Source organism: Pollicipes pollicipes, unplaced genomic scaffold (assembly GCF_011947565.3).
Source record: "Pollicipes pollicipes isolate AB1234 unplaced genomic scaffold, Ppol_2.1 Scaffold_7261;HRSCAF=8764_pilon_pilon_pilon, whole genome shotgun sequence".
Lineage (NCBI taxonomy): Eukaryota > Metazoa > Arthropoda > Thecostraca > Pollicipedomorpha > Pollicipedidae > Pollicipes > Pollicipes pollicipes.
The window spans coordinates 28,605,671-28,666,090 of record NW_023597054.1 but is presented as its reverse complement, the minus strand read 5'-3'; the positions used below and the strand labels follow the sequence as shown (position 1 = coordinate 28,666,090).

General features: G+C 51.5%; 3 protein-coding genes across 4 annotated transcripts in view; 2 read left to right on the top strand and 1 right to left on the bottom strand.

Moving 5' to 3' along the window:
• Positions 1–18,108: 18,108 nt before the first annotated feature.
• On the top strand, positions 18,109–20,807 carry LOC119111815 (tubulin alpha chain). Its single transcript, XM_037235634.1, has 2 exons — positions 18,109–18,266; positions 19,345–20,807. Exons 1-2 carry the CDS (start codon positions 18,264–18,266, stop codon positions 20,689–20,691), a joined length of 1,350 nt encoding a protein of 449 aa, XP_037091529.1. The 5' UTR covers positions 18,109–18,263; the 3' UTR covers positions 20,692–20,807.
• Positions 20,808–28,631: 7,824 nt separating this feature from the next.
• LOC119111998 (transmembrane protein 245) lies at positions 28,632–47,656 on the bottom strand. 2 transcript variants are annotated; one of them, XM_037235924.1, is made up of 18 exons: positions 47,635–47,656; positions 44,897–45,507; positions 44,364–44,580; positions 43,931–43,998; positions 42,559–42,867; positions 41,820–41,954; positions 40,906–41,068; positions 39,999–40,120; positions 38,642–38,770; positions 37,998–38,165; positions 36,902–37,123; positions 36,299–36,457; positions 35,677–35,783; positions 34,946–35,076; positions 34,397–34,571; positions 33,679–33,855; positions 31,643–31,688; positions 28,632–31,387 (listed from the first exon to the last, which is right to left on the bottom strand). In XM_037235924.1, the coding sequence occupies exons 2-17, from the start codon at positions 45,419–45,421 to the stop codon at positions 31,670–31,672; spliced, it is 2,826 nt and encodes a 941-aa protein (XP_037091819.1). In that variant the 5' UTR covers positions 45,422–45,507; positions 47,635–47,656; the 3' UTR covers positions 28,632–31,387; positions 31,643–31,669. The 2 variants fall into 2 exon arrangements, with proteins under 2 accessions (XP_037091819.1, XP_037091821.1); XM_037235926.1 differs by lacking the exon at positions 31,643–31,688.
• A 6,464-nt stretch (positions 47,657–54,120) lies between these two features.
• LOC119112491 (ester hydrolase C11orf54 homolog) overlaps positions 54,121–60,420 on the top strand; it is a 16,765-nt gene continuing 10,465 nt past the window's right edge. The window contains exon 1 of the mRNA XM_037236690.1: positions 54,121–54,301. Within this exon, the coding sequence (XP_037092585.1) occupies positions 54,223–54,301 (79 nt within the window). The 5' untranslated portion in view covers positions 54,121–54,222. The remainder of the gene's footprint in view (positions 54,302–60,420) is intronic.

The following is a 60,420-nucleotide window of genomic DNA, read 5'->3' as shown; positions in this document are numbered from 1 at the left end:
GATGGCAGGTATCTGTTCCCGCGCGTTTAGCTTCACATTGCGGAGAACGGACTGGAGGATGCATTTGCCTTTTTGCCAAAGGACGAGGGACGGTTGATCTCTTGCCGCTCTGGTGGCGCTACCCATTGGCGCTTCTGACGAGCTGGCGCCAGGTGGCAGGACGGACCGTACCGTGCCTTGCGGTATGGAAGTTTTTCGCCAGCAACTTTTTCCGTTGACCTGACATTGGACGATCAGGTGACAGGGGTTAGGGGTCACCCAACAAGCACTGCTTAGCGTGAGGTCGAATCTCAGAGATCCATCCAATCAAAAAGGTTCAGATACCCTAAAAAACAGAATATGTAAACAATCATGTGACTTCACAGGTAGCTCAGGTTGAAACTCGTGCCCGACTGTTGAGGACATTTGTTATCCCGTCCAAGATATGAAAGCACGCGGTGAAAATAAACTGACGTAGTGTCCGCGAAATCTTCAAGTACCATTGCCGCGGGCACGTAGCCAAGGCCTCTCTCACGTTGACCTATGTCAAATTTCGCCCGAAATCCAACGAATTTGGATCAAACTTCTGCGGAATCCAGTGAATTTGAACAACACTCCTACGAAATCCCCTCGTACTTTCTGTATGCTTCTTGGCTAGGGTGGACATGCTCCGCTTTGCCCCATATTTGCATATTATCGGCAATTTTAAAGACATTGTAGTTCAGGTCACAGACATAGGCTGGGTCAAATGTGATAGCTTTAAAAGATTGCTTGATACCTTTCTTTTTGGAACAAATGATTCATGATTTATTTGAAATATGTCATCGAACCTATTAATCTGTTATTTTCAAGAAGCCATGTATCGCACTGTGCTGAATCTTTACCCCATTCATGCAGTATGTTTTTTCAGAATTGGTGTCGTCATGTACAAGGTATAGAACAGCAGGTAGGATAAAACCGAATGCACCCATGGCAAGATAGCGGCAATATTGTGAGGGGAGCAATCCGCAGGCACATATACGCATAGGAAGTAAAACTTGTTAGTGGAATTTTTCAAAAGCCAATGCAGTCAAGAACAGAGCGAGCGACTCTCAAGCCCCCAGTACCCTCGTCGACGCGCGAAACGCGGATAGCGTCGGACGCTCAGTGGCGGCCGGAGGCAGCTGGCTTCGCGAGGCGGCAGCACGGCAACGAAGCCCCTTCCATGTGGTCGATACTTGCAGCTCGGCATCTCCAGAGCTCCAGCCTCGGATGAGCGGGAGGCCCGGCGAGACACCGCGGATCGAGAGACAAACATGCGACGAATCGTCAGCGAGCTGAGATGGTCATGAAATACTTTATCACTTTAAGGAGATCTCTCTCCCGCACCAGCTGCTCCGCTTGGGCCCAATCCAGGGACGTTAGCTCCGGGCTGACCCTCTCCCAACGCCGCACGCCAGGCACGATCTGAGCACTTAGCTTATTATCTTCTTAACCCGAGCTAGCTTATTTTTTGTCGTTCCGCCCTACACGAAGACGCAGTGTAGAATGTGGGTAAATACGTGTGTTTCGATCAGCAATTTTAACATTTTCTGGATAAAGTTGTGGAAGAGCCGATGCAGTGATACCAGAAGGATGTTACACCTTTTTACGATGTGACCGATGTGGATGTCCCGGGACATGCATGGGCTGAAGATCACACCCAGTGGTCCTATAGACGACTGGGGTTTGGTAACCGACCCAGGTATACTTAGGTCTTTAGCTTTGTTGGAGTTTTGACAGAGTCCGATTAAGGTCAAGTCTGTTTTTTGGGGGCTCATCTTTAATTAATTTTATTTGGACCAGTGCTGTAATGTTTCAGAAACACGACGTTTCGGTGATTCTAGCTATGGAGGGTCGGGTGCAGAGTGATCGAACAGCCGGGTGTCGTCGGCGATGCCATCACTCGACAGCCCAATAAGTGGCAGTGAAGGTCGTTCATAAACAGGCTGAAGAGGATCGGCCCGGTGATAGACCCTTGGGGCACCCCGAAATAGACCGGCAGAGTCGCCGCACCGCCTCTTACCAGCTTCCCCCGGCCGTCTAGGTAGTTGCGGAACCATACTGGGTCGATCCTGCACCACCCCATCTTGTTTAAGAGGACGCCATGGTCAACGCTGTAGAAGGTTTCGCTGAGGTCGGCGGCGGTTACTGAGGAAATCGCGCCGCATTCTAAGTTTTGGCTTATTCATTCGACAGCGCCGAGCACGGCGTCCTCGGTGCAGTGACAAGACCTGTACGCATATTGATCATGAACTAAAATGTTGTGGTCATACAGATACCGGGAGAGCTGATCACAGAAATTTTCTCAGTAATTTTAGACAAGTTAGACAGACGGGAGATCGGGCGATAGCTAGAAGGCTCGTGCACATCGCCCTTCTCTTGACAGATGGGGACCACCTTGGCAGTTTTCTACACTTAGGGGAGATGCCCTTCGTCACAGACACGTTGATACAATGCGCAGCAGATGGGGGCCTATCGCTGCGAAGCAGCGCTTAACTGCCTCAGCAGCACCCCGTCCAAACCGACCACTCCTGACGAGTTCGTGGGTCTCACAGCTCCGAAGCTGAAACACGGCTCTTGCTGGAGTTGAAACGGCGCCGAGACGGTGATGGGCGGTCGAGGGTCCGGATCGGCTGTGACGTCATCGCTCTGGTCAGCCGCGATTCGCGAGCCTACCGACGAAAAGGACTCGTTGGAACGGTCCGGCCTGGTACGTTGCTCAGCCTCGCTGGTGGTTTGGGCTGTAGTTGCTGAGCCGGAAGGCGTCAGGAAAAAATTATTCAGGTTGGACCAGAAATCTTGGCCGTTGGAAGACAAGAGATGACGGCTGAGAAACGATTCTCTGCGAGCCTGCGCTTGCTGATCCTTGATTGGGTTTCGGAGACGACAGAAGACCGCGCCAGACACCGGTGTGTGCAGATCTAGCCAGACACGGTACGTTTGGTCACGCTTACACATGACTTGGCGCAGCTCAGGACTGTTTACAAGCCGAGGGCAGCCCCGTCGGCACCGTATGATACGGGCTGGACAGTGCCGGTCTATGACCACCCACCATATCTTCGTGAAGGTCTCGATCATTTTGTTTATGTCATCGGTGGTGTCGAGAGCGGACCAATCGGCCGGCAGAAAGCCCAAGCAAACTGCGTGTTGGTCTACGCGTCCCCAGCTCCGAGCTGTACACTTCGTGGACAGCTTCCGGAGCCGGCCGATAGGCAGCGTTGACGGCGCCTAGCTAGTGATCACTGATTTTTCTGAGCACTTCTGCTCCGTACATCGAGACTTTGACGTTGGTTATGATGTTATCTAGTGCTGTTGGAGTCGTCAGCAGATGTGTCGGCCGATCGATCATCTGGATCAGGCTTAGCTCAGATAGAGCAACATTGTAACACCGTACATCAGCAGCCTCTGCATTGAGCATGTTTATATCCAAGTTGCCAAGTAAGAACGACCTTTTGTAGCTGCCCTTGTAGCTCCTCCACAGCCTGGCAGACGGAACCGGCTGGGAAACGATAGACGATTCCCGTGCTAAACGGTCTGCCGTCTCGCCATGCTTTGGATAGGCCACAGTGTCTCCAGCGCGCTGGTCGCTGGGGTCTGCAGCACCAAATAGCAGATATCTTGCTTGTGAATGATTGCTACTCCTTCGCCTCTGACTCGCTGGCCTTGAGTCGAAGAAGTCCCGTCTTGTCTAAGCATGACATAGCCCGGAAACACTAGAAGACGTGGCAACATTTCGGGCGTCAGCCAAGTTTCAGAGACGCAGAGCAGGTCGAGGCGCTCTGTTTCGAGGAGATTGTTGACCAGGTCAGCCTTCGGGACGAGTGACTGATGTGGCCTATCCTCACTCCAGAGCGAGATCTCGGCCACTGGCGCTCCTGACCGCCGACGTTCCCCTGCTCCCGTTGGAAGGAGGTGGTGCCGCCTCCAGAGTCCTCTTGTTTGAGGGCGTGTTGAGCCTGCTGTGAAGTGAGGCGTGGGAGGATGACAGCTAGTTGACTGCGGGGTGGAGTTCCGCCGGCAGCCGTCCTTTGTCGTTTTCAGATCACCGGCATGCGCGCCGGTGCCCCGCGCTGAGCGGACGCCCGGCGGTCGCGGTGGTTACCGACCCAACCGAGACGCATCAGCATCAGGTGACCTGGCGTTGGAGACGTAGCGTTAAGTTCGCGTGACTTTTCATAGATGGCTCCACCATCGCATGGGTCAGCACGCATTCCCCCCGGGCAGTTAACGGGCATGCTTCGAAATACGTTCATGGCGCAGGGCTATATAAACGCGGCTTGTTTTACCCGAGTTGGTTACGAGCTTAATTAGACAATATCTGGTAAGTCTTTGAGATCCTCACTTGGCAGTGCCGAGCCCGCGGCGTTGCAGCTGGCGGGGTCTGCTAGCAGTCACACACGGAGTGTAAAACACCCGAAAATTAGGGGCAAGGACGGAGGTGCCGCGGCACTAGCCCCGCTTGAGACGGCAGCAGCAAAAGAACATCTGTACCAATTATCTGAATGGAAAAATATAAGCGTATTAGGAATATAATCAATTGTTCATGATACAGTAGGCACGGGCTCAGTAACTCATTGCCGGAATTTTCGGTGGAAGCCATTGCACTGTGCGTTATAAGACCATCGAATGCTTACAGATTAAACCAAACAGTGAATTGGTGCAATATTCACCAAATCTGTCCATACCGAAACAAGACATGAGGAATCAAATTCATCAAACTTTGACCTCAGAATGATCTCGGTCAGCGCTTGGAGCTCAAAAATTTCTTTCCGGGTACAAACCAGATACATAAATCGCTACTAAAAAGGTCTCATCTCTCCGCTCCGTCGTTTTGTCTCTAATCCCCGGAAACATTGTTCGAAAACATCGTCAAGTGACGTAACCATGCTAGACACTTCTATACATCATGTTTCAAGGCATGCAAAAACAGAAAATACCCGCAAAATTACGGGCGCTATCTATTTCCGTTCTAAAGCTGCTGCAAAATAATGACGGTGGATATGGTGTTAACATGTGATGATCATCGGCCACTGATGAGAGCGCACGAAAATAGCAACCGCGCATGAGGAATTTGGGATATTGCATTGTAGTACGTATACTTCAGTTAAACATCAAATTTTCCTTTCCTTTTCTGTGTGATACCACAATGACCTGCTAATCCGGCATTAAACTCTAGGCACGAAAGACATTGAATGTGCTCGGCTAGTTTAGAGACATACCGTCTTTAAGTGGCCTTTTGGAGTCATTAAGACACCGTAGTAGCAATGTAATCACACCAAGTAGCAATGTAATCTCTTTTGTAATCGTAGTAGTAATATAATCGTAGTAGCAATGCGATCTCTTTTGTTTTGTAGCAGTGTAATCCCACAGATGCGAGAGAACTAATTATCGTAAAAATTGGGAATAGGGGCCCTTAGTAACAAAAATGCGCGAAGAGTAGATGTCCTCCCGCAAGACTATCGTAAGAATGAAACGGTTTGCCCCCCCCCCCCCTATCTGACAGGGGGACACGTCCCCCACCCACCCTGTCCCTTCCGCGGTGGCGCCGCTACTATTTACACATAACGCAACGCTTCTGCAATATTCACAGATCTCCGTCAAAACAGTTCTTTGCTCGGCTGTGCCTGCCTTGAGTTTCAAAAATTTCAATCAAGGTACAAAACGGATGCCAAAAACTAAACAACATTCGCGTCGCTCCGCTCCCGTTTTCTTCTCTTTTGTTTTACTGCACCCCGGAAACATCGTTCGAAAGGGCTGAATAATGAAACAGCCGTGCTTGGCACTGACATACTAAATGTTTTAATGGCAGCTTTGAACAAGAGAGGTCTGACAAATTGCAAGACCATATTGATCTTCACTCTAAAGCCACTGCAAGCACAAAACAGTGGAATTGGTGACAGCACGCGATGTTCATTGACTGGAACGAAGATCAACAGCAGCTGTATCTGTGAAATTAAGGATATTGCATTGCAGTGCGCATACTAGATTTTAGTGTCGGTTTCACCATTTCCTTAAAAATGTCTGTATACATAGCTCAGAGGCACGCAGGCGCAGGAAACATTGAATGTGCTCGATCAGCATAGGAACATATCGCCAAGAGGTCTTTTGAGGACCTAGAAGCATCGTGCAAGTACCTATAGTAAAGTAATCCTACCGTTGTGAAAGAACTTCATTGGGGTAAAAATTGAGAACAAGGTCCTCTTGGTGAAAATTTGTGCCAAGAATACAATTTCGCCAGCAAAAGTGTCGTTAGGATAGAGGGAACGACTGTCCCCTCCTATCCGACGATAGAACGTGAGGCCCCCCTAACCGGTGGCGCCACCCTTGCGCAGGAATGCCATCAAAATCACGTGAAAGCAAGGGCGTCACTTAATACATTTTTTGGGAGGCAGACTCCCTCCCCACTTAACCCGGATAAAAATTAATACCGGGCCAAAGATATTTAAAAACAAAAAATGCCTGAAACATTGGTGCACTAAAAACTGAAAACATTACTTCTAATTTCATGTTTATTTTGCACCCCATTGCATCCTGTAGGTGCGTGACATGTTTTTGTCATTCCAAATCTTTTATTTGTTAGGCCAATTTGCAAGCATTGTTAGGACTGCCACAAGAAAACACCTGGATTGGGCCCAAATTTGACTTCAATATGCGGCAGCCTTTAAGCATAAAATGGCTGATTTTAAGGTGCAAAAGTTTTATAAAATTGGTCAGCGATGTGCTATAAACGTCGCAGTGCAGGACCATTACACGAGCATTCAGACTCCTACTTAGTTCATGGGAACTGGGCACTATGAGCACTGCCAGATTCTCACGAGTATCAAGGGGGTTCAGGGTCTTATGCCCTGTCGCCTAATACGCGGTACTGCGCTGCCCGAAACACAGGCGGCCTAAACTGAAAGGTTTGGATGACACGTACCGAGAAAAAAAAAAACATGGAACGAAACTTCACGGCGAGCGTCAGTATTCACCATAACGATCAGAAATATTGTTTTCTTAATGTATGTAAATAAAAAAACAACGCTCAAAAATCATGTCAAGCTGCTCGAAAAACCTAAAGTAACAGCGTCGAAGTCTCAAGGCAGCGTTCCTATGTTGGATGCAATGTTTTCAATACAAACCTCAGTAGCATTAAAATCCTACACTGGAACGGCCAGTGTAGGATTTCTATGAGTTCTATGTTTTGGTTTTGATTTAGGCCACGTGGTTCTGACCGAGGCGCCGCACTTTGCCCATACCGGTCCGATGCACCCAAAGATCAATCTTCATTTCCACATGGAAGTCAGACACAATGCCCGACATGAAAATGGGTAATTTGATTCTATTATGGTTTTTTGTTCTTTAGTCTTGAAATAGGTTTCTTAGTTATTCTGTCGGTGCCACTGGTTTTCACCTGGATACTGAAACTTGCCGCAAAAATAATAACCAACTTACTTGTTGATTTTCTTACTTTTCCTTCTGTAATTCGTCCCAGCAGCTCAGTTAGTTAGATCTCCTGCAACCCGATTCGCCCACTGGCGGCGTGGAGGGTTTGAGGACTTTATCGCTATGCGCTCGCTATTTGGCCCTGGCTGCCTGGCTGGTGTGAGCTGCGCCCGGCAGCAGCGGGCGCCGTGAAAGTCAGGTGACGTCGAGACGTAGAGCAGGCTGTGTCAAGCGGTGCGGTGCGTTAAGCTTTTGTAGTGAGCGTTGGCCTTTGACCTGGAGCTTCCCGATCGGATAGTGATGTCCGAGCTTACGTGCCACTCACAATGGGAACTGATTCCAGAAATACCGGTACAAATCCCAGAGCAGATTATTTTCTTGTTTTTTTTCATGTACCTTGCCGAATGAGGGTCAAATGGCGATGGATGCATGCTTACCACCCACTCGCCTAGCATGCGAACAGAACCAACCGCGCAGCGGCCTCTTCAATATATTTCAGTTCGGGTCAAGCGTTACTACCACACCGCCGACTGAATGGGTCCGCCATCAATCACTTCCCACCCGCTCCCTCTGACCTGCCTGGTACCGAGGGCATGCGCCGTGACCAGGACTGTTCCGCACAAGAGTTCCGCTTGACCAAGACTGTTCCGCACTGGGGCCAGTAACAGTCTCTGGTTCCAAACTTCCCATCTGAGAGCTGAGGCCTACTGGAGCGCGACGAGACTACAGTCAGTGTGACTGTGCCGAAATGTGTTCAGGACGACAGAATCCGCGTCGCCGCTGACGATGCGTCCCTCGTATCGCTCGCGGCCTGGCTCATTTAAACCAAGTTCAACATCGCAGGCAATGCAGGTTGAGTAACGTGTTTCAGGTGTATCATTTAATGAAATGATGTTTGATTTGTAAGTACAGGTGGTTACACATAGGAAAAGCAAATGCGCGGTGGGGGCTTTCGAGGCCACGTGGTATCTCAAACCAAAGCTGACCTAGTGTTGACTTGTCCACATTCTTATGCTGATACGCAGCACACCACGACACTGCATGTTGTTGCGGCGTGCTGAAGGTGCTGCGGTGCTGATAGGCAGCATACCGCGACACTGCATGTTGCTACGGCGTGCTGAAGGTGCTGCGGTGCTGATAGGCAGCATACCGCGATCCTGCATGTTGCTACGGCGTGCTGGAGATGCTGCGGTGCTGATAGGCAGCATACCGCGATCCTGCATGTTGCTACGGCGTGCTGAAGGTGCTGCGGTGCTGATAGGCAGCATACCGCGATCCTGCATGTTGCTACGGCGTGCTGGAGATGTTTCGGTTGAATGTGTCGCGGCTTTGTGAAAGTGTGTTTCTGATTTACATCGGCGTGCTGCTCTCGTGCATTGAACATTACGCTGAGCTGTTGGAACGTCGGAAAGGTGGGAAGGGGCGGTGTACTTTTTATAAAATGCTAGGAATGCCAGCGAGTGGTTTGTTTCCACAAATGTTACGATGTTGATCGTGATAGAGCAAATGTGGAGCAATGCACAAATGCATGACGGAAATATCGGGTCTCAGCGCGATCGCCTGAGCCGGTCAACAGTCCACACGTCAACTAATCGAGCTTGGGACGGTTTTATCGCGCAGGGCTCAAATGGGCTTGGCAAAACCACTACAGTGTCGTGCATGATGCTGGCAAGGCACTCCACATTGTCTAGAAAAAGGTCTGAAATGGTTCTGTCGCTTTTTCATTTATCATTTATCGCTTTTAACAAGTCAAAAGCGATAAATGCAGCTTGGCTACATGGGATGCATTCAACTGCTCAGTTCGTCAACTTTGCCACTGCCTGGCCAAAGCAAGGCCAGCGAACGTTCGACTCTTAATTCACTTCACCCATATGAGGTGCTCGCACCATTGGTGTAATATATTTCAACTAAGACAGGCGTGGCGGGAATTCAAATATCACAGACAAAATGTGACAAAAATAGCATCCAGGTGCTTAGTGTTAGATGTTCATTGCGCGTTCCAAGATGAATCGAGACAAGCGTTACATGGAAGGTTTGTGTTTTGGAAACGATCGCGGTGAGAAGGCGGTAGTAGCCTAACCGATGCTACGACAGTTTGTCCTGTTTTTTTATTATGTTATGTGTGCAGCATACCGCATACACCAATGCATACTGTTACGGCCTGCTGAAGATATTTTGGTTGCAAGTTTTTGGGATTCGTTTGACGTAATGCCGCGTATGTATATAAACATATAGATAGATAGATATATATATATATATATATATATGTCTATATCTTATATATATATACATATATATATATATATATGCGTGTGTGTGTGTGTGTGTGTGTGTGTGTGTGTGTGTGTGTGTGTGTGTGTGTGTGTGTGTGTGTGTGTGTGTGTGTGTGTGTGTGTGTGTGTGTGTGTGTGTGTGTGTGTGTGTGTGTGTGTGTGTGTGTGTGTGTGTGTGTGTGTGTGTGTGTGTGTGTGTGTGTGTGTGTGTGTGTGTGTGTGTGGTGTGTGTGTGTGTGTGTGTGTGTGTGTGTGTGTGTGTGTGTGTGTGTGTGTGTGTGTGTGTGTGTGTGTGTGTGTGTGTGTGTGTGTGTGTGTGTGTGTGTGTGTGTGTGTGTGTGTGTGTGTGTGTGTGTGTGTGTGTGTGTGTGTGTGTGTGTGTGTGTGTGTGTGTGTGTGTGTGTGTGTGTGTGTGTGTGTGTGTGTGTGTGTGTGCTTTTTATACTAATCGTGAGGCATTCTGCACCTAACGATTGCTGCAGCGTCAGGCGTGCCTGACTGATGCTTTCTGCATAAAAACACAAGTACAGTGTGCCCCATGATGGTTTAACATAAGCACACGACCAAAGCTCGTGTCGTGTTTCATAATAACATATACAATATAAAACATAGAAAAAGTACACGTGTGAACTTTTTAACACCGTATGGTAAAAACAAATGCTTTATGATATGCGAGAACATATATTTACATGCTACGCTCCAGTCTAGGCTTCTAATTTTAGTATCTTAGACATAATTTATTACTCGCTTGAATTGATAATCCTGGCCTTAAAACACTTTTTCAGCGTCCAGGGTCAGCGTCACTTTTTCACACACTTTTTCAGCGTCTAACATGGTTCCATCGCATCCATTGGGCTGTTGGGGATGCAATCCAATGCATCTGTGTATTTTGAGGCTGGGTCGTGTGTCACCGCATGTGCTTGCGTGGCATTTTTATGCCGCTTCTTCCACGCTCGTATGTTAAACCATCATGGTGTACACGGTGCGTGTGGATTTTCTGCCCGACAATGCTGCCGTTGTCAGTTGCGAAACGCGTCGCATGTTCGCGTAATGAAGCAGAAGTGTATCAGTGTATATCGATTTTGGTCAAGGACTTAGCGATTGATCTGTCTTACAAAATATAGTGTTTATGCATGCACTGCTGAATTTAATTAATTTTCATTGATTTTGTTGAAAGGGCCAACACAAAATATGACAGACGCTTAACGAACGGGTGCCACGAACGCCCGATGTTTTTCAGTCTAAAACCTGTGGACACAGCCCGCAGCTGCCCGCCGCTGGCCCTGCACGTCCAGCACCTGCGACCCTGACTGCTGCCAGCTGACGTCAGCGCTCGCTCTCTCTGCGTGGGCGCTGCCCACGCACGCCTGCCTACCGACTGCGCCGCTGTCCGGGCGGACACACAACCACCCACCCGCACACACACACACACACACCGAGCCAGCGGGCCGGCTGCGCCGGGGCCGCAGGAGAGACGGCCGGCTTGGCAGGCAAACCGGCCGGACGGGGCGGACAGCGCTCGACGCCCAAAGAGGCTTCCAACCGCGGCTGGTCGGGCGCTCTGCGCGCCGTGAGAGCGAGAGGCAGGCACTGCTGGAAGGGACTGGAACTACCGAAAACTGTGCCTAATGTTGTTTTCTTGGAGCGAGCGGAAAACTCTCATTCCGAATTTGATTTTTAGTCGCACTTATACCGAATACCAGGAATATTGCTACATTTACGCCTTGTCTTTCACCGTAACGGCGTGGACTTCAAGCAACGTAACAATGAGAGAAACACTATGTCGTCCTTACCTCCCGCCGACCAAGGCTTCGCAGTATTGTCATTGTCTAAACATAGTGAGAAGATTCCTAGCGACAGGAAAAGTAAACTAGTGGTTCAGGAAAGTGTGTCACAACATCGTGCGTATTCAAGTCGAAGCAACTTCCCATATGCTCTTTTAAGATAAGCTTGGGCTGTGGGGGCCTTATATGAGTGGCGCACGCGTGGTGGAGGGGGAAGGGAGGGGTAGGGTCCGACAATAGGGGCTCGCTTTGAGGATCACAGGGACTGAAGAGACGGCTGGAGGTCGCATTAAGTTGCAATGACTCGCAGGGCCGGGCCAATAAATGTCAGTCAGAGAGCTCTTGGCACCAATTGGGAGCCCCCTGAGCCCATGGTGGCTTTATGCTGCCAGACACCATCAGTACCGAACAGTAGGTTCCGCGCCGTTCTGGGCCTTAAGGCCTAATTCCCAAGCAGGGGCAAGGCTGGGGTCCGTGATTTACATTGGTCAGGGACCCTGAGTCAGCAAGGGGCCCCTGTGTTGGTCAGAGGCCCATAATGCCTAGCAGGGCGCTCTGTGTTGGCCAGAGAACCGGAGTCGATCAGGGGCAATTTTTGAGGGGCCGGAAGAGAGGCCATAAGGGTCTCTCCGTACCAAAGAGCGAGGGCCTGTCTGGAAGGCTGCAGGCAGTGAAGGGCTGGATGTGGTTCACATTAAGGACCCCTGGCAGTAGGGCTCGGTCTGATATTTGAGGCTCATTCCTTGTATTCGAGGTGACTCATTGCTCATTTGAGGTTCATTGCTTGTATTTCTTCGAGTTTGAGACCGCAGTTAAAGGTATACAGCAAAATGTTGATAAAGATGTACAGTCTAAGAGAAGATCTGCTATCGATGAACGGTATTTTCATGATCCTTTTAGGCCAGAACCTTCTTACCAGAAGGACGAATTCTTGGCTGATCGCAACTGAGCTCAAAGAAAAGAGTGGGTCACGAAAACGATGGCAGGTAAAATCTAGCTTTTCGATAACTGACGAAGGAAAGAATAAAGTTATAACGAAAGTTCTGACAGGAAGGACAATGATTCAAAAAGCGGTCACAAAGGTAAAACGGATCACTGCAGGCTGAACCACTAATACCAAGCCATTTTCCAGACTTTCACAAGGTCGCAGAATATGCCACCCATGCGACGGCTCGACTTCTGCACTGGGGAAAAGCTCAAATAAATCTGCTAAATAGTCAAAAGTTCAGCCAGATTCACCCGGTCATACTGCGGGCAATTTCGTCGCTTATTATGAGAGCGCGGGTCCACAGTGGTTCTGAGGCTGCGAAACTGACGCTGTCATAAGAGATACGTGACCAGTGCGTGCTCGGAGTTGGCAGTTCCAGTTTGTGTGAAGCCATCACACAAACTTGAACAGGCAACTCGCCTGAACGCTGGTGACGTCACCACATGGACAGGAGCTGGCCTCTGGTCTGAGCGCTGATGACGCGTGACGTCATTATACGGACAGCAGTTGGCCTCTGGTCTGGACGCTGATGACACGTGACGTCACCACACGGACAGGAGCTGGCCTCTGGTCTGGGCGCTGATGACACGTGACGTCACCACACGGACTGGAACTGGCCACTCGTCTGAGTTCTGATGGCGTCAGGTGGTGCCGGCCACTGCTGCAGCCTCGCGTCCCCTGCCTCCTGCCCTGGGCCGTGGCCGATCAGCTGACTGGCGCGCGCCGCTGGTGCGCCGAGACTCCCCCCGCCGCTGCCGCCGCGGCGGTTGCGGCGGGCGGCCGCCAGGGCGAGCAGCGGCGGGCGAGCGCCGGCGGCAACGGGCCGAGACGGGCTGGGCACATTATGTGGTTCGTGGAGCCGGCCGCCTCTGGGCGGCACATCTGGCGATGGATGGAGCCCTACGTCACACATGGCTCCTAAATGCTTACATCATATGTGCCTCCCATATCGCACGGAGACAGCTTTGCTGGGTGCGGGGATTCGCCGCATAGGAACAAGGTAGGGTGGGGGTCTCACTTTCTGTCATTATTTCGTTCCAACACTGTGGCATGGCACGTGCAATACAAACTTAACTTTAAGAAAGGAACTGCTCCAGACTTTTGGGGCGTAGCCTAGCACTCAAAGCAGCTAGTATTCGGCAACAAACATACGATGCACTGTGAAAACGGCTCTTTTTCATTCTAACGTAGCAACGCTCCCGCGTTATGGTTCTTGGAGTGAAAAATCGCAAAAACCTGACCCTAAACTTAGTTTGCACTATACAGCACATGCAGAAGAACCACCTCATAACTCAGACAGCTTTTTATGTAACGGGGTTATCAGACAAGGCTGCCCCGAGAGTAACTGTATATGAATGCTGTATCTCGAAAATCGCAGGCACCATCTGCGAGTATGTTTTCTGGTTTCCAGTCCTGCATCTGGTTCCCAGTTGTTTCGTCATGAAAACAAGCCTGTTGATGTCCAACAGTTCTACTTGATACAAAGACAAAACAGGCTTTAAGCTCCTGCTTTTTTGCCTGGAAGCGGGTTCCATTGCTTTTTGCGAAAACTGGAGCCTTTTTCCTGGGTTTCATTATTTTTCAGCACTCAGTACGTTGGCTCCTCATTCTCATTGATTTATTCACAGGCGCCAGACATCTCGTTCCTGGTTTCTATTGGTCTCCAAAGTACTAGACTCTGGCTTGTAGCTGTCATCGGTGTTCTCATGAGACCAGGTCCTGGTCCCTGGTTGCTATCGGTTCTTTGCAGATATCAGGTCTGGCTCCCTTTTTCTATTCCATCACTTAGACACCAGACTCTGGTGGTGCTGGTTTCCGTTGTCTTATTCGTGAACATCAGCGCTGGTTACTGTTTGGCAGCCATTTGCAATCGGACATATACATCGTGCGAAATAAAAGATGTCCAGCACCGATTCGTAACACTTGCTAACGTGAAGTCACATTTCTAAGCGCAGCGCATTAATACGCACTGGTTCCTGGCCAGAATTTCAGGTAAGATCGTTCTCTCGCCGGCTCCTTTGATTCTACCCTGGTCATTGGTTCCTTTTTCTAGATCCTCAGCAGTATGATGCAATATGATGACAGTCATTATGCAGGGTAGAACTGGGTTCTTGCTGGATGTCTGACCATATACTAGGCTGGATTAAGGTTTTTGCTTGACCACTTAGTATGGTTCACGCTGGGTCTTGGTTCTTACTTGGCTTCTGTGCATATTTCAGACTGAATCTTGGTTCTTGTCGGATTACACGGGTTACTATAAGACTGAATAGTGTCTCTTGCTGATTTCCATGGAACAGTTCAGTGCTACATCCCGGTTCTTGCTAGATTTCCGAGTAAGTTCTATGCTGGCTCCTTGAATCTTCCAAATTCCGGAATCAAGAGACGGTTTGTGGGGAAAAGATCTTGGAAACAGGGCGCATTCTCACCGGGATTCATCTCAATGTAACGATCGATCAGCGATTTGAAGCGAAGATCAGTTTTAATCATGCCCAAGACGGCACTTTGCACAAATATTTCAACGTATGAAAATCAAACAGCTGACGTGAAGAAAAGTACCGTACTAGCCGCAGGCGTCAATCATTTCTTTTTATGCACCCCCAAACCCGTTTCATTTGACCCAATACCGTTTTGGTGCGTTCCATTGAACGTCAGATGCGCTGCGGCTGCATGACAAACGCGTGCCGTTTGGTGCAGACAGCGACGGGTCCCCTCGGAGCCGGTGGGCCGGGCGGCCAGACGACGCTGCGATCATACCCCCCGGGGATCGAAGCTTGAAGTGGCCAACTAGAGTTCGCTCGATGTTCACCAAAGCTATCGATCCTGCCTCGGTACTGACTCAGCGGGGTAGAGGGAGGGGCATGGCCACTGGGGCCGCTCAGCTGCGGGGAGGGGAGGCATGGTCACTGGGGCCGCCCAGCTGCGGGTGTCATAGCCACTGGGGCCGCTCAGCTGCGGGGGGGGGGGCATGGTTACTGGGGCCGCTCAGCTGCGAGGGGCATGGTTACTGGGGCCGTTCAGCTGCGGGGGGGGGATGGCCACTGGGGCCCCTCAGCTGCGGGGGCGGGGGTGCATGGCCACTGGGGCCGCTCAGCTGCATGGCGTCGGTCAGGACTGACAAAAGCCGCCGCGCTCCACTGTACAACAGTACCTCCCACAGTGCTATTTCCACGAGATATGATAGCTTTTTTTAGAACCAAAACAGAAAACAGATGCTTTGCAAACCACAGATGCAGATTTGGGCTTCACGGCTAGATGACGATCATGCTTTGAATGCCCGCACTCTTTCCAGAAACATTGGGATGTCACACAATGCAGTGTCTATGTTTTACCGCAACACGCTACATTTGTGCATGTAAGGGGTCCATTGCAAGTCATGTGATCCTGCTGCAACTATCGGCATTGCGTGGAGAAGATCTAAGAGGGTGTTATTACGACCATGTGAGGGATGTTTGGGATAACGTCACTAGGGTCATGCGGGAAAGAATCAGGATAGTGTCACTGGGGTCATGTGGGGAAAATTCGAGATGGTGCCATTGGGGACATGTGGGGAAGATTCGGGATCGTGTCGTTGGGGTCATGTGGGGAAATTTATAATGATGCCATTGGGGTGATACGGGAAAGATTCGGAACGGTGCAATTGTGGCTTTATGACGTACTCAGTTAGTGAGTATATGACGTCACCTACCTCTTTCTCTAGCGGAAAGGGCGGGCGCTGCGAGGAATCGAAGCCCGTACCTCTGATTCCATAGATGCACGGCTTACCATTAAAGACGGTGCAACATAGCAAAGCAAATAGCGGCATCGTAACAGCATTGCACCATGATAACTGAACCATTCATCGCGTTGTGGGGTATCACAGTACGTCCAATTAAAGGGGTGTTCCGTATTTATCAGGGGTTTTGAACTGAAGAAATCACTTTGAAGACCTTTTGATACTATTCACAATCCTGCCCTGCCCAATCTTAAGCCGCTCTAGTTTCTGAGCTACATGCCCGCGAAAATAAGACGAGTATTTCTGGGAGAGCATTTTAAAGCCACCTGGGCATTCACGTTATAATAACGTCATTCAAATCCTGTCAATAAATAAGCCATGCAGCGATCGAGGCCAAGAAAACGATTTCCGATAAAAGGCCAAGAAAACGATTTCCAGATAAAATCGCCACCGTCCATTGACTCTCAATCCATGTTGTGCAAGGTACAATGACGCGATCAAAACATGACGCATTGGGGAGCACATTTACTGAACAGGCAATTGTGCTGTCTAGAGGAGTCTTTTCTACATAAAAAGTATACCGATAGTTAAAAGTGAGCTTGTTTCATCATCTCTGATGCTTCCCTCAATATTTTCAAATGTGAAACATTCCCTCTAAGAACAAACCCTGAAGCTCGTGGGTGATCAACAGCACGTACGGAAGTCCAGTCCAGCTGTCACATCTGAACCATGTGTTGTCAATGACGCCATAAATTTGAGCAAGTTGTCATCCCGCTGTCATACGTAAGCCACTTAAGTCTGCCCCTACTCTCTGTTTGAGCTCGACCCATAACCGAAGTCTCTGAGCACACACAGGGTTAGGGCTCACGACCGTCCGCACATGTTCCGTGACGGGCGCGAAATGCATCCCTAGCGTATATCAGGCGTCTTTGGCCCGATCCAGTGCAATCAAAGCGTAAGTGTTTATACTGTATAGGTGGCTTTAGGGCCCAGACCGTTGATACGCCGATCTTTGGGGGCCCGACCGTCGATAGTCCGATCTTAAGGGGCCCAACCGTCGGTGGTCTTCAGGGGCTCTACCGTCGATAGCCCGATACTGGTCTTTTTAAAAGCAGTGCCTCAATCCGGTCATGTCTGGTTGGACAACACATCGCGAGTAGCTTTTTAGTTCCCCGCGACTGACAAAGCGGACGAATTAATGCAGGAACACCGATTTGGAGCATGACAGGAGCAGAGTTGACGGAACACGTATTTTGTGATATTTATTTTTCCCTTTCCCGCAGTTATGCGACGGACTAAAAAACTATTAGGGCACAAACCAGTACTGACGGAACCCTCTGTCAACATTGCGAGCGGTTGTGCCAACGGTGACGCCAGTTTAAATGCGGTTTTCCTATACTTGGTTGCCGTTGCCCCTTCATGTGATGCGGTGGTTCTAAAATGCTTGCGACAGGCCAAATAAGGGATGGAGGGCGTGCTCATGCAGTACCGCTCAGTGCAGCTGCTGTTGCTGCCCGCCGGCAGCACACCTCTGACGTCAACTCTACGCTGACGTCACCGGGCCAGTGGGCGGCCGCGGAACCGTACTGATGGAGGGCACCACAAGGCCCATGCGCCGCCGTCTGGTGACGGTTGGCGGTGGTGCACGGCGCTGGTTGTTTCGTCCCCCGATCGTTTGCGGCCCGCTGATCATGACCACGACGAGCCCGAGCCGGCCGGAGCGGCGACAGGCCGACCGGCCCCGTGAATGTCCGCAGCTGCCCACCGGCCCTGCATTGCCATTAAAGGCGATACGGCGGGCCGGGCGGCCGCGGCTCGCCGCGGCGACGCCCGGGGCGCACCCTTCCCGCCGGCCGGCCGGCGCCGCTCGCAGCTCGCCACCCGCCACCCCGGCCGCCACGTCCGCCGGCGCCGACCAATCAGCGCGCAGCACGGCTGAGTCTACATAAGCGGGCCGCGCCCTGCCGTTGGTATCAGTGAATTTGAAAGCGGTCTGGCGTACTGAGGAACTTGGTCCTAAGGCTTCGTAGCGCAGCCCGATCATTTTCTCAGTCGACAGCAGCATCTAACTCCGCTTCATCATGGTGAGTGTTGCGGGTTTGTATCGATCAGTGGTCGGTGAGCTGATACCGGGTGGTAAAATGTTGGCTGGAAAATGGCGTCCTCAGAGATCAATGATCGAGGGAGGCACAGTGGCCGCCAGCTAGCGATGATCCGCTTTCGCTGCGCTCTTATCTGTTCTTCCGCCAGATAGTGCACTTTTTCGACGCCTGGATTTGCGCCGACTATGGCGGCCATGGTTTTTCAGTATTGGAAAAAGGACGAAGGTCGAGGCGTTCCTCTTGGGAAGACTGGTGCCGCTTTCGATCAATGGCTGCGGGCGGCGCATGCAGCGCAGTTCGTGGGCTGTTGATCCACGTCACTCCCTGTCCGATATTAGCTGCCGGACTGCCGTGGTGGCGGCCTGTCCGCTCAGGGTGGGGCGGATACGTGGCTCTCAGTTATCCTATCCCCCCCCCCCCCCTGCGTGTGCAGCAAACTCCGAGGCTGTGCGCGCAGTGGCGACCCCCGCATACGGGGCCGTCGCGGTGCCCTGGCTCGGCCGCGCGCGAATCCGGGTCGCGCAGTCCGGTGCCCTTTGTTCCCGGCCTGCGCGGGCGGCGGCAGTTACGCCCCGGGGCGTAGCCGCCTTTCACCGCCGGTGACGTCACGGCACGTGACTCACCGCGCCATCTGCCCGACACGTGACCTCGGGGTGGGGGCTGCGATCGTTACGACGGCGACCGCCAGGGGCGCTGATGTCGCCGGATGTCGGGGTGCAGCGGGGCTGACAATTTTTTTTTAGAAGGAATGTGGTTATGCCCTCTGACATTTCCCTGAGAGTGGGTCGCATTGGAAATTGGGAAGTATTTTCTGTGTTTCGGGGGGTCTTTTATTTTGCGTATCTGACCGTTGGCATTTAAATGCTGATGCTGGATGCTGAATGCTGAATGGCCGAAATCAGCTATATCTGATAGCCATGAAGTCACATTTAAGGTAAACTTTTGTCGCTCAAACCATCTCGTTGTCTGAACTTAAGTTTCTGCGCGCGGGGTTCAGGGCACTCCTGAACTGTCTTGTGGCTGGCAAATGCTTAACAGCGTCCGTCCCTGTCTGTTTCAGCGCGAATGTATCTCCATCCACGTGGGCCAGGCTGGCGTCCAGATGGGCAATGCCTGCTGGGAGCTGTACTGCCTCGAGCACGGCATCCAGCCGGACGGCACCATCCCATCTGACAAGTCGCTGGGCAGCAGCGATGACAGCTTCTCCACCTTCTTCTCGGAGACTGGTGCAGGCAAGCACGTGCCTCGCGCCGTGTTCGTCGACTTGGAGCCGAGCGTGGTCGATGAGGTGCGCACCGGTGCCTACCGCCAGCTCTTCCACCCGGAGCAGCTCATCACCGGCAAGGAGGACGCCGCCAACAACTACGCCCGCGGCCACTACACCATCGGCAAGGAAGTGGTGGATCTGGTGCTGGACCGCATCCGCAAGCTGGCCGACCAGTGCACCGGCCTGCAGGGCTTCCTCATCTTCCACTCGTTCGGCGGCGGCACCGGCTCTGGCTTCACCTCGCTGCTGATGGAGCGCCTGAGCGTCGACTACGGCAAGAAGTCGAAGCTGGAGTTCGCCATCTACCCGGCGCCGCAGGTGGCCACGGCCGTGGTTGAGCCCTACAACTCCATCCTGACCACGCACACCACGCTGGAGCACTCGGACTGCGCCTTCATGGTCGACAACGAGGCCATCTACGACATCTGCCGCCGCAACCTTGACATCGAGCGTCCGTCGTACGCCAACCTGAACCGGCTGATCGGCCAGATCGTTTCCTCCATCACCGCCTCCCTCCGCTTCGACGGCGCCCTCAACGTTGATCTGACCGAGTTCCAGACCAACCTGGTGCCGTACCCGCGTATCCACTTCCCGCTGGTGACCTACGCACCGGTCATCTCGGCCGAGAAGGCCTACCACGAGCAGCTGTCTGTGGGCGAGATCACCAACGCCTGCTTCGAGCCGGCCAACCAGATGGTCAAGTGCGACCCGCGCCACGGCAAGTACATGGCCTGCTGCATGCTGTACCGCGGCGACGTCGTCCCCAAGGATGTCAACGCCGCCATTGCCACCATCAAGACCAAGCGCAGCATCCAGTTCGTCGACTGGTGCCCGACCGGCTTCAAGGTGGGCATCAACTACCAGCCGCCGACCGTGGTGCCGGGCGGTGACCTGGCCAAGGTCAGCCGCGCCGTCTGCATGCTTTCCAACACCACCGCCATCGCCGAGGCCTGGGCCCGCCTCGACCACAAGTTCGACCTGATGTACGCCAAGCGCGCCTTCGTGCATTGGTACGTCGGCGAGGGCATGGAGGAGGGCGAGTTCTCCGAGGCTCGCGAGGATCTGGCCGCCCTGGAGAAGGATTACGAGGAGGTCGGCATCGACTCTGCCGACGCCGAGGACGAGGGCGAGGAGTACTAGGCCTAACGGCCTGAACCGCTGCCAGCTGCAGCCTGCCAGACGTCAGCCGGATGAAACCCATAACATTCTAACTACGATCAAAGCAACCTCCAACAAAATATACTATTCGCAACCGATGGTTGGTGTTAACGGCTGGTGGAACGCTGGGCTGGTGAGCGCTGATTTAGGGTCCATGGATGGTCCCGTGGCCCTATGAATGGTCCCGGGAATCTTAAGATTGAAGTAGTCGGGCCAAGCTAAAAGTCTCATAATTTGGTTAACGATTGGGAAGCAGAGCAGTACAACGAACAAGGCAGTTGCTGACACGGGACAGAGCTGTCCTAACATATTGCGGCTGCTGCGGTGCCTTGAATTCGGCAGTTACTGTGCGAGCTCGAGCGCTGCGACAGCGAAGGTGCCAAAGAGAGGGGCTCTCCTCCAATGGGTCCTGTGTTGAGGGCCAAGGTGCCGCAGGATTTTCGGTACAGGGAAACTCCATGCAGGAGAAACGCAGATCTGGTTGGAATGCTACGCGCCTGAAATACTACGGGAGGGCCCGGTCCCTCAACGTAACGAAACTGCTTGGGACCCTGAGGAGATTTCGTGGTCTGGCGTTGCTACGCGCCGTCGTGTTTTTCATAATTTTTGCCCGAAATTTAGCGTTCATTAGCATGCGCTTTCTAGTGTCAATTTTTGTAAAACAATTTTGGAGGGGCCAAACCGAAGGCTCGACAACACCCATTTCTCAACGGATTTAGCCCATCTCATTTTAATGGTATACAGTATATGTTTTTAATCTTCATATTTTATCAAAACAGTCTTCAAGCAGTAGTCATGCAGGGGTAGATGAAGGGGGCAGCCACTGGATTCACGTGTCTCTTCTAGCCAGCAAGTGAAAGTGTCCCTTTAGAAGCCGCCTTAGGGCGCCGCAGGCTCACCTCTGTGGCGGCTTTGGAAGACGGTACGCATTTTGGTTTTGAGGGACGGGGATAGGGACAGCCATGGAGGATTTTGGTCATCCTTGTGCTCCTTGTCTTTTCAATCTGACCTCACAAACCTTTGCGCGTCTTATAACCTTAAGTTATATGGTGAGAACAACCAAAATTTTATGTGAGGCGGAGGGGGGGTGGGGGCTTCTAATGATGGTAGACGCAGAGCTTTATACCAAAAGCACACGTATCTATGATCGGGTAAACATCCGACTAAAATATGCCAGAACGATACGTATCTATGAGGAGGTAAACATCCGACTAAAATATACCAGAACCATACGTATCTATGAGGAGGTAAACATCCGACTACATTATACCAGAACCATACGTATCTATGAGGGGTAAACATCCGACTACATTATACCAGAACCATACGCATCTCTGAGGGGGTAAACATCCGACTACATTACACCGGAACCATACGTATCTATGAGGGGGTAAACATCCGACTACATTATACTAGAACCATACGTATCTATGAGGGGGTAAACATCCGCCTACATTATACCAGAACCATACGCATCTATGAGGGGGTAAACATCCGATTACATTATACCAGAACCATACGTATCTGTGAGGAGGTAAACATCCGACTACATTGACGGATTCAGCTACCAGGTTTGGGGCCAGGCCCTGCGGCAAAATCACCAACCTCTTGTCTTTTGTTCCTGGCTACGTCACAGCGAACCCTCCCCCTGAAAACAGTGCTGCTTTATTGAAGTTAAGACTCTACGATATACGAGTGGTGTGCGAAAGGTTTGATCTCAATTGGCGCTGTACAATATTTTTCAGCTCAACTTTTTGCCGTGGCATCAGCAAGTTGCATTGCCCAATGTGTATGTGTAATTTAGGCTAAAATCAACCTGCTTTAAAGAAATACATAAAAATGCGATGAAAAAGGATGATAGAAAACGATATGTTTCCTGCAACTGTGGTGTAGAAAACGCGTGTGCCATAAATAGGATTGACACATGCCTACCTATTATTAACACGCGCTGGGGTCGTGAGTCCATTTTGACCCCCTCCCCCTCCAAACTTTTTCCAGAAAAAATGTCCGACCGGTGTGCCGAAGCCGTTCATAGCGTTGGTAGGTGCACAGCCAGGGGTGTAGTGTCCTGTTCATTTGGTGGCTTGAGCCCCTTCCCCCTCCCAACTTGAGCTTCGGCCCCCCCCCAATATTGGGAGGAACTCAGGCAAAATCCGGGAGAAATCCGTGGTGGCGGGGATCAGGTTACCCTGTTGCATTTCCCATGGCGACGCCACTACGCAGAAGGATCAAGAAGGATAGTCTTGCTGTGATGATGACTTTTGCCTACGCTTTTGTAGCATTCCATCCAAAAACACTAGGGGAGAGCACGCCAACATTGGGGGTCCCAACTCAAGATGGGGGGAGGGGGAGGGCAGGGCCCTCACAAAAGAACCCAAATCGACACCCGTGCACCCCTCTTTTTACATGTGTGTCAAGACAGCCTACGGTCAGCCTACGCCCAGCCCGAATCTGGTCGTATGATACCTCAAACAACTTGGCATGACAGGCTGATTCCAAGTATGGGCTTCGCTTTCTTTTTGTATTTCTCTTTGTGGGATTGCAGTAATGTGAAATCAGTTTTTCACCTACTGCCTTACTTCCCATGGAGATTAAATGTGAGTCGATAAAAATAATTTTGTCCTACGATCTTCCCGAATTACACATGAATCGTAGCCGGACATCTGACACATCGGTTTCCATGAAAATTAGACCGGGAAATGAGGTTCTCGCCCATCCACCGAATGTGGGATATCTTATCAAAAATCAAATCTATCGGATATAGTGGTATGCCAACTCAAACAGCCCAGCATAACAAGCTGATTCCGAATCTGGGCTTCGTTCTTTGTCTACATTTTTCTGTATGGGGTTACAGTTACGTGAATTCAGTGTTTCACCTGATGCCTTAGTTCCCATGAAGATTAACATGCGAGTCTGTGGAACTGATTTGGTGGCGCACCACGACCTCCTTGATTTTTAGGCTAACTGCAGGCGGACATCTGACACATAACTTCCCATGAAAAATTAGGACGGGGAAAACAGGTTCCCATGGAGAAAACCCATGAACTGAAATAGGAAAACCCATGAACTGAAAGTGGTATATCTCACCAAAACAAAATCTTACCGAACCTGGTCGTGTGGCGCCTCAAGCGCCTCCACATGACAAGCTGATCCCAAATCCGGTCTTCATTTTCTACCCACACTTTACGTTCCCGAGATGCAGTGATGTGAAATTCGTTTTTCAAGTTTCTGGTACGTCGGTTACGTGATCCGCACCTATGTCGCCGACCGAATTTCTAGAGGCAAAATTGTCGCCAGCAGCGTAAGGCGATGCCTTATGACATAAAATGGTGGTGAACTCCATGATAAATGGTACCGAGTAGCGTCATCAGAAATCAGCATATCGCCGAAAGCCTCTTCATCATAATTTTCAACATCATGCACACAACCAAAACACTCAAGTGTACAACGTCGTTCTACTAATGTCTGGATAACTGCTGCTGTTAGGAAAGCAAGCGCACCTATCCTATACTAAGGAATAGCCAAAACACAGTAAGTCTTCTTCCACCCTCGGGTCTTGCCGGGGCCTCACGTTTAAGCTCGGTCTACGACTGACTTTGCTGTCCTCGAGAGCGAAAAAAAAACAGGACCCCGATAGTCAGGGTAGCAGAATACATGGCGGAGTTCGAACCGGTTGCACGCAGCACTGATAATGACGTCCAATATGTAGGCCTCCTCGAGGCCATGCTCTCATATGAAAATCATGCGTGGGCTTCGAGCTTCACCTCAACCATCATCAAACTAACCACTATACCTTAGGCATACTCCGAGCCTGGCGAGACATGTCTTGCCTGGTGGGCGCCTTTCGCCGTGCCCCGGCAAGTATATTGTGTTGAAATTTGTTAATAACTTTACCTTAGGCTGCTAGTTCTTTCTGAACAACATAGTCTCCCCGATAGGAGGGGGAAGGGGGCGATGCGACGCCCCCCCCCCCCGCTATGGCCTTCTGGGGATACTAGTCTGGCATGTTGAGTGGTCTCGCCGAAATTTTTGGTAGCCTCTGAGGCATCCATTGCGCGTGTATTAACACCAAAAACGTGTCCCCTAAATCCTGTATATATATATATATATATATATATATATATATATATATATATATATATGTATGTATACAATAACACAAATGGGCACTTCAGAACCATTATCACCTTCTGTTAGTTCCTTTCACCAGACTTCAACATTGAACCCGCGGTTCATTTCAAGGGATGGAGGGCTGGTCGCTTGTGACTGCTAGTGAGTCAATAGCCTTTTCTGTATCTTGAAACAGTGGTTTCGATAATCACAGGTCAATTTCTAACTGGATCGGATCATCTCGCAGGCTTAGTCTGAATTGTCAATGCTCTCGTTGCTGAGGATAGGATGCTGAATCGCGGCATCGCCAACGAAGTAAACAAGTCCCAAAAACTGAATCCTAGGCCGGCATTCATGACACTGCGAAGGAAATGCCGCCTGCAAAGTTGCAGTTCATTGAAAGGCGCCGCTCACCTTATATCAGTCGCATCGCAACAATTGAAGCAAGCTCCTGCGGCCAGACGGATCCCCTTATTTAGTTAATTTTCAGTATTTTATATTGTTAAGTTTGGGCCCTGAGAGACGCCTGCGAAAAACGGTGAATTGGCCAACCGGCCACGCCATAAGAAACGCGCTGATTTGTCGCCAACCTGTCACCGAAGCGAGCGACCAATTAAAAATCGTATAATTTCGTCGCCGGGTTAGGATGAAGCCTTTTAAGATACCACGGTGCCGTCGGGTACAGTAAAACCCTCTACGAAAAGGTTTGCTAGTGTTGTGTAACGAGATCTATTGCCGTGGAGATATAATGTGTGTAGATACCTCATATTCGCTTTTGCGGAGAATGCTGTATTGCCTCGTCGTGGCTATCACTAAAGCTGTCTGCCAAAAACATTTTTGGCACCAAGCTCCATCTAAGAAAATACTCTTTTTTTTTGGTCACGGACCTTACCCACCACGCCGGAAGATTTTACCAACCCTGCATATTCAGTAAGATTTTATTTTTGGTGAGATATCTCACTTTCAGTTAATTGGTGAGAACCTATTTTCCCCGCCTTATTTTTCACCACTGACGTGTCTAATGTCCGGCTAATCCGAAAATCAGGGAAAACGTAGGGGCCAACGAAATCGGTCCAATTCACTCGCATGTTAATCTGTATGGTAAATAAAGCAATGGGTGGAAACGTGATTTCATTTCACTGTAGCTCAGGAGCATAAAGTGCATGTAGAAAAGGTAGTCCAGATTTGGAAGCGACTTGTCAGGCCGAGTCGTTTGAGGTATAACATGGCCATACTCGGTGAGGTTTGGTTTATGGTGAGATATAACACCTTCAGTTTCTGAGCGAGAACTTGTTTTCCCAATCCTAATTTTCATGGGAACTGGTGCGTCGGATGTCATGCTACAGTTGATCTAAAAAAAAGAAAATCATAGGGGCCGACGAAATCAGTTCCATTGACTCGCGTGCTTATCTTGATGAGAAATAAATCATAAGGTGAAAACTGATTTCACATTCTTGTAACTCTAGGAGAAATATTAATATAGAACGAAACCCAAATCTGGAATCAGCTTGTCATGCCCAGATAATTGAGGTGGCATTCGAACATGTTCGGTAAGATTTGACCTTTGGTGAGATATCTCACCTTCAGTTCGTGGATGAATGCACCTGTTTTCCCGGCCTAATTTTCATATGAAGTGATGTGTCAGATGTCCGGGTACAGTTGATCTGGAAATGAAGGAAATCCTGAGGCCGACGAAATCAGCCCTAATGACTCGCATGGTAATCTCTTTGAGAAATAAAACATTCGGCGAAAAACTAATTTTACATCACTACAACTCAGCAACCAAAAAGGCAAATAGCAGCTCAGCAAAAAAATCCAAGATTTGGAATTAGCTCATTAAGCCGAGTTGTCTGAGGTACCACCACCATGTTCGGTAGGATTTGATTCTCGGTGAAATATCTCCTGGTCAGAGCCTGTTTTCATCAGCCTAATTTTCACGGGAACTGACGTCTGGCTACAGCAATCTGGAAATCAGGAAACTCGCAGAGTCCGACGAAATCGGTCCCCTTGACTCGCACGCTAATGTCTATGGCAAATAGAACATTACCGTGAGAACTGATTTCACATCACTGCAACTCAGGAGAAGAGTGCACGTAGAAAATGAGGCTCCTATTTGGAATCAGCTTGTCATGCCGAGATGCTTGAGGCTACATGCCACCATACTCAGTAAGCTTTGATTTTTGTTGAGATATCTCACCGTCAGGTTTAGGTGAGGTCTTGCTTGCTTTTGCTTGATTTACTTGCTTTACCCGGTCTAATTTGCAAGGAAACAGGTATGTCACGTCGCCAGCGAAAGTTTATCTGAAAATCATCCATCTGTGTTGGCCGACCATGGGCTCAGGGTGGGGAGATGTTTGGCTGGAGTGAAATATTGGTTTTTATCTTAATTTTTGCTGAATTTCTGCGACTTTTTAAACATATATCGGTACGACTTCAAGTAAATTGAACAACAGTGATCCTTTATGGATTTCCGCCATTTCGTGAATATTGACTGATTGGAAGAGAATTTTGTAAAACTAGGCATAGGAACCAAAAATTCTGTATTCCCTGCGTACTGGGGCGTATCGATGTGTTCACCTCACACGAACCGTCAGCATATCACATTTCGAGCGCTTTTTAATTTGCCGCTGGCATGGGCCGACCGCGAGCTGAGCGTGGGCTGACAATGGGCTGTCTTGACACGTTGGCGCTTATCAATAAAACTCGGTCATTGGCACAATCGTTGAACCGTATTTATCCTCATGGTTTAGCCAGCCGTTGACGCAGTTTATCGCTACCCTTTACTCGTTCATCCTTCGACACAGCCATGATGCTAATCGACAGACATGTCATGTCTTAGCTGGTCTCCTTGGATGCCATTCGCGTCGCGGGTGCACGGAGTACGGATGCGTGCAATACCGAATAAGGAACATCATTCACTTGGCGAAGATTCGTGTCATTAAGCTTCCAGTCAGGAGCATGGAGAATTGGGACCGATCGCTTTAAAACGCTGAACTTCTTGGAAATGGCATGAAATGGACTTGTGATACGTTACATAATCGTCATTAAACCCACGAGTTTTACGACTCGAACGAGGCGCGAGCCGGCAGCACGAGCCGGCAACAGCCCAGAGAGGTGTACCTGCCGGGTCACACGTGCCACTGGGTCCGGAGGGCGGCCGCCGGGACCGCTGGAACGTTGACCCGAGAGCCGGCACGCGGGCACGGCGATGCACACAGCTGGCGTCGGTCCCTGCAGAGAGCCGTCTGGGCACATGCCAAGGACGGACCCGACGCCCGCAGCACTAAAGCCTTATAGCTATCGGGCGGAGCGATCCCCGTGCAGAGCCTTCATTCCGACGGCCAACGCCCGCACCACCCGCGAGACCCTTGTTGAATCTGGTGCAGAACCGACCGGTCCACCCGGGGATTTTCCCAACGTTTCCTCGATGAAGTGGGCGGCAAGCGTGATCACTCTTTTCGACGTCAGCGCCCGAGGGCTGGCGTCGTGCCAACGGTTGACTTGGTGCGGTTGGCCAACGGAAACATTGGTGGTTGGCTTGCGGAGGACCGATGCTCGACGCAGCACTCAAAGCACGCGCCACTTACAGCTTTGATCGGTCATTGGTGTTACGGTGATAGTCAGTTACCGCATTGGCAGATGCGGCTCAATGCGCCTCGACAGGCCCAACGACGCCTTCGCGCGTGTCCCCCATCCCCTCTCCCCAACAGCTCCGCACAATGAAACAGGCCAACCGGCGCCGCCGCGCTCCCGTTCCCTTCCAACAGCTCGCTCCGCGCAGTAAAACGCGGCATGCATCAAACGTGGCGTTATATTCCCAAACCGGCAACATTCCAAGCGTCGAGTTGGCGGCGGCAGCATCAGTGAGCCATCAGTGGCGGCGTCGTCAATGGGCCAGGGGCTCGGCGCCGCACTGTCGCTGCATCAGCTCGCTCCACAAGACAATACACAGGCCGCCACGCGGCACTAGCGGCGGCGGACGGCTCGGATGGCGGCGCAGGCAGCTGCCACAGCGCACAGCGCACGCACGCATTACACACAGGCGCACCCAGCGCCGACTCCTGCCCAGGCGCGGCGGCTGGCTCTAGCGCAGCGGTCAATACCGACGACCGCATCTTTTAATCGACAAATGGCGGCAGCGCGACTTCGACCACCGGCGCAAGTGAGCCAGCAGACACGGGCGGTCCGTTTCTGCCCATTGACCTCGCACATGAGCCCGCCCACGCTGGTCCCGCTTCCCGCCGCCGCCTGTTGAGCCCATTGCCGCCCAATTGGGACGGAGCGGCAGACGAGCGGGGCGGCGTGGGCACGGAGCACTCCAGGGGGCGGGGAGCCCGGCCGGCCGAATATAGACGCCGGTCGTCCACCCTGCCCGACTCCGACAGCCGCTCGGCCGCCGCCCAAACTACCACAGCGGACGACAACGCACCACCGTCCGGACAGCGGCAACCCGCCGACGGTGGGCTGGCCTCGCCACAGAGCACACGCAGGGGCCAACACTCAACCACCGGGCTGGCCGTCACCTGGCGCGTTAGTGCCTCCATGCTCGTTCCCATAACCCGGCACGGCAATGGCACGACTGGTGCAACATTTTTGATCAGCCATTGACTACTGTGCATACATGCCAACCCCAGTTAGGCGACAATGACACCTCAACTAAGTCTCACCCAACTCGGCCAGTCCGGCCACCCTAGTCCACGCGATTCGCACCCAAGGTGAGCCAGCGCCGCTCACTGTCTCTCGGCACGCTCGGCCCAGAGAGCCCGTCTCTACCAGCCGCCGCTTCAGCACGGCTGTACCAGCCACCGCTTCGGCACGGCTGTATCAGTCACCGCTTTAGCCCGGTCGTAACAGCCACCGCTTCAGCACGGTTGTACCAGCCACCGCTTCAGTCCGGCTGCACCAGCCACCGCTTCAGCACGGTTGTACCAGCCACCGCTTCAGCACGGTTGTACCATTCACCGCTTCAGCACGGTTGTACCAGCCACCGCTTCAGCACGGTTGTACCAGCCACCGCTTCAGCCCGGTTGTACCAGCCACCGATTCAGCCCGGCTGTACCAGCCACCGCCTCAGCACGGATGTATCAGCCACCGCTTCAGCACGGATGTGTCAGTCACCGCTTCGGCCCGGCTGTATCGGTCACCGCTTCGGCCCGGCTGTATCAGTCACCGCTTCAGCCCGGCTGTACCAGCCACCGCTTCAGCATGGCTGTACCAGCCACCGCTTCAGCCCGGCTGTACCAGTCACCGCCTCAGCACAGCTGGTGTGCTCCTCGACCCAGAACCCGAGTGTACCAGCCAGCGCTTCAGCCCGGCACCTGCCATCTGCACTATACATATTTTGGAGCAGAGTATATAAACAGCATATTCACGCAGCACTATTCATTGCGTAGCTACCCACTTCTTATATCACGCCAGTTTGATGGACAATGCCCCGACAGAGTTTCACGATGGAAGGTAACATAGACGTGGTTTTTGGACAAAATTAGAAAATGCTGCCAAGATGTACTTTGATCAAGCTTTCCTGACCTGGGTAGATACAGAACGCTCCATGTTCTGATGAAAATAGGGTCTCATGGAAACCTTTGATAACGGGATCCGGAGGATGCGTTTTGGGGAGTCAGATAGATGTTTGCTTCACAAGTTTAAAAAATAGCAAATGGCTCGCTGCAGTCACTTTTCCATAGTCCACGTGAGCACGTGAACAGTTTGCTAACGCAAGATGTAAGGCGCACCTGATTATCACAGCGGCCATAATGCCCTATTGCTAACTTTTTTTTACCTTGCTTGAATTATGTGCAAGCAACCTGTAACGATAACCCAAGTATAAATAAACTTTAAACGTAACATGTTGCATCTAGATCCAGTTCAAGGCACTCAAATCCATAGACACTCTAAGAGCACCATGTCTAGGACAGGAGGAATATATCTTCCGCTTCGATGAAGTACCGGCTTAGTTGAAAGACAATTTTAGCCTTAGCTCACGGTTCGGGGGCGTGCGGCCTCTGACTGAAGCGGATAGCAAACTACACAGGCACAACGCACTCAAAAAGCAACTAGACGAAACGGTACTTCGTAGAGAGGAGGAACGCCACGATGTAAGAGCTATGAACGTGATCGCTGACAACTTATCACAAATGGCAATACCAAACGTCTCAGTTTGTGCAAAGTAGCGAAAACTGTGCCAACCAACATGTCTTTGGGAGAATCGTCGCCTTCGGCCAATAACTATTCGTTAACACCGCAACAAGCAAAAATCATTCCGTGGTTGGCTTCCGCTTTTCCAGACAGCGCCTGGGCAATCAGCGGGAACGTTGGAGCACAAGCACCGCAGCCAGCACCACGCGTGGACTACCGGGTTAGCGCGACCCTCACACGACCCGCGAGTTTGAGACAACACTTTGGCGTCACAGAGTCAGCGCCTCTGCAATTAAGTGGCAGCGTCCGCACCGCCGGCGGCGTCGACAGGCGGGCCCGGCGGGCCGCGCTCCCAGGCGGCGCGTGACGCTGCAGACGGGCGGCCCGCTGCGAGGCCGCAGTAGCTCAGCCAACTTAGTAACCGCCGTCCCTGAAACACACACACGCATACAACAATGGCACTACCCTCCCCAGCACGTGCTGGCAACTGGCGCCCAATGCGGCACATTGGTGTGACATGCAGCCGACGGGAGCATGAAGCTCAGAAGCGCATCTGCCTTCAGCGAAAAATAACAGCACATAATGCAGTGACCACAGTGAGTGCTGGCAATTAGCATTTGCAGGAAAACGTCACTAGACAAGTGCGCTGAACAAAACGGAGACAAATAAGAGTACGACCACTTACTCGGTACGTAGAGGCGGAATCAGATCATCACCAAATGGTACCCATCCTTGAAAGAGTGTAAACGGTAAGCATTACGCAGGCGAGGCATAAGCAACGACAAGCCGTGATCGAACAAAGTCGTGCTCCCCTAGGCTCACCAAACGTCAAATGCTTTACACATGCAGAACAGCCTCTCGAACAGGATCGAGCTGGTGCACTATACAGACAAAAATCCGACACTCAGAGTCATGGAATCATCTAAAATGATCACAGCTTAGCTTAGCTCAACTTAGCTTCCCTTAGCTTAGCTTAGCTTAGCTTAGCTACGCTCGGCACAGCACAGCCTAGCGATGGTACCGACAGATGAGCTAACCAATTCCACGCGATCCTCATCGTTCAAACATGAAGCAGATACATTCTGATAACACTAAAAACACAGTGATAACACATCAAGACGCATATGGCCTAAGCAGTGCATAGTTCAATGCCAAACATTTCCGATGGAAAAGGAACTTTTATGAGTAACTCAAGGTACATAAGTAGCATATGAATATACACTAAACTGTTATTAACAGAGTTTTTGCACAGTCAGGACACAACAATAAAGCTAACAATGGCGGCTCGGAAATAATAAAAACTGGTTTGTCATAGCCGTGCATGGGAAACATGTTTACCAAGGCAACTCGGTGAATTCCACAACATGCTGAGGTCCAAATGGATCCAACTGTCACGTAATTCCTGGGAAATTTTTGAAAACTTCGTGGCGCATTTATACTTCTGGACTTTATTGCGAAACCCTCGGTATAATTACCACAGCTAACATAGGCCATAAATGTAGCTGACTACTGGATCTACTGCGTGGTCGCCTCCTTCATCACGCTTGTTAGGTATCAGTAATTAGGAACCCAATGCCGCCAAGCAATGCACATTCAAGTCAGAGTAAAAAAATGAGTGCGATACTCAATGACAGAAGCGGATGTAAGATAGCTAACACCCTTCGTTTGAAAAAGACCAACGAAACGAATGTGTGCTCGATAATTTTCCCTTCAACCAATTCCTTAACTAATATATATATAGGTCATTACTCATCATATTCACCCAGCTCGGCTTGATATCGTTTATCAAAAGCGAGCTTACGGACTGAAGGTCTTAACACCAACCAACCGAAAACTGCAAGGGTTTAGCTGGCCGGGTCTGGCCCGCTACAGTCCGACCAATAACGCCTTTTTTACGGACTGAGACCTTTGTTGCAAAAGAAAACAATGCCGTGTCCATTTTCCGAACCAGCAGTATAACTTTTTAAAGGCCATGCTCTAGTATTTTCAAGGCTCTTAACTGCAAGGTAGTTGATGCCGGCGCATTTTTTAGACTTCGCGGCATCGTCACCTTTTCACCTCTTCATTGGATCAACATCATATTGAATAACTGCTGTCAATATGGAGCATGCTACGAATTTAGCCATCTTATAATTACACACATTCCAAAGACTGAAAAAGGCCGAAACCTTAAAACGGGTGAATAGAGCCTCACATCATACGGAGCATACCGAGCGCACCGGCTACGCACTAGTCACCATCGCCCTCAATAGCTGCCACAATATCACCTCGAGAAGCGTTCACGTTACGTTACGGGGAGCCTGCCAGCCTGTCGTCCCCCGGTACCTCCAGGCCGGGCCGGGCCGGACGAACAGTTCCTCGAAAAGCGTTCACGTTACGTTACGAGGAACCTGCCAGCCTATCGTCCCCCGGTACCTCCAGGCCGGGCCGGGCCGGGGCGAACAGCTCCTCGGGAAGCGTTCACGTTACGTTACGAGGAACCTGCCAGCCTATCGTCCCCCGGTACCTCCAGGCCGGGCCGGGCCGGGGCGAACAGCTCCTCGGGAAGCGTTCACGTTACGTTATGGGGAACCTGTCAGCCTATCGTCCCCCGGTACCTCCACGCAGGCCCGGGCAGGGGCGGAGAGCTACTCCAGCGTTCTGAGCCGCCAAACCAGCAGAGCCATGCGACTCGACGCGCGCGCCCGCAGCGGCCAGTGCGGCGACGCCAGCGACGCCTACCTCTTGAGCCGGCCGGCGAACGGCTTGCGGTCTTCGTCGGGCGTGTTGACCAGGCTCGAGTACACGCTGACCGTCACCAGGAGGCAGCACAGAAGCACGGGCCCGAAGATGGCGCCCTCAATGCCCTGGTAGAAGATGCCGCCTGCTATGGCCAGGCCGGTCAGGTACGGGTGACCACTGCCGGCACACGCAGGTGACGGGTCAGCAGCGGCACTCGTGGTAGACGCTAGCGACAACATGTGGCTCCTTCTGGCTGAGGAACAGTACAATACCGATATTCACTTTGCCAGCAGCCTGCTGCCAGGATGGCAAAACCTCTCCTGTTGTTGAACCAATTACGAAGCCGGCCATATGGCGGAGTACTTCTTGCAGCACCAGCTGGTACACCCACAACGATGCTACACGGAACGAAACAGCCGCGCCAGTCAGTTACAGGCACGGCCAGCCAGCGGACAGCTGCCTCCTCGCTCTCCCTATCAGCTGCTTCACAATGAAATAAACAAAACGCACGCTGCCAGACATTCCTCGTCCACTACCGGGGCCGCGCACGGTTCTTCGCCCCCGTCGCGCTGCAGGTGGCCCGCGAACCGCGTACACTTGGGTCTCGCTGTGGACCTTAACGCAGCCTTAACCTCGTGGATGGCCGGTGGCCAACATAATCGGTGACCTCGTGTACATGGTCAGCGACCCACCTACACCTTGACCTGACTACACATACCCCTTGACCTCGCTGTAGATGGCCGTGTCGACGAAGAGGATCGGCGACAGCTGGGCGAGGAAGAAGAGCAAGGCGGTGACCGGCTGAGCGTGTACAAGCCACAGCTCCAGCACGGCCGGCAGCGCCGCCCAGTAGCTGCCCAGGAACGGCACGGCGCCCAGCACGGCCGCCACCACTGCACCGCAGAGAGAATGATCAGAGAGGAGGAGGTTCCCAGCTCGGTCGCCACCGCAGCGGCACAGACCACAGCACGGGCGGCGCAGGCGGCGCGGTATCGTCACTGCGACGGGACGCTTCAGAAGAGCAGTCATCAGGCAGCATCAAACGCGCATTCCCTTCTCCAGACTCACACCGGGTGGGGTTTTAACGCGAAAACTTTATTACAAACGAGGAAAATTCTGATAAACTGAAAGCGGGTGGGTTTCTGGAAACATTTCACTGTGCCACATCATCGGTCTAAATATATATATTTAAACCTAAAGCAAAAAAATGCTGAATCCCGCCTCCTAGGACAAAGTCTGGCGGATTCCAGCACGTCAAGGTACCCACCTGACGGCAGATAGACGAACTTGACGGCGAACAGAGAGTGCACCAGCCACGTCCACATGCAGTAGAAAAGAGCCATCTTGAAGGAGGCGACGAACACGCTGCTGACCGCCTCGTCCACGGCCAACACGAACCTGCGCCGGCAGTCGGTTACAGCAGACTTCGGCGCCGGACACACCGCCAGAGCCTCACTCACAACACGCTGCTGACCGCCTCGTCCACGGCCAACACGAACCTGCGCCGGCAGTCGGTTACAGCAGACCTCGGCGCCGGACACACCGCCAGAGCCTCACTCACAACACGCGTAGGTACTCGAAGGTGGGTCTGTTGTGGTGACCGGATCACACCTTCCATGGCATGTGGGCGTGGAAAGCGTGGAAGCTATTGGTCTCGGATGCGTAAGTGGCTCTGGCGGAGATACAGTGGGTAATTTTGGTGGATAATGAAATCGCTCCCAGATCGCAAACATGTCGATGTAAATGCATTTGAGCTCGGCACAACGAGCGACAAACTGACTCCCAACGGTCGAACGCATGCGTAATAACAACTCGACGACAAACTTCTGGAACCATTCAATAGAAAAAGGAACTGACTACAAAAAAATCAGGAGCAGAGAACTGGCTCACCAAAGGCACTGCGCAATTAGTCGCCAGTTAGCTACCCTCGCTGACATATCAGCCATCAGTCAGTACTGTCTCTGCAACTGACCGTAGCAGGACGCTGTGTCACCTCACCTGCTGCTCCCCTGACTGACGGGGCCCATCCTGGCAATCAGCTCCACCGGCTTGTACAGCTTGCCGCTGGAGCTCAACAGGTAAAACAGCGCCGTCACAAACACTATCTGAAAACGGCAGCAACGGAGGCGAAATCAGTACGCGGCCGGGAGGGCACGGCTAGCAAACACCAGCACATGCGTGTCATTGGTTACCGCTGATGGACGTTCGTACGTGGAAGCTATCTATTCGCGCACGGAGAATGAACGTTGAGGCCCTCTGAACGTGAAAATGAAGCCTGAAATTTCTTTGGACATGCTTTACCAGTTACGTCACCGAACGATTCATAATAAATGCTCTGAAATACAGATCAACAGTTTGAACCAGACTACTTCACTGTCAGTGATCTAAAACTGAGCAGTCTGGACTCAAGAACGCACCAACCACAGCAAGATCGTGGGTCATTTGTGATCCGTAAGCCAAGCAGAAATGCACCAGCCATGGTACGGCACACAAGAAGGCGACAGCGCTCAAAACCACGAGTCTCAATACTCATCCAGTGTCTGCAACGATATCAGTGCACTATCTTTCTCATCTCTAGCCTGTTTATCGCAGTTTGATCACTGCAGCCGGGTAGACTGACCATGTTCAGCAGCGTGTTGAGCACGGCAAACCCGCCGCCGAGCAGGACGGAGATGAGCTGGGTCACCACGGACACCAGCATCGTTAGGTTGCTGCGCAGCAGCGTCCAGGACGACTCCAGCACGGCCAGCACCGTGCCCAGGTTTCTCTGGATGGCCTCCTGCGCTCGCGGACGCACCGAAAGCGGACAGTCCAGGGGTCAGCTCTCAGGAATGAATGTTGAAGTAGCGCGGGTCGCGGCTGAACTGCGAGCTACTCGTTCTCGGCGGCCAGAGCTGACGTGCATCAATGTGAGAGCTGAACTCATTCACGACTGACTAGCCGCGCAATAAATCACAAACGAGCAAGAGCCTTGGAGCGCGCTGAGGCACATGACAACGCCCCGAAGAAAAACATTCAGAAAAACCTTCGCAGGACACATGGGCGCATTCCGAATCAGTCAACGCTCAAAGAAGTCTCGAAAGCTATCAGATTATTATCGTACCTTATAATCAGAGGCACATCAACTTCCGTGCACCTGACACCGAAAAACGACCTTGCACAGCAGCCTGCCCACCCGGGCGGCAACGAAGGCTCTGTTTCCATGCCGCCAGTCCGGCCTGACCTGAAGCGTGTCCATGTTGAGTAGGTCGGCCGAGTTGCGAACCCTGTCCACCCAGAGGTGCCAGGCGGAGGCCACCCCGGCCGCGTCCACCACCGGTCCGACAGCCGGCGCCGCCACCATCGAGCCCACCCAGGCCTGGTACAGGCGCTCCCACAGCTCCAGCGTCTGCCGTTCCAGCTGCTCCTGGCTCTGGGCGCCGGCGCCCTTGGTCAGGTCACGCACCTGACGGCAGGTGGGGTCGGGGCTAGGGTAAGGAAGGAAAACATGGGATGGTGCGACCAGAACCAGCCCAGCATCGGTCGGATCACGCCGTCCGAGAGCAAAAGGTGTCCCCGACATCCGGCATAAACAAGGATTCGCGCGACGCTGGTGCTGAGGGCGTGCGTGGCAGAGCCTTTCGCGACAGCATCATCCCACACGCGCGGCAGGCATTGCCATGGCAGGATCAGCCCACTGAACGGCACGACATGCGTGAGATAGGCTGCGAAGTGGCAGCGTGATACGGTTACGGTCTAGAGGCAGAGTTACCGGCCCTGGCCGGCACGCAGGACAATTGGTGACTGGCCACAGATGTTCAGCCTGGCACGATGCGGCCGCGCCGTACAGCACAAGACAGAGACAAAGGCCCAGCCCTGTCCAGATAGGTGGGAAGGCATCATCTGCAACGTACGACTAAACTCGTGTACTATTCCTTTCGTTGGTCCCAAAATATGGAGGCAGGTGTTGCACGCTTGATTTATTTCGCGAAAAAGTCGGCGCTTCGCGACATGAGATACACTACCGACCTGAGCGAGGCGCCCAAGCCACCACTGATAGAGACAGCTGCCCGGCCGCCAGACCAAGCTCGGTACAACACTGTCTTTACCACCTCGGCCACTGTGGGCTCCGGCCGCCAGACCCTCACCGCGCTCGGTACGACACTGTCCTGCCAACCCCGGTCACCCAGGGCTCAGGCCGCCAGACCCTCACCAAACTCGGTACAGCACTGTCTTTACCACCCCTGTCACCGAGAACCCTGGCCGCCAGACCCTCACCATGCTCGGTACAACACTGTCTTTACCATCCCGGTCACTGAGGGCCCCGGCCGCTCCCTCACCACTTTGGAGATGTAGTCACGACCGTACAGGTAGCCGTTGTCGATCATCTGGTCGACGACGAGGCTCATGTTGGCCGGCAGCAGGGCCTGCAGGTCCGGGTTGGCCACCACCGTCGAGTTGATGACGCTGCCGGCCAGCTCGATCATGTGCACCGTCTCGCCATAGATCTGCCGCCAGCCGGCCGTTGTCAGTGAACGGTGGGCTCGGACCGAACCAACGATAGCCGGTGAAACGAACGCGAGAACGGACATGGAACGGCAGGCACGCGGTAGGGACGGGAACAACAGCGTCATGTTCTCATAACGGCTTCCCACTGGGGGAACGTGACAACTGATTTATACGACCTGGACCGAATACGAAAATCTGACCAACACAAGTACGCGAAAATACAAGTCTGTGCTGCATGAAGTTACATGCTCATGCTGCACTTAAGCACACTTGCCGGATATTGAAGAACATCTATGCACTCTATAAACGATCACACTCAAATACGCTCAGCAGCACTTAACCACACATCAACCTGCACAACTCAACCATCATTGGCATCCATGTCCACACAGGCCAGCACTGGACGCCGAATCAGCGAGCCTTCATCCCGGGTGAGCGTCGTGCCTTCTCTGAGCAGCGCGGACGGCCAGCGTACCTGCACGAACGCGAACACGGCGGCGACCGAGACGAAGACGAGCGCGCCGAGCACCACCAGCACGGTGACGACGGCGTCCACCGAGCCCTGCACGCCGGCGATGACGTGGGCGTTGCCACGCAGCACCAGCTGTCGACAGGCACCGGCTGAGCGGTGACGGCCAGCCGACAGGCTCAGTGGGTGGGCGGTCAGAGGTCGGCGGGTAGGCGGTCAGAGGTCAGCAGGTGGGCGGTCAGAGATCAGCGGGTAGGCAGTCAGAGGTCGGCGGGTGGGCGGTCAGAGGTCGGCGGGTGGGAGGTCAGAGGTCAGTGGGTAGGCGGTCAGAGGTCGGCAGGTGGGCGGTCAGAGGTCGACGGGTGGGTGGTCAGAGGTCGGCGGGTGGGCGGTCAGAGGTCAGTGGGTAGGCGGTCAGATATCGCTAGGTGGGCGGTCAGAGGTCGACGGGTAGGCGGTCAGAGGTCGTCGAGTGGGCGGTCAGAGGTCAGCGGGTAGGCGAATTAAGGTCGGCGGATGGGCGGTCAGATGCCAGCGGATGGACGGTCAGAGGTCGGCGGGTGGGAGGTCAGAGGTCAGCAGGTACGTGGTCAGTGGTCGCCGAGTGGGCGGTCAGAGGTCAGCGAGTGGGAGGTCAGAGGTTAGCCGGTAGGCGGTCAGAGGTCGGCGGGTGGGCGGTCAGAGGTCGGCGGGTGGGCGGTCAGAGGTCAGCGGGTGGGCGGTCAGAGGTCAGCGGGTAGGTGGTCAGTGGTCGCCGAGTAGGCGGTCAGAGGTCAGCGGGTAGGCGGTCAGAGGTTAGCCGGTAGGCGGTCAGAGGTCGGCGGGTGGACGGTCAGAGGTCAGCGGGTGGGCGGTCAGAGGTCAGCAGGTGGGCGGTCAGAGGTCAGCGGGTGGGCGGTCAGAGGTCAGCGGGTGGGTGGTCAGGGGTCGGCAGATGGGCTGTCATACAGTGGGTGGCCGGCCACAGAACGGAGAACAGCATCACTGATAGGTGATTCCTTAGCAGTCGATGAAATTATTATGATGAAATAATTATAGGTATACATCAACTTGTTTTATCTTTGCAAATAACAGAATGTGATATACCTTCAAAAATAGATATAACAAGATAGATAACAATTATATCCATCAAATGTAAACTTAAATTATTATAATCGCTAAGAAGATGAGAACAAAATTGTCATGTGCATATTCCTTGTAGAAATAGCTACACGTAAAACGGATAGTGACCGCGCCCCCGCAACGGCGCATCCAGCCTTCGGCCTTCAACGTCCACGACCGGGAGACCAACAGGCCGCGCCCACCCCACGACACCACCCACCTCGCAGCGCCGACGGATGTCATCAGGAGGCCGTCCACCTACCTTCCAGACGCCTCGCACGGGCAGAGGCATGATGCCCTCCTGGCGCTCCAGCAGCCACGAGCGAGCCGTCCCCAGCACAGCCTGCATCGAGTCGCTACCCCCCGAGTGCCAGAAGTTGATCACTGCGGGTGAAACGCTGCTGATAGGAGCGTGGACACTGTACCGCACCTCAGGCGCGGCTCACCGCTGGGCCTGTACAGCACCTCAGGCGCGGCTCACCGCTGCGCTTGAACAACACCTCAGGCGCGGCTCACCGCTGAGCCTGAACAGCACCTCAGGCGCGGCTCACCGCTGAGCTTGAACAGCACCTCAGGCGCGGCTCACCGCTGAGCTTGAACAGCACCTCAGGCGCGGCTCACCGCTGAGCTTGTACAGCACCTCAGGCGCGGCTCACCGCTGAGCTTGAACAGCACCTCAGGCACAGCTCACTGCTGAGCTTGAACAACACCTCAGGCGCGGCTCGCCGCTGAGCTCACGGGGATGGCGGCAGCGATACCAGGCGATCTGAACTTCATGGGGAGGCCGTGGCGGGGGGAAGCTTGAGTTACAACCGCCGGCTTGTAAGTTCGAGCACTCAGAGCGTATCTAAGAATCCCGTCTCTAATCGGCGGCAGGGGTGATGACGTCAATACAAGCGGTGGCGGCAGAATACAGAACACCACTGAAACGCGAAGTCTCAAACGCAGACCAATGACTAGCAGTCTGTAAGCAAAAAAACAATTTGGTACAGCATCTGAGATTTTAGGCTGAATGACATGTCATCAACCAAAGAGTGCCAACTCTCGCTTAAGCGCGATTTGAGCTTTTTCTGATTTTTAGTCACACAACGCACACCTGCCACTATCTCCTGGTAAGGGACGGAAGCAGCATCAGAAAGCAAAAGCGCGTGCTGTCCGGTGTCGCCTACCTAGCCGCTTGATGAAATAGTACACGACGACGACTGGCAGCATGGAGATGAGCCAGATGCGCTGCCACACGACGACCACCAGGCAGCAGTACGCGACGGCTGTGATGTAGGTGGTGGTCTGGGAGCAGAGCTCCTCGCGCTGCCCGGGGCTGGCGGTGTCCGGCTGCAGCGCAGCACCGGAGGCGGCGCGTCAGCCGGGAAGCAGGCAAGTCCAGAGGAGCCGCACAGATGCGAGCCGCAGCATACGTCAGGAAGATGGGGGATGCGTCAGATGGACAGGGATAAACGAAGACGTCAGACGCCGCAAACAGAGGAAGAGTGCAACTGATGGAGCGGTAGACTTCGATAGATGTGCCAGACAGTGCAAAAGGGTGTGTGAATGAGCAAAGCTCGGCAAAAAGGAACAAAAAAGAAGTCAACATAAAGCGTGAAAAGTCACACAAAACTCTTCAACAGCCCCGATGATGACAAACACACACACACACAAACGACATCAAGTAGAACTATCATGAACACAACAAAATTACTTCCAGGAACTATTTTACCGCAATCAATCCAAACAGTCAATGACACCCTAACAACGGAGAGCTTCATCTTCCCGATCTACTGGCGCTTGGCATACCCTACCACCGGACCAAGATCGCCCGAGCGATTGTCCTCTGCAGTTCGGCTACGTCTGCGTTACCATCACCACCGCAGGACCCTCACCACCGCGACCAGGCCCCTTCAGCGCCACCCTCACCCCCAAACGGCCCTCACCACCGAGACCAGGTCCCTTCAGCGCTACCCTCACCCCCAAACGGCCCTCACCACCAAGACCAGGTCCCTTCAGCGCTACCCTCGCCCCCACACGGCCGCGGGGACCGAGGTGCCCGCCCGCGGATCGGTCGCCCCGGCCGCCGGCGCCGCGCTACCTGCGGCCGTGACGGCAGCTCTGTGACGTCATCGGATCGGTGCAGGGTGTCAGTCGAGGCACCCGCCGTCGTGTCGGTCTCCTCGGCCCGCAGGGTGCGCGGCCGGGCGCGGATGAGCGGTGTGGAGGTCATCCCCTGAGGCAGCGGCCCTTCAGAGGTCACCGAACGCAGCTGGCTGGTGAGGGAGTGGGCGTGCGGGAGGTGGGGAGGCTCTGGGCTCCCGGGAGGGGGGGGGGGCGGAAGTGGCTGATCTGACATGGGAGTCTGATGGGTTGTTTTAGGAAAGAAGTCACGCCTACCAAAGTGAATCTTAATCAACTCATGGACTCAACGTACCTGGAGGTACATAACTGGAGGTTGATGTAAAAGGCATCGTTACAGTAGATGCGTTTCAAATTGAAGGGCGTTCATAAGGTGTAATCTAACAATGCATTACTGAACGAAGCGGCTCAGCCCAATAGAAGCAAAAGCAAGTGCAAGGCCCGAGAAGCAGCACCACAATGCCGAGTTCCACCGACTGCCTCATATCTCTTAAAATTAAAAAAAATACAGCACGGTGTCCAAGGCGATGCAAGTCTGCCATTCTGCAGTGATTTCGTGTACGGCGTGCACAGCACAACTATTGACAGTTTGAGACAATCCTGCGATTGCATGGTCTCCCATCTCCCCCCCCCCCCCCCCTGTCCACTGCCATCACCTCCCACGTCAGCGCGTTCTCATCTCCCACAACGCGTCTCACCTTCTGCGCCAGGTAGCCGGCCGAGCGCGCGCTCGTCCGAGAGCCGACAGGCGTGGTCTCAGTGACGGTGGGCGTGTGCTCCGCGGCCGCGGACGCACCCTGCCCGACGGCGACGGACGCCTGGGCCTCGCTGGACGTGGTGCGAGCCTCGGAAGGCGTGACCTGGGCGCCGGTGGGCGTGGCTTCCGCGCCGGTGGGCGACTGGGCGATGGAGGAGGGCAGACTGCCGACCGAGGCCTCGGCGCTCGTCGTCTGGTCGCTAGTCTCCGCCGCCGACTCCTCCGACACCGACTCGACAGCCGACTGAGTCTGCACGAGCGGCGGGGGAAGGTCAGCAGGACGGCCGGCCAGCACATAGAGGGTCAGCGCGGGAGCCGGCCAGCGCACAGAAGGGTCTGCAGGAGAGCCGGCCAGCACACAGAGGGGTCAACAGGCGGGCCGGCCATCACGCAGTGGGTCGGCAGGAAAGCCGGCCAGCACAGAGGGGTCAGCAAGAGGGCAGGACGGCGCGCAGAGGGGTCAGGAGGCCATACAGCAATGATGCCGGGTCAACGACTGTGACTGGAGGAGGGATGGTGGTAAAATGGTCTTGCCGTCGTCCACATGCAAAAATACGACATGCCCAATTACTATCGTTGTTCATTGCAAACGTCCGCCAGCTCTCAAATGTCAGAGACTGTCCAGAGGATTCCTCTGAAAGACAGGACATCGTCGCACGCAATAACATGAGTTCAGTTGGTACTGCTATTTACCGCGATCAGCAATTTTTGCAGTGCTACTCGGTGCGTACTTCGAAATACAACACCATCATATTCTGATACGATAAGACAGTAGTGATAGCCTTATTCCCCGTCGAAGTATCGGGAGAATAGAAATAAAGATGCGTTGATATTTCGGCAACATGCCTTTCTCGAAACAAATAGCAGAAAGGAATTCTGCTAAAAGGGATTTACTTACTTTAAAGAGTTCACATCTGCTATTCCTTTCGATAAAGTTGCCGAAACATTAACGCATCTATATCTCCATTCTCTTGGTTTTTCTACGCGGAACAACGTTATTACTGCTGTCTCATCTACATGCATAGTGTTGCTCGTAAATGAAACAAATTACGTAGTATTCTGATAACGGTTTTGTTACAAACCTGACCGAACATCTCCCAACAGGACAGTTTGAGCCTATCCGTCCCACACTACGAACAAAGTCGCCAACTAGAAAGCATTTCCTTGGGAAGCGGATTGTTTGCATAACGGGGGGGTGGGGGGGTGGGTGGGGGTCATGTGGTCAGGCTTCCCCCGACTCCCCAGCAAGCTGGCGCTCGTTCTACTCTAAAACAATGTACATGCCATGTCCGTATTCTTCACCATGCACTTACTGGGTGTGTGGAGATCGTCTGATCGTACATAATCGCCATGATTGTCTTGGACATGGACACATTGATTCCTGGAGGGCAAACGTACGGTTAGCACGCTCTGGTTGGCGTTAGAGCTAACACAAATCACGCTCAAACTCAAGCAAGGCTCCTCTACCGCAACGTGCACCTGGTATCCACATAAGGCACCGCCTCTAGCCAGCCTACCATCCCCGATCGTAACCGACACCAGCCCCCTGTCTTTGCCCTCCCGCCCCTAAGCGGGCGACGGACACGGCTCGGAGACCGCTCCGAGCCGAGCGACAGGCGCGCGCTACCGTGCGCATCTCGACAACCCGAGACCGGTCGTCCGCCCCGCTCGCCTGCGGCGACGTCCGGGAAGCGACCCCGCCGCCGCCCGGCCGCGTCCCGCTGCGGCCGGCGCCGCCGCACTCGCCTTCGTTCCGTTCGTCGCGCATTCTGGCCAGTACCTCGGTGACAAAGCCGACGGCCATCAACGCCACCAGCGCCACAAAGATGGGCCCGGCCAGCGGCCCGGCCAGGCCCGACAGGAAGCCGAGCAGCAGCAGCCACGAGGGTATGGCGAACCGGCGTGTGGACGGCGACCAGAAGAACACCACCGCCGTCACGTAGCCCAGCAGCAGGGTCCAGCACTGACGGCGCACGACACGGCCGAGACCGGCACCGCTTAAGTAGTGCGTTTAACGCGCGCAGTTCGGGATAAAATGATTGGACGCTGGCTGACGTTGCAGTCCCAGTATTGTAGCTTGGCACCAGCTTGCTAAATCGAAACGTGCACCGTTCGAGCAGTACGCCGCGTCATCTATTGCATGACATCCGCCGCGCTTCCTTTGACAACTGACTTCCTTTACCAAGTCCTCTGACAATTATTTACCGAAACGGGCGACATTCACAGCTCACTGTCAGTAGCAGATCACTGGCGCGGAACGGCACCGGGTCAGCACTTACCAGCAGCTTGTTGGAGAAGATGCTGGTGAGCAGCCAGAGCAGGTTACCGACCACACCCTGGCTGACCAGCCAGACCAGGCCCACCAGCACGCTGGGCGTGTAGAACCAGGCCACGTTCACCAACGCGATGGCCACGACGAACGCCGCCAGCGCGCGGATGTGTCGCACAGCCGCGTTGCCGATGGCGTCGGTGGTGGCGTCGAACGCCCACACCGGGAGGAGCAATCCGTGCACGAACAGCGGCGTGCTGGAGTGCTCCATCTCGAGCAGCCAGCGGCGTGTGGTGATCGCCAGCCGCCGCTTGGCCGGGTACATGACCGTGCCGAGCAGCAGCGCCCACACCAGCGGCTTCATGAATGGGTAGAAGACGTTGTAGGTGGCGAAGCCGATGCCGCCCACCACCAGCATGAACACGAAGGCGGCCACGTTGAAGAGCGCCTGCTTGGCGACTTTCTCATGACTGGGCGGGATGTAGCTGAAGACGCTCTCCAGCGGAGTACGGGCCGTGCCCAGCTGGGAGGCCATGGCCGGTAGGAGGGCCGCCGAAGTGGGCTCAGCAGGTCACAATCAGACACTGGTTCTGCTGTCTGTCTTGTGTAAGGTTACCAAATCTGTAAACCACAGAGCCATGATGCATGAAATGACCAGCGTGCATTTCTAGTTCAGTATGAGTCAGTAGATCACTGGTCTGATCCTAAGAGTAAATGGAAAAAACATTCTATGATCAGAATGTATGGTTCTGTGCTGGTGAAAGCATGCACCCTGACAATGTTGCATTACATTGTTTTGTATTTCAGGCAGATGTGTTTTAAGAAAATACTACCATATCATTGTCTATCCTCTGAACTTGATGAATGGTTTCAACATCTCAGCTAGAACTTAAGATAGGTGTGAAGTTTTTTCATAATGCAGCTGGGTGGGCAGTGTTTGGGCTATCATGTGAAGGTCAAGTGGTATTTTCTCTTGAAATGTACATGGAAAAATGGACCTATCTTTAAGTAATTTGCTCAGAAGAGCAGCACCATCTGGCTACAAAGAGACACACAAATGCTGAACTTGCAGGTGGAATACAAAGAGCAAGTATCACATGCATATCTGAGCTACTGAAACATGTCTGAATGACCGAGCCTGTCATATTCATGAGGGCGTGGACAGGCAAGCAGACAGCGCAACTGGAAACACCACAATCGTTCAGTTCTTGTTGGTGTTGATGTCCCACTTTCTGGGGTGCCAGTTAATGATCCTGCACAAAGCTGTAACCAGGTGAGAGGGGCAGTTGTTGCCTATCCACCCACAGACAAAAAAAGGAACTTGACTCAGACCCTGAGGACCAAACTGTAGTCAAAAATGATACTTTTTGGGTGCATTAACTTTGATAATACAAGTGAAGCCTTAAGTATCCTTCAACACTAATTTAAGCCCCTCTTAGCATGTAAAACCACACACCTGCCCTTTCTCAACTATTCTTTCCTCCTGACCTTCCTGTTTCCCCCTCTCCTCCAGGTAAATAGAGCAGGAAAGGCCTGGACCAGAGAGCCTTTTAGACCTAGCCTGAGCCTCTCTGTGTCACACACAGATGGGCCTCAGACATGCAAATTGATTTGACCCTTGTGCAACACCAGTATTTTGCTGCCTGTTACCATGCCAGAAATACAAGCCAGCACTGATTTCACATTAAACATGCTGGAGCAAAAGTCCAAGAAGGGAAACAGTAACTCTGTATGCAGCCTACAGTCTATCATGAGGTTGCATCTCTCTTACAGCCCACCCATAACAGCAAACCAAATATGATCAAGTTGTATCTTGTCATCTTTGCATGCATAATTAGTGTCAATTCCCCTCCCCATAGTCTCAGAAGAAGAAATTTGATATAGCCAAATAAACTTTGTGTCCAGAAAGACATCCATCCAGGCAGTGCCAGCAGGTAAGTTCTGCCTTTAAGGTGATGTTGTCACATACACCTGAGCCAGATGTTTGCAATGGTAGTCAAATATGAAGCATTGTTTCTATTGAAATGGATTTATCAGTTATAATTCAGTCGCATAATTCAATGCTAGGATTTCATCTGTTATTGTAAAAGAACAAGAAATAAACCACAGTGTCACTTTGTGTAGAGCCTGTCCAAGTATCCAGGCATGCATATGTACCACATAACAACCACTGGCACTAGATTTCAATAACAAGCATTTTATTCATCTCCTGACACCATCAAACTTATCAACCAGGCCAGTATTTAATAAGTCAATTCACTGTACAGCCACTGAGTGCACATTAATCCATATCAGTGTCCAATGTGCAGCCACTGAGTCCACATGAATCTGCATCAATGTCCACTGTGTACCCACACTAACATGACACAGGTGCAGCAAACCCTGTGCTCGTGGGTGCTGAACTCATGCCAAGCCAAATCGCGCTGAGTTTTTTTTGTATGACAACTATTAGTAGAATACTACTTTCTGAAAGAACTGGTTCTGAGCATTCCTATTCATGACACGTATGAGCTAACAATTTTACAATTCTGATGTCGCTCTGATACATGTTTGGCTTCCTTGCATTTGTGTAGTGTCACAACCATCCGAACCAGATACCCAACGAGCTGGGTGACGCAGACACTAATAATTTGGAATGAATTTACCAGCCACTAGTAACATGTATCAAATGAGAGAACGGATGCCGAGAAAAGCCACACCATCTGCCATTCCTATGCTACAATAAGATCTGAATACTATCGCACGCACCAACGAAACCACAGAAGAAAACATATCCCATAGCCCCACAGTGTATGTTTTGCATAACAAACCCTGCGCTGCGTCTCGTAATTTACGCGCTGTGTATGTCGGCAGCCCGACGAATGGAGCAGGGTTTAAGAAACATTTCCGTGAAGTTAACGATTTATTCGGCGATTTATTCAGCGACAAGTTACGATTTCCCTGAAAAGGTGTCAAGTTCAAGTATGGTGCGATCACATCAAAAATGACCTTTGTTTTGCAATGCCATGTGACCTCCAAAGTCAAAATTTGGGTCGAAGGACGGGAAACTCGATATCATCAAAAATTACCGGCCGATTTCAAAACTTTAAACATAAAAAATCGCAAGGGCAAGAGCCAGCGTCCGTCAGAAAGTCCTGACCTCTGATGGTCACCGTTCAAGTTCCAACGCGGGCTGAAGGGCGGGAACTCCATCTCACCCAAAAAACAGACCGATTTTTGCCTTTCACACATCAGAATGCTCAGTACATAAAACAACTAGTGTTCGTCAAAAAGTTCTGATCTCTTCAGGTCATCCTTCAAGGTCAAACGCGGGCTCAAAGGACGGTGAACTCGATATCACCCAAAAATTTCCCGGTACATTTTACATTTCAGAACATCAGAATATTCACAACAGAAAGGACTAGCGTCCTTCAACACATCTTGACCTTCAAGGTCAATTTCAGGCTCAAAGGCCGGGGAACTCAATATTACCCAAACATTTCCGGCCGATTTTAAACCTGCAAATGTCAGAATTATCACCGTGGAAAGAGCTGGCGTGCGTCAAAAACTCCTGACCTCTCAAGTTCGCCCTTCAAGATCAAAAGCGTGCTTAAGGGACGGGCAACTCGATATTACCCAAAAAATTACCGGCAGATTTCAAAACTCTAAGCATCTAATTATTCACAAGCGCAAGAGCTAGTGTCCGTCAAAAAGCCCTGACGTTTCAAGGTCGCTATTCAAGGTCAAACGAGGGCTCAAAGGGCGGCGAACTCCATAGCACCCAAAAATTACCGGCCGATTTTAAATTTGCAAACAATAGAATATTCACAACAGAAAGAACAAGCGTCCGTCAAAAATTCCACACTCTCAACGCCACCCTTCAAGGTTAAACGCGGGCTGAAAGACGGGGAACTCAAAATCACCCAAAATTTATCTGCCGATTGGAAACGTGCAAACATCAGAATATTCACTACAGAAAGAACTAGCGTCCGTCAAAAACTCCTGATCTCTCAACGCCATCTTTCAAGGTCAAATGCCAGAGCAAGCACGAGGCATGAATGCAAGCACGAAGGCCAGCGCTTCGTGCTCGATGCTAAAAAAGTGCTACACATTAATAAGCGATTTTGAACTGAAATAGCCATCTTTAAGATCACTCAGTGCATTTTCACCCATGCAGCCCTGATGCCGTAAGAGCGTATTCATATACCGCCCTTGCACCGGTCGTGCGGCAAGCTAGGCCAATATGAATATAAATGTCGAGTCGTTCATATCTGGTGTTTTTAAGTAGTTTCCAAATATAGCAGCCGTCGATTGGCTCCGAATCAATGTTGTGCAAGGTTCGATGACACATCAAACAATTGCGCATTGGGGAACACATTGACTAGAGAAACTGTGTTGCCCAGAGCGGCCTCTCCCACGTAAAGTATGCAACAGTTCTAAGTGAGCTTACTTCATCATATCTGATGCCTGCTTCAATACATATGTGGAACATTCCTTTTAGCCCCGTCCACCTCGTCACCCCAGCAGAGGCCATTTTAGTCTTCTCGCTGTCATCGCCATGGAGCTCGTCCTTGTCTAATTCGTTGACCCGGTCGTCCTCGTCAACTTCGTTCAGGACGGGCACTGGAGGCATTGAGGCTGCTTGCTGGAAAGCGTTCTCCACGTCGTCCGCATGCACTGCCGCTCTCACCACAGTTGGATCTCGGATCTGTGATACGGCGAAAGACATTCATTTCGACGTGCCTAACAGACAAATTAATCAGACCCTAATAAATGTCAGCAGTTTTGTTAGCCCTTGTGAAAGTAAAATGTCTCGGACCAAGACATGCGTATCCTTGTTTTCATACACAGCCACATTTGTCTGTGGTCCAGCGCGACATTATCAGGGCAGCTAAAAGGGACGATCAATGGCGCACGAGTACTGTGCTACGTGCGCCTTACCGATATCTACCGCTTACGTTTTGTACATAACACAAACCATACATGGGCCGACCAAACCAGGCCATTTGGGCGAGGTGAGCACAAGCAATCATGCCGAAATATTTCATGGGTATCCCCCAACGGTCCGGCAGGCTCTCCGTGTTCTTTGCAGTGAGCTCTGTTCCTTTGTCTTACTGTAATTCATCGCCACTTTTACGATTACCTGGATCTGGAGGCCTTGCAGGGTTTCGTTCGTCAGGTTGTGTGGCTGGTCCAGACGCCGGCCCTTGCTCAGGAAAGCTGTGTTAGGCTCCAGTCGAACGGTGCGGCCTTGCTTGTTTGCAGCCACCATCAGAGGTGGTGCCATCAACAGCACTCGCATCCTCCACTGCGCCTCCAATGCGCCCGGCGCCGTGTTGGTGACGCCAACAGCACGGATCTGCGAGAAAGGGACCTTCAAGACGGAGGGGACCTTGGTGAGAAAGAATCCTGCCGATTTTGTACACTCTGAGAGGTGCCTTCTCTGGCGACAGGAAGAAAAACATGTGGCCTGTACTGAGGTCCCCCCCCCCCCTCATGGCCGCACTTCTGGCCGTAAGCACGGATCTGACTGAATGGCCCCCTTTCATGGTCCCATTTCAATCTATTGACTGCTCCAGGGGGCTGGCGCCGCCATTGCTGTCTCCCGACGTAAAAGTACACGATAACAACAGCACGGCCCTTCAAGACTAGTAAAGTCTCTTTTGACCCTCCCGCTGCGCGTTAGGTGCAAGGTCTAGATTTTAGACAGTGTTTTTCCACGACGTTACTCAGGGGCGGATCCAGGATTTTGTCAAGCGGGGCCACCCAACATTGTGGGGCCTCCATGAGTTTAGAGCCCCCAAAAATCCTCAATGCCTGGCTATATGATCTTCAGATTCCTAGTATGCTGTTTTTATACAGAAACCTTTCTTATTGTACGCATCGCTAGAAAACTAGGCGTGCTACGTATGCTCATACTTGGGACTTATTAGTGTTCTTTGGATCATCGTGAATCTTGTCACTTAGAGGCTAAGGTTTCTTGGAAAAAATAAGCAAAAACGCCCAAGCTGGCTGCTGAATATCATAAAAATCAAGCACGAATTTGATTCAAAAATATATACAGTTAGCCGGCTGGTCAATGTGATCAGCTGGTGGCTGATAACTAATGCAGAGTATTCGCTTTGTTTGTTATGAAGGAGTACAAAATATCCTAGCATTAAAATGCATCGTATGAAATGAACAAGAATGTGATGCACAAGCATACCAGGCAACAAATTCAATAACCAAGTGAAATGTTTCATACGACGGCGGCGGCACGTAAAGTTACCTTCGACAGTTGCGCGTAAAAATTCATCGGCGCATATCCGACTGCTGCTCTGGAACCTCTGCTCCGACTGCTAAGGAACCAAAGCCAACAGCGACGGAGCCTGAGCGATCATGGGCGTCGGCAGGCCCAACACACAGGCTTCCGTCAACTTGCACGGGTCCTTAAAGCAAGCGAAAAAAACGTAGGACCAACGCAAGGCCCCGGAACGATCTGGGTGCCCCGGCAGGCGGACATATAGGACTCCAGCCAGAGCATAGGACCCTTTGAGCAAAGGGGTCAGTGAGCGCGTGGGCACGCAAAACCAGTGTGCGTGAATGAACCCCCTGTGCGATCGAGAGTGCCCAGGGAGGTTAACGAAAAGAGGCACGATAGGAGTGAAGAGTTCTCCGCAAACAAAATCAAAGTGAAAGAGCCCGAGATCAACGTGAAGGGTCCCTGAGCATCGAGTGGCGCAGCGCCTTACATTATATTGGCCTCAACAACAGCACAAGGCTCTCTGAGCAAATGGAAAAACCCAAGAACAGTATGAGGGGTAACTGAGTAACCCTGAGTAACTGAGTGCACCCCGACATATATACAAAAGTGTATGGAGCCTTTCAGGCAAATGGGAAAAATATGTGAAAGGTGCCTGAGTAACTAAGTGTACCCCGGCCCTAACAAAAGCGTATGGAGCCTTTTGGGCAGGTGGGAGCAATACGTGGAGGACCCATGATCGATCAAGAGTGCCCAGACGTGTGAGCAGATAGTGCGCTAGCACCAGGGTAGGGCCCTACGAGAAAATGCAGACATCAAAGGCAACGTGCAAGGCTTCTTAACGATCGGATTGATCCGGCAAGTAGACATATAGGGCACCGGCAACGGTGTGACGTCTCTGGACAGCACAATGCGTTTTTCTGCTCACGGGCTTCGCTTTCGCTTGCGGCTGTTCTTGGTCGTCTGGAGGCCCAAAGACGTGCAATTTCGTTGTGTTTTGTGTTTGAAAGCTGCGTCTATTCGTCTGGTTATGGGCCCTCCAGGGCCTATGGGACCCCTCGGGGCACAGGGGGTAATACCGTTCCGTGTCCCCCCTCCACACTCCCACCCTCCAGATTCGTGTTTGGCCCGAGCAGTCCAATATATGGTGTGCCGACAAGAACATGGGGCCATCCATTCAAATAAAAAACACCCAAGGCACAGTGTGGAGGGCCCAGGAATGATCGAGTAGGCCCGAACAGGTTAACAGATGGGGGCTTCTGACAAGAGTGTAAGACGCTCCATTCAAATACTAAGTAACCACGGCACAATGTGGAGGGCCTCAAACGATCGAGTGCACCGGAGCAGGTTAACAGATGGGGCCACCGACAAGAGCGTGGGACCCTCCACTCAAACAGGAAGTATTCAAGACCCTGTGTAGATGACCCCCGAACGACCAAGAGTACCAGAGCAGGTTATCAAAAGGGGTCTGATCAGCACAAAATTTCTGAGCAATGACTTAACATGCGTTTGGGTAGTTGGCGTCAATTTGATTTCCCGACGGTTTAGTTTTTTTGAGCGGTGGAGCTGTATGTGGTCGTGGGCAATTGAATTGCTCACCTTTTCGTATGAAAACATGGATGTACCTCGTAAGTCGCCGACCCACGGCAGAGACCACGACATGACATGACAGGGGCCATCGTAAAAAGTAAGCAACTTTGAGACGGCTTCTTAGACAGACAGACCTTTAGAATTGGGATCATGGTTTATTTCATGGACGCTGGATCAGGTATGAACGTTAGATCAAGATCTAAACCAAACCATTTTGTTACTGAAAACATGCTTTATGGCGCATTTTCTAGCGTCATTTCGAATTCTTAGATCACTACGAAGTCACATCATTTTTTATTTTGATTTCATGAAGTTCAGGGACGGCCACTCACCTTAAAAACCTCGATGACCGTTTTGCTCTGAGGAGCATGTAGTCGTACAACCACCTAGCATGGTCATGCAACTACCATGTAGCCATAACGGGATATACATAAGAAATGAAATAAAAATTGATGTGATGTACAGTTGTGCTGAAGAAATTAATAACTTGGCGACTTTTACTTATGGAATGAACCGCCAAACCCGCAATGTAGTCAGCAACACCCACTCAAAGGCCTGTGGGCTTTCAAACGTGCGCTTTGCGAGCGCGTGGGTTTAAAAGTAGCAGCTCTAAGAGACACGCTACAGATAAGTTTGACAAATAATCCTCACGCGCTCTTGGTATACGAGCATGAATGGACTCTACGATATGCATATTCTCAAAACAGATTATATTGTGTACGTTAGTGTGTTTCTCGGCAACCGCCTGGAGCCCTGTTGCGACGAAGCACGAGGCGGCGCCAGCAAAGGTGCATTTATGCCAATACGCGAATTGCGATGCTATGTGTAGTGATATGGCAATGCCGATGAAAAATTTGATCATGAAAAAGGAGACACCCTTAACCACCAGTCCTCAGATACGTCGCCGATGACCCCACACCGTCACGTCACCGTCATGACAGGCGCGTCCATGGCCCTCACACTGTCATGACAGGCGCGTCTGTGGTGTTCGCCATCTTTATCAGTCTACCACAAGATCGACGAGCGCCAAAAAAGGTTGGTTCGTACCAGAGGTGCCTATTCAGCGGACGGACTGCGGCCCCTCCCCTCCCCCCTAACTTGGGTTTCAGCGCTCTCCCCCCCAACTTTGTGAACAAAATGAGCAAAACCCCGAGAGACACCTGTTTGTGGCATCTTGTGGGGGCAAGCTGGGTCATTTTTCACCCTTTCACTACCTCCCCCCACCCCCACACACTCATTCTGTGAAGCTAAGCCCCTGGTTTGTACATCACGTCATCAACCTGTTTTCGAGCTGGTGAGGGCTGTTCCGTGCCCCTTAAGTCACAATCCTGCAGCTCTAGCGCGGCCCACGGTCCGGCACCAGCGGCCCGGCCGGCCGCTTGCGTCTGCGCGCCGTACACGAGGCCCCAAGGCCACCAGTCGGCGTTGGCTGGGCGGGAGTATTCCATGCGCTCAGTGTAGATTCCCCGCCGGTGGTTTGTAAGGTTCGGAGGTGTCGTGGTTGGTGAAGAACAACCGCCGCAACCATGACGACCCTGGAGACGAACACCCTTAAGGTGGAGAACAGCGCTCTGTACCAGCCGCCGCAGGTCGAGATGGCCGTAGGTAAGCCACCGCAATCCACCCTAGCTTGGTACACGTCCGTATGGGTACATGGTCGACACCTGTGCCGGTGCGCGCGCTCTCGGACAAACTGAAGGGCACATCATCCGAGGACACCCGAGCCCTAGAATAACTCTTCCTCAGCTCATTGCCGACTACGATCGCTGACCTGCCCTCCTTTGTCGCGCGGGTGGTGCCGGGTAGTAATTGTACCCGCCGTGACGCACATTGCTCAGCGTCGTCTCCATTGGTCAGGTGGCAGATCATAGCTGTGGCCTTGGCGACAACCCGTGTCACAAGTGATGGCTGATGTCGCCATCCTGGAATGAAGTGCGCTGTTGGTCCCGAAATAACCAATGTTAAGCACGCGACGGGGTGGCCAGTTAAACGCGGCGCGCTCGGTTGGGGTTTAAGTGAACACCCTGACACCTCAAACACTAAGAGAGCCGGAGACAATTGCCGCAGGGTGGATAGGGCTCTACTTGAACTCCCATGGGGCAAGATTTTGAGGTCGCCAGGTCGGTAGAAGAATTAGCCAGATAAAATAAGGTCAAACTCCAGATCAGTGGCCGAAGTGCCCTCAGGTCTCCCTACGCAACCAGCCTTTACCTAGAGATGCCTGTTACAAGAACATTGTTACTATTGTTAAGACCAGGCCAGTGATGTTATTTTAACAAATGTGGTTAGCATGAGCAAAAACCTTCGAGGCCATCTTGATATTTGAATTTAAAATCGGCGCCAAATGCTGCCCAAGGTGTCATGTTCCCCAAATAAAAGGATGAGCAGGGTTATTTAAGTCAGTGACCCTCCCTAACCTCCATGAAGTCAACGTTTATTTTGTGACGCGATTTAGGAATTTGAAATGAGCCTAGAAAACTACGTAGAGACAAAAAGTAATAGCCTCATTCCTCGTAGAAAAACCAGGAGAATGTAGAGATCAATGCGTTGATGTACCAGCTACATGCCTGTAACGAAATGATATGAGTAGCAGATTCAAAATTGCCTGCCTATCCCACTCGACCTCTCAGTTTTTTCTTCTTCTTTTTAACAGTGAGCCACAGTTTTTTTTTACAGACCGCCTACATTCAGGGAATTAAACGAGAAGCATTTGCCAGCCATTATTGCGGTACAGTGCACAGATAACTAAGAACACAAGTACGCCAAAAACACGTGTACATGCAAATGATTCAAATAAACAGGCATCACGTTTCAAGGTTCGTCCAAACATGACTTCAAGTTAACGGGCATCACGCATCACGCATCATTTATGCATGCAAACAATTTCAAGTAAACAGGCATTGCGCTATACATATGAACGATTTTTAAGGGAATGCTCTGCATTTGAAGATATTGAGATAAGCATCAGATATGATGTAGAAAGCTTGCTTGTAGCTTTTTGTAGGCTTTCAGTGTTCAGAAGCGACCCTAAATAGCACAGTTTCAAAGGCTTGTAAAACTGCTTCACATTACGTTAATGTTTAATGGCGTCATGGAATCGTTTTGTGGCGACAGCAATACCTGGCAGCATCTGGCAGCTAGACTTAAAGAATGCCTCGAAACGCACGAAAGCGAACGCCAGCCAGCCATTCTTGTGGTGGCTACTGTGTCGGATGGCGGGTTAGCGGATGGCTTGTTTGTGGATTTTTTGTCTTGGTACTGGTATTAGGCTAAGTTGTGGTCTACTGTTTGACATACGCAACGTATCAATCGCCAGTTTTTATGGCAGATTATTAATATCAAAGCACGACATGCTGCGAAAATCGTCATATAGTGTCATGAATCTTGTACCGAAACCCGCCAAGGGCTGTGGAGGATGTCAATACTGTATTTTTGACTTATCATTGCATGCAGCGCTGTAGTCCTGGCATTGATATCTTGCGGTGTGCACAGTAGTTACTTTCTCTATTATTTGTAACTGGGAATGCAGTCAGATCCAAAAATTAACAATAAATTAGTAACATCGTCATGAATTTATTGCCAAAGCATTGTTATTGCTTTCCTACGGTAAATATCCTTTGCTTTGGTTAAGATAGGCAGGTGGAGCTACCGAGAATGTCTTTCCTGCCCAGGATTATTTATGCAATCGCTAGTTAACCCTGGTATAGACATTGTGATTCACTGGGATTTTTGCTGACATTAGTCCTTTGGCACGGTGTTTGATCAGTTGTTATCAGTCATTTATAACTTGTAAACTGTTATCTCATAGGTTTGACAAAGACTAGTCAACCAATGTGGCGCGTTTCGTAATGGCATCTCATAGGCTTGACGTAGACTAGTCAACCAATGTGATACATTGCGTAATGGCGCGAGTCAATGTCAGCGGCGTCGCTGTGGCAATACCGCAGTACGGTACTGTGACATGGCATAATGAACAATGATACAGGTTTTGTTTGTACTGCGGTCCCCGCTTTCATAATAAATCGATCCCTGCTTTCATAACAAAGTCCATGGCGAGAAGATGGTTCTAGAGTGCACTATTGTATTAACTCCGCATCCGGCATATGACTGGCCAACAATATACGACACAATACACAAGTCGGTTTCAGCAAAGCACACACAGTAAGTGATGTCACTTGCTCAGCCTGTTTTGCGAATACGCAAAACTTGTGTGGCAAAGACACAAACACATCCTTGGCAGATTCCGTATCTAACGATAATGAAAAGTAACATTTCGCTCGCCCACGAATCTCACGTGGCATTTCATCAGGAGCTTCCGGCCCTCTGTGAACATCGCCAAACGTCCACCCGGGGCAAGCAAAGCGGAGCTAGCTAGTCATGACAAATGTAAACTACTGGAATCGGCTTGCTGGGCGCGGTTGTCCGCCAGGCTCTCGACTCCCGCCCGGCCAAGGTCCGTGGTCCACGATCGGGCGTGCCACACCGTGGTGCTCCGACGGACCGGTGATGGTGACCTGCAGACGCCTGTCCACGATGGCCTCCAGAAGCGAGCACATGTGCAGGAAGGCCCTCGATACCTTCACCGGCCATAGGATGCACTGGTCGGGGGCACGGCTGTAGACGCGAGACGTACAGGAACCATGCAACAAAGTCAAGTCGTAACAAATTCATATTGGCATCCATCACCATGGCCGACAAAATTTTTCCCACAACAGAATGTTTCTGACAAAGAGCAAAATCAAGTCAAGCACAGAACACAACATTACAGGAATGACTTTTCACCAATTAATTACACCAATCCGTCAGACGATGTCGTTTTTTTAACTTCGTCCAAACAATTTTCCATGAATGAATTTCTGGGATCAGTGTTCAAAATAACAAAACCTGGTACGCACCTTGAGCACACCAACTGATGGTGGGAGTACAGTCTGCAGGAGAATGTGTGGCGTTTCTTCACGAACACCTTGCTTGGCAAAGTCCATCCCTTCCTCTGACATCAACTGGCCTTGAGCTGCCATTGCCATCGGATGCAAGCCATCCCAGCCATGGGCAAAACAGCGAGCAACAGAGCTGTTTGCGTTCACCCACCGCGCCACGAGTGCTCATGAAGACATACAAACTGAGGTGAACAAACGTTACTGGGATTCACCGCCAGATGTATCGCATTCGTTGCATTTTTCAAAGGGCGTTTATTGTAATAATAATTTTCTGCTCGTCCTGGGAAAATGAAACAAGAACTTTCTCGTGTGAGCCCAACCTCTAAGGAAGCGACGATGCCATGTTTAAGTGAAGGCTGCTTTTTATATGATCACAGGACCACCAACTATTTCCTGACTACCATCCACTACTTTAACCACCTTCAGCCAGCACGCATTACACATCGAGACAATTATCACATTCGCGTAATCGGCTTTGATGAGCCGTGTGCATTAAGGTCCGGTTACCGACTTTTTAGAGAACAAATTCACTCATTTTCCTGTTTGGATTGCCCTGTGCTTTCTAGGAGACTTTGAACTCTAAAATGGGTACAGGGTCCGTATCTCCTTGGATTTCAGCCTGAACGTGTTTTATCAAAACATGGTCACCGAAGCGGGTATTCCTGTTTTGGTTTTAATGTCTTGCAAGTGTTGCATTATATATCAAACGAATAGGGCCCCTGGACTTCCCAACGTACACTATGCTCCCCTCATGTTTTCCACAGTTTACACTGAATTTCGTCAGTCACCTCTTTGCGTACAAATCTTTTGAAACCCACTCTTGCATTATATCGCTATTTGTCCCCTACGCACTTACGCTCCGAGATAGAAGGCCTCACCAGAGACCTTTTTAGCCTATTTTCGTTCTTCCAAGTTGTCCGCACACGCAGTTTTGGTTTTCTAACGATAAATCGCTGTCCCTATACCCTATATACTCTTTTCGGTGACCTTTCTTTACAAAACACGCTCAGGCTGAAATCTAGGGCATACGGACTCTACCCCTTTTAGAGTTCAAAGGCATCTGCGGAGCACAGGACCATTATTAGACAATTAAAACTGCGCGTACGAATTTACGGAATTAATTGTAAACTATAGGAAAAACATGGGGCAATATCGTCTATGTCGGGGAGTCCATGTACCCCATTCGTTTGAAATACAATGGACGCTTGCGGGATGCTAAAAACAAAACAGGGGATATCCATTTCGGTGACCACGTTTTGACAAAACACGCTCAGACTGAAATCTAGGGAGGTACGGACCCAATTTTTTCACCCAAGTTTTTACCCAATTTTACCCAAGGACCCAAGTTTACCCAATTTGGAGCTCAAAACCACCTACAAAGTGCCTGACCGTACATACAGGAAAATAAGTGAATCTATTCTTAGAACAAGTCGGCGACCAGACCTTACCGTACAGAGACCGATCGTGGCCGATTATGCGGTTGTGATTAGTGCCGTGATGTGTGATGCGTGCCAGCTTAAGATCGTTGGCATGCCTGTGAAACGCGATGCTGTTTAATTGGAATCGTTTGCATGTATAAGTGACGCGTGATGCGTGGTGCCTGTGGACGTGAACTCGCTTGCATGTGTGATTGGGGCGCGATGTTTGTGGCCTGTTTGGCTTCAATTCGTTTTCATGTGCGCGTAGTTTTTGCGCATTTTATTTCTTAGTTAGATATACACGGTATCGTTGCAATGGCTGGCAGCTGCTTCTTGTGCGATTCCCTGAACGTTGGGATCGAGATCGAGATTGAAAAGGATTTGTGGGGAGCTTTGAACTTACTTCTGATATTTGTTTCAAAAAGGCATGTAGCCGAAATATCAACGCATCTATCTCTCCATTCTCCTGGCTTTTCTACGAGGACGAAGGCTATTATTACTGTCTAATCGACATGCGTATGGTCCCGACAAATGCACTAAACAACATACGCAAAAAATTAAGTCATAAAACAAGTTTTGCAGTAATACAGGGGTTTAGTTTTGACCTTAATCTGATCTTTTTTGGCTCGAGTTCAATGACATTAATTGTAATCCTAATTTTAAATGTCTATATGTCTAAGAAGCCATCACAAAGTTGCGTCACTTTATCGAGACACTTCGTTGTCGCATCATATCAGACAATCCCCTAGAACTGCCTTCGCTGCCAGCCATTGCCTGACTTTGACCTGCCATAGGTCATAAGCCTTGCGAGATATGTTGGACGGAATTATCGGATATTCAGTTGCTTACAGCTATGCACAGTTGCGCCGCGTAGAAAATATTTTGCAAAAACCTTTGGGGGTCAAATTGGCCCCCACCCAGGCGAGCGCGTGTATTGAATCATTGCGTAAACTTTTTGAGTGACCTGACCGCGCGTGGACTGCATTTTGGGGGCAAAGTTAACTGTAAGACTGCAGCAGCTCAGTTGAGCTCTTTTCCAAGAACGTGTCTGTGATCACATGGAAGTGTGCTTGTGGAGAAGGAGGCACGCATGTCATGTCGTTGAGATGATATACCGTTTGATGTGGTTGGTTATCTTATGCGTGGTAGTTACTTCATGCGGGAGGCATTTAAGAACATTGAAACGAAATATTAATCCAGGGAACTGAAAATGGACTGGAAGTGGGCCTGCAACCTGTGCCGTATTTTGGACTGAACCGGGCTACATTCAGGCCAGAATGTGGCACATCAGCTTTTTTCGTGTCGTTTATCGTCGGGGCGGTCGTAATAGCGGTACGTTTGTTACCGGTGTGTTTTTGTTTCGTCATGT

Bases quoted from the DNA above. Each gene is read 5' to 3' on its own strand.
- LOC119111998 (XM_037235924.1), bottom strand. From the start codon at position 45,421: ATGGCCTCCCAGCTGGGCACGGCCCGTACTCCGCTGGAGAGCGTCTTC. The intron at 43,999-44,363 runs GCGAGTGCGGCG...TTTGCCCTCCAG, and splicing joins GCGCGACGAACGGAACGAAG to GAATCAATGTGTCCATGTCC. The intron at 35,784-36,298 runs GTCAGTCTACCC...TGCCGTTTTCAG, and splicing joins TCAACACGCTGCTGAACATG to ATAGTGTTTGTGACGGCGCT.